Source organism: Scyliorhinus torazame, chromosome 4 (assembly GCF_047496885.1).
Source record: "Scyliorhinus torazame isolate Kashiwa2021f chromosome 4, sScyTor2.1, whole genome shotgun sequence".
Taxonomy (NCBI): Eukaryota; Metazoa; Chordata; class Chondrichthyes; order Carcharhiniformes; family Scyliorhinidae; genus Scyliorhinus; species Scyliorhinus torazame.
Genome location: NC_092710.1, coordinates 356,668,579 through 356,740,667, shown reverse-complemented (window position 1 = coordinate 356,740,667; position 72,089 = coordinate 356,668,579). Strand labels below are relative to the sequence as shown.

The following is a 72,089-nucleotide window of genomic DNA, read 5'->3' as shown; positions in this document are numbered from 1 at the left end:
CAGGTACAGCACAGGGTTAGATACAGAGTAAAGCTCCCTCTGCACTGTCCCCATCAAACACTCCCAGGACAGGGACAGCACGGGGTTAGATACAGAGTAAAGCTCCCGCTACACTGGCCCCATCAAACACTCCCAGGACAGGTACAGCACGGTGTTAGATACAGAGTAAAGCTCCCTCTACGCTGTCCCCATCAAACACTCCCAGGACAGGTACAGTACGGGGTTAGATACAGAGTAAAGCTCCCTCTACACTGTCCCATCAGACACTCCCAGGACAGGGACAGCACAGGGTTAGATACAGAGTAAAGCTCCCTCTACACTGTCCCCATCAAACACTCACTGGACAGGTACAGCACAGGGTTAGATACAGAGTAAAGCTCGCTCTACAGTGTCCCCCATCAAACACTCCCAGGTCACTTACAGCACGGGGAGAGATACAGAGTAATGCTCTGTATCTTGATATCAAGTCAACTCTGATTGGCCGAGGCGTTGCCATGGAGAATGCATGGGGAACAATAGTCTCCACAAAACTTCCGCATCATTCAAAAACAACCTCATTCCTCCTGTTTTTGTCTGAATCTGTGTCACTTGTAGAAAGTGTAAATGACTCACCTTGACTGATTATCTTAAATTGGTTGAATTAGATAAGATAATTGGATTATCTTAAAGTGCTAACTTAGTTAGTGTTAGTGTTAAATGAGTTAGTGTTAGTGACAAATTAGTTTGTGTTAGTGACAAAGTAGTTAGTATTAGTGCTAATTTAGTTAGTGTTAGTGTTTAATTAGTGTTAGTGACAAATTAGTTAGTATTAGTGACAAAGTAGTTAGTATTAGTGAAAATTTAGTTAGTGTTAGTGTTAAATTATTTGTCAGCGCACTAAAAATTGCTCAACAAGTGCTGCCCAATCACACAGGAGGCTTTATTTTGTGTGTTGCGAGCACGAGCTGGTTGGGTACGGCCTGTACTTTGCCTGTTATTAACAATCAGAGAAACATGCAGTTTGATTAGATCAGCTGGTCATTGGCACTAACGCTTTCCGTACCTGGCATCGTACCGACCGGCACTGAGATTCAGACACAATGTGGATCAAAGTCTTTTCAGGCTGATGGTGGTTATAAAGTCCTGGACACTGAGGAATCCGCTTGTTGCTCTTCCAACAGCCCCCTACACCTGGCATTGTCAAACTCGGGGGCGCGACCCGCGGGTGGGTCGTGGGCGGGTGTCGGGAGGGTCGCGGAGCCGTCCATTGTGGCGCTCCCGATTGCCGCAAATCATTGATGCAGAGTAAAGCTCCCCATCAAACACTCCCAGGACAGGTACAGAACGGGGTTAGATACAGAGTAAAGCTCCATCTACACTGTCCCCATCAAACACTCCCAGGACAGGTACAGCATGGGGTTAGATACAGCGTAAAGCTCCCTCTACACTGTCCCCATCAAACACTCCCAGGACAGGTACAGCATGGGGTTAGATACAGCGTAAAGCTCCCTCTACACTGTCCCCATCAAACACTCCCAGGACAGGTACAGCACGGGGTTAGATACAGAGTGAAACTCCCTCTACACTGTCCCGATCAAACACTCCCAGGACAGGTACAGCACGGCGTTAGATACAGAGTAAAGCTCCCTCTACACTGTCCCCATCAAACACTCCCAGGACAGGTACAGCACTGGGTTAGATACAGAGTAAAACTCCCTCTACACTGTCCCGATCAAACACTCCCAGGTCAGGTACAGCACGGGGTTAGATACAGAGTAAAGCTTCCTTCCTACACTGTCGCTATCAAACACTCCCAGGACAGGTACGGCAGGGGGTTAGATACAGCGTAAAGCTCCCTCTACACTGTCCCCATCAAACACTCCCAGGACTGGTACAGCACGGGGTTAGATACAGAGTGAAACTCCCTCTACACTGTCCCGATCAAACACTCCCAGGACAGGTACAGCACGGCGTTAGATACAGAGTAAAGCTCCCTCTACACTGTCCCCATCAAACACTCCCAGGACAGGTACAGCACTGGGTTAGATACAGAGTAAAACTCCCTCTACACTGTCCCGATCAAACACTCCCAGGACAGGTACAGCACGGGGTTAGATACAGAGTAAAGCTCCCTCTACACTGTCCCCATCAAACACTTCCAGGACAGGTACAGCACGGGGTTAGATACAGAGTAAAGCTCCCTCTACACTGTCCCCATCAAACACTCCCAGGACAGGTACAGCACGGGGTTAGATACAGAGTAAAGCTCCCTTCCTACACTGTCGCTATCAAACACTCCCAGGACAAGTACGGCAGGGGGTTAGACACAGAGTAAAGCTCCCTCTACACTGTCCCCATCAAACACTCCCAGGACAGGTACAGCACGGGGTTAGATACAGAGTAAAGCTCCCTCTACACTGTCCCCATCAAACACTCCCAGGACAGGTACAGCACGGGGTTAGATACAGAGTAAAGCTCCCTCTACACTGTCCCCATCAAAAACTCCCAGGACAGGTGCTATAGAAAGGATAGAACAGGAGGTAAGAGAGGAGTGGGAGTGGCGTTTTTGATTAGGGAGAACATCACAGCAGTACTTAGAGGGGATATATCCGAGGGTTCGCCCACTGAGTCTATATGGGTGGAACTGAAAAATAAGAATGGAGAGATCACCTTGGTAGGATTGTACTACAGGCCCCCAAATAGTCAGCGAGAAATTGAGGAGCAAATATGTAAGGAGATTACAGATAGCTGCAAAAATAATAATGTGGTCGTAGTAGGGGACTTTAACTTTCCCAACATTGACTGGGACAGCCATAGCATTAGGGGCTTGGATGGAGGGAAATTTGTTGAGTGTATTCAGGAGGAATTTCTCATTCAGTATGTGGATGGACCGACCAGAGAGGGGGCAAAACTTGACCTCGTCTTGGGAAATAAGGAAGGGCAAGTGACAGAAGTGCTAGTGAGGGATCACTTTGGGACAAGTGACCATAACTCCATTAGTTTTTAGATAGCTATGGAGAATGATAGGTCTGGCCCAAGAGTTAAAATTCGTAATTGGGGCAAGGCCAATTTTGATGGTATCAGACAGGAACTTGCAGAGGTAGATTGGGGGAGACTGTTGGCAGGCAAAGGGACGGCTGGTAAATGGGAGGCTTTTAAAAATGTGTTAACCAGGGTGCAGGGTAAGCACATTCCCTTTAGAGTGAAGGGCAAGGCTGGTAGAAGTAGGGAACCCTGGATGACTCGAGATATTGAGACTCTGGTCAAAAAGAAGAAGGAGGCATATGACGTACATAAGTAACTGGGATCAAGTGGATCCCTTGAAGAGTATAGAGATTGTCGAAATAGAGTTAAGAGGGAAATCAGGAGGGCAAAAAGGGGACATGAAATTGCTTTGGCAAATAATGCAAGGGAGAATCCAAAGAGATTCTACAGATACATAAAGGGGAAAAGAGTAACTAGGGACAGAGTAGGGCCTCTTAAGGATCAACAAGGACACCTATGTGCAGAGCCACAAGAGTTGGGTGAGATCCTGAATGAATATTTCTCATCGGTATTCACGGTGGAGAAAGGCATGGATGTTAGGAAACTAAGGGAAATAAATAGTGATGTCTTGAGAAGTGTGCATATTACAGAGGAGGAGGTGCTGGAAGTCTTAAAGCGCATCAAGGTAGATAAATCCCCGGGACCTGATGAAATGTATCCCAGGATGTTGTGGGAGGCTAGGGAGGAAATTGCGGGTCCACTAACAGAGATATTTGAATCATCGGCAGCCACAGGTGAGGTGCCTGAAGATTGGAGAGTGGCGAATGTTGTGCCCTTGTTTAAGAAGGGCAGCAGGGAAAAGCCTGGGAACTACAGACCGGTGAGCCTAACGTCTGTTGTAGGTAAGTTGCTAGAAGGTATTCTGAGAGACAGGATCTACAAGCATTTAGAGAGGCAAGGACTGATTCGGGGCATTCTGCGTGGCTTTTTGCGTGGAAAATCATGTCTCACAAATTTGATTGAGTTTTTTGAGGGGGTGACCAAGAAGGTAGATGAGGGCAGTGCAGTAGACGTTGTCTACATGGACTTTAGCAAAGCCTTTGACAAGGTACCGCATGGTAGGTTGTTGCAGAAGGTTAAAGCTCACGGGATCCAGGGTGAGGTTGCCAATTGGATTCAAAATTGGCTGGACGACAGAAGGCAGAGGGTGGTTGTAGAGGGTTGTTTTTCAAACTGGAGGCCTGTGACCAGTGGTGTGCCTCAGGGATCGGTGCTGGGTCCACTGTTATTTGTGATTTATATTAATGACTTGGATGAGAATTTAGGAGGCATGGTTAGTAAGTTTGCAGATGACACCAAGATTGGTGGCACAGTGGATAGTCAAGAAGGTTATCTAGGATTGCAACGGGATCTTGATCAATTAGGCCAGTGGGCCGACGAATGGCAGATGGAGTTTAATTTAGATAAATGTGAGGTGATGCATTTTGGCAGATCGAATCAGGCCAGGACCTACTCAGTTAATGGTATGGCGTTGGGGAGAGTTATAGAACAAAGAGATCTAGGAGTACAGGTTCATAGCTCCTTGAAGGTGGAGTCGCAGGTGGACAGGGTGGTGAAGAAGGCATTCGGCATGCTTGGTTTCATTGGTCAGAACATTGAATACAGGAGTTGGGACGTCTTGTTGAAGTTGTACAAGACATTGGTACGGCCACACTTGGAATACTGTGTGCAGTTCTGGTCACCCTATTATAGAAAGGATATTATTAAACTGGAAAGAGGGCAGAAAAGATTTACTAGGATGTTGCCGGGACTTGATGGTTTGAGTTATAAGGAGAGGCTGGATAGACTGGGACTTTTTTCCCTGGAGCGTAGGAGGCTGAGGGGTGATCTTATAGAGGCCTATAAAATAATGAGGGGCATAGATAAGGTAGATAGTCAACATATTTTCCCAAAGGTAGGGGAGTCTAAAACGAGAGGGCATAGGTTTAAGGTTTAAGGTGAGAGATTCAGAAAGGCCCAGAGGGGCAATTTCTTCACTCAGAGGGTAGTGAGTGTCTGGAATGGGCTGCCAGAGGTAGTAGTAGAGGCGGGTACAATTGTGTCTTTTAAAAAGCATTTAGATAGTTACATGGGTAAGATGGGTATAGAGGGTTATGGGCCAAGTGCGGGCAACTGGGACTAGCTTAATGGTAAAAACTGGGCGGCATGGACTGGTTGGGCCGAAGGGCCTGTTTCCATGCTGTAAACTTCTATGATTCTAGGTACGGCACGGGGTTAGATACAGAGTAAAGCTCCCTCTACACTGTCCCCATCAAACACTCCCAGGACAGGTACAGCACGGGGTTAGATACAGAGTAAAGCCCCCTCTACACTGTCCCCATCAAACACTCCCAGGACAGGTACAGCACGGGGTTAGGTACAGAGTAAAGCTCCCTCTACACTGTCCCCATCAAACACTCCCAGGACAGGTACAGCATGGGGTTAGATACAGAGTAAAGCTCCCACTACACTGTCCCCATCAAACACTCCCAGGACAGGTACAGCACGGGGTTAGATACAGAGTAAAGCTCCCTCTACACTGTCCCCATCAAACACTCCCAGGACAAGTACAGCACGGGGTTAGATACAGAGTAAAGCTCCATCTACACTGTCCCCATCAAACACTCCCAGGACAGGTACAGCACGGGGTTAGATACAGAGTAAAGCTCCATCTACACTGTCCCCATCAAACACTCCCAGGACAGGGACAGCACGGGGTTAGATACAGAGTAAAGCTCCCTCTACACTGTCCCCATCAAACACTCCCAGGACAGGTACAGCACGGGGTTAGATACAGAGTAAAGCTCCCTCTACACTGTTCCCATCAAACACTCCCAGGACAGGTACAGCACGGGGTTAGATACAGAGTAAAGCTCCCTCTACACTGTACCCATCAAACACTCCCAGGACAGGGACAACGCAGGGTTAGATACAGAGTAAAGCTCCAGACCACAGCAATGTGGTTGTATCAGGTTGTCAACAGGTGGACAGGGTGGTGAAGGAGGCATTCAGCAGGCTGGGTTTCATTGGTCAGAGTATTGAATACAGGAGTTGGGATGTATTGTTGAAGTTGTAGCAGACATTGCTGAGACCACACATGGAATCCTGTGTTCAGTTCTGGTCACCCTATTATAGGAAGGATGTTGTTAAACTAGAAAGAGTGCAGTAGGAAGTCTTACAACACCAGGTTAGATTCTGTAGCAGCTCGGACACTGAACGGCCTAACGGAATGGCACGGAATAGCACACTTCAGCTCAGGCCCATCAGAAAACACAGGGCACGGAATGAGCTTTGACTTTTCGGGGTGGAGATATTTGCAGTCTTTCCAGCCTGCCACAAGGGGGAGCTGCAATGTCAACACAGTTGTGGGGGGAGATTTCCCTTCGGAAAGAATATGGGGAGAGGTTGGACAACATCTCCTGGTTCTGGGTCTGTTGATTTGGGGGGAGGGGGAGCAGATGTTTTCGTGCCATTGAGTCACGGGTCAGCCCAGGTTTCTGCCTGTGTCCCTGAACAGCGAGTTGTTCATTTCTGTGTGAGCTCTCTGGTGCTCTGGGGTAAAAGACAGGTGATATCCTGCAGGGAATTCTCTGTCCAATATTCAGTCAGGGGCCTGGGAGCAGAGCATCATCCTGTCCTCTCGTCACAAATGGGATGTGGTGGGTCTGGGACAGAAGGGAAATTACAGGAGGATGATAAGGATGTGCTACTAAAAAGATTAATGATGGAATGTGCCAATTTGCTTTGTTAGCCCAGTCTGGGGTCATTCAGGCAGAGGTCGCTGCAAATGAACAGCACTGACACCAAATGCTTAGCTCCCAAACCCCCTTTTGGGTGTAATGTCAAGGCTCCAGTACGAGTGAGGATGCATTATACAGTGCAAGCTCACAGCTTGCTTCGTGCCCTGAAGGTACATTAAGCAGCAACATTAAAGGGGCTGGTGCAGGAGGATCGCCGACATCTGAAAGTTGCCCTCCAAGCCAGCCACCACGCTGACGTGGATATATATCTGACAGGGTCAGAATGCTGGAACTCCCTCCCTAACAGCACTGAGGGTGTACCTACACCACACGCACTGCAGCGCTTCAACACGGCAGCTCACCACCACCTTCTCAAGGGCAATTAGGGATGGGCAATAAACACTGGCCCAGACAGCAAAGCCCACACCCAAGAGGTGAACTAAAAAACACGGTTCCATTTAGTCCGAATTCTGAGAATTTGGAGAGGTCGTGATTGTCGAAAATTATAAGAAAACCAATTAAAGATTTTTATTTTGCCCCTGCCGTGTGTTTAGAATACTGGTATAATTATAATACAACGAGGGCAGCACGGTGGCACAGTGGTTCTCTGTCGGTTATTCTTTTGTCTACTATGTACGTCCTGTGTACGTTCCCCCGGCCGCAGAAATATACTTTTCACTGGACTTCGGTACGTGTGAGAATAAAAACCAATCAATCAATAGCTGCTGGACGGGGACTGTGGCAGGCGGCGAGGGAAGCAACAAGAGGGACAAACATACTTGACCCCATCCTCACCAAGCTGCCTGCTGCAGAGGGATCTGTCCATGACAGGATCGGTAGAAGTGACCGCCGCACAGTCCTTGTGGAGACAAAGTCCCGTCTTCACATTGAGGATCCCCTCCATCGTGCTGTGTGGAACTACAACTGCGCGAACAGATCGAGCCACTCCAGCCTGGCCCTCCATGAGGTGCTGGGGGCCATCAGCAGCAGCACTGTACTCAGCCTCAATCTGATTCATAGATTCATAGAATTTACAGTGCCGAAGGAGGCCATTCGGCCCATCGAGTCTGCACCGGCCCTTGGAAAGAGCACCCCACTTAAGCCCACACCCCCACCCTATCCCCGTAACCCAGTAACCCCACCTAATCTTTTTTGGACACTAAGGGCAATTTATCATGGCCAATCCACCTAACCTGCACATCTTTGGACTGTGGGAGGAAACCGGAGCACCCGGAGGAAACCCACGGAGACATGGGGAGAACGTGCAGACTCCGCACAGACAGTGACCCAAGCCGGGATCGAACCTGGGACCCTGGCGCTGTGAAGCAACAGTGCTAACCACTGAGCTACTGTGCCGCCCATTTCCCAACAAGAAGTCAAGTTTTGCCCCCTCCCCATTCGGCCCAACCACGTACTGAATGAGAAATTCCTCCTGAATACACTCGACAAATGTCTCTCCATCCAAACCCCTGGTGCTATGGCTGTCCCAGTTAATGTTGGGAAAGTTAACGTCCCCGACTATTACCACCCTATTGTTCCAGCAGCTATCTGTAATCTCCTGAGCAGTTTCTATTCAAACCCGTTTCCCCGGTGACGTTACTCGCGAGATGAACAAAGGACAAGAGTGGATTTGTTGTTCAACCCAATGTTATTCCAGAATCTTATTGTCCAAACTCGATTAACAAAAACAACTGGAGTCAAATGTTTCCACAAGGCCCAAAATCAAACCTGATCATCAAACAAACATCGACTAAATGTCTTTCTGTCTCTCAGTGTCCAGAGTAAAATGAGCTGGCACAAACATCGCAGCAAATGCTCTGCCTTTATCTGTCTCTCACTAACTTAACTGCGACAATTGTTCTGCTATCTCTGTAAGGTGGGGAATAAAATATCCCTGTGATCACAGAGCTGTCTTTAAAACTGATGGGGGAAATCTCGGAATAATGTTCCCCCTGTGCTGATCGGGGCTGTGTCCATTCCCTGAAATGTGAATGTTTAAGAAGGTGATTTCTGATTCCAGTATCTGAGTATCCAATAGCAGGGCCGGCCCTCTCACTGACCCTGTATTGTTATAGAGTGAATGTCCCAGGTGTCAGCGTGAAGACCAATCCTTTTCCCGCTGATTGACACAATCGGGTGGGTGTAAAAGGAGCCGCGATTCCCGATATCTCAGATTGTATTACTGCCCAAGGGGAGATTCCAGCCTCTCCTGTGATCTCTGTGAGGGGAAGTTGTCCTGGGATGTGGAACTGAAACATATCTGAACAGGAATGTCCCACCTTTAACCTGCGTCTGTGAGGACGTCGCTGATCTCAACCTGCTGCCAGTTGTGTCAACGATTTATTCCTTGTCTGGGAAAGGGAAAAATTAAACCAGCAGTGTTCCTGTTCCTGCTGGAATCCACTGACCTCTGCTCTACAAACTCCACACCTGGTTTTTCATTTTCCTTTTTTAAATAAATTTAGAGTACCCAATTCATTTTTCCCAATTAAGGGGCAATTCAGCGTGTTCAATCCACCTACCCTGCACATCTTTGGGTTGTGGGGGTGAGACCCACGCAGACACGGGGAGAATGTGCAAACTCCACACGGACAGTGACCCAGAGCCGGGATCGAACCCGGGACCTCGGCGCCGTGAGGCAGCAGTGCTAACCACTGTGCCACCGTGCTGCCCCTCACGTGGGTTTTAATGAGGACAGGATTGGGATCAGCTGTGCCGGTATCCCAGACGACGAGGGAACACAAGTTCAAGGTGAGGGGCGGAAGGTTCAGTGGAGGGAAGATTTTTTATCAAAAAAACATTTTATTGAGGCATTTGTGATTTTTTAACAACAATTTTGAATGTAAACAAACCTCAGTAAATACCCCCCCCCCCCCGCCCCCCCCCCCCCCACCGACAACCACACCCAGCCAACATGGCTTAATCCAGAGTTCCCCAGTCCCCCCTCCTCCTCTTGCCGATCCGACCTCAACTATCTGCCCTCCGCCCCCTCCCTACCCCCCCCCCCCCACTAGCGTATCTGTGACAGGTTAGTTTTCCCCGAAGAAGTTGATAAACGGCTGCCACCTCCGAACGAACCCTAACGTTGATCCTCTCGGGGTGAACTTCATTTTCTCAAGCCTGAGAAAATCGGCCACGTCGCTGAGCCAAACCCCCGATTTCGGGGGCTCCGAGTCCCTCCTCGCCAATAAGATCCGTCTCCGGGCTACCAGGGAGGCAAAGGCCAAAACCTCAGCCCCTCTTGCCCCCTGGACTCCCGGGTCTTCCGACACTCCAAAAATCGCCACCTCTGGACTCGGTGCCACCTCGTTTTTAACACCGTGGGCATGACCTCCGCAAACCCCTGCCAGAATCCCCTCAGCTTCGGACATGCCCAAAACATGTGGACATGATTCGCGGCCCTCACGCACACCTCACACACCTGTCCTCTACCCAAACAAACCTGCCCCTCCGGGTCACCGTCATGTGTACCCTGTGGACCACCTTAAATTGTACCAGGCTGAGCCTGGCACGTGATGAAGACGTGTTCACTCTACTCAGGGCATCCTCCCACAGACTCCTTGCCCAACTCATCTTCCCATTTACGCTTTACCTCCCCTATCTGGGTTCCTCTCACTCCCTGAGCTCTTTATGAATTTCTGAGACCTTCCCCTCCCCCACCCCCGATTTCGACACTACCTTGTCCTGTATCCCCTGTGGCGGGAGGAGCGGAAAGGTCGAAACCTGCCTTTGTACAAAGTCCCTCACCTGCAGATAGCGAATCCCATTCCCACGCGGCAATTCAAACTCCTCCTCCAAATCCTCCACACAGGGAAAGCTCCCATCAATAAACAGATCCCCCAGCCTCCCAATCCCTGCTCTCGGCCACCTCCGAAACCCCCCATCCATCCTCCCCGGGACAAACCGGTGATTACCACCGATTGGAGCCCACACCGACACTCCCTCCACTCCCATATGCTGCCGCCATTGTCCCCAAACTCTCAGAGCTGCCACCACCACCGGGCTTGTAGGGTACCGAGCTGGCGAGATCGGCAGAGGTGCCGTTACCAATGCCCCCAAGCTTGTGCCCCTACATGATGCCGCCTCCACCCACTCCCACCCCGACCCCTCCCCACGACCCACTTCCTGATCATGGCTATATTTGCTGCCCAATAACAGTTCTTAAAATTGGGTGGGGCCTCTTAAAAAAGGCTGTAGAATAAAAATAGGGAGACACTGGAATATGAAGTCTCAGGAGAAACGTCATCTTTACGGTCTGTACCCCCCCCCCCCCCCCCCCGCCAGTGACAAAGGGAGCATGTCCCACCTCCGAAAGTCCTCCTTCATCTGCTCAACTAACCGGGTCAGATTTAATTTGTGTAACTGCTCCCATCCCCGTGCCACCTGAATACCCAGGTAGCGAAAACCTACTACCATCACTTTCAACGGCAGAATAATAATCTTTATTAGTGTCACAAGTAGGCTCACATTAACACTGCAATGAAGTTACTGTGAAAAGCCCCTAGTTGCCACATTCCGGCGCCTGTTCGGGTCACAGAGGGAGAATTCAGAATTCTCAGCGGGTACGGGAATTGAACCCTCGCTGCTGGCCTTGTTCTGCATCACAAACCAGCTGTCTAGCCCACTGAGCTGAACCAGCCCCTAACCTGGGCACCCCCCCAATCTTCTCTCCTGCCCCCTCGCCTGGATCGCAAAGACCTCACTCTGACCCATATTCAATTTATACCCCGAAAACCCGCCAAATTCCCCTGGAACCCGCACAAGCTAATTTTAAACATTTATTTTAAATTATCAAACACAATAAGTTGTTGAATATATGACTGCACCAATTTTGCGCTGTATCGGGGCTCTCTACCAGGCGGCATGTTGTCACCAGCCTACTTTTGTTTAAACAAGAAACATGGTCATGGACATATTTTATTTACCCATCAGTCCTTTACACCTAATCCTGCAGTCTCAGAATTAAAACATCTGTGTTGTGAGACAGGTTAGTTTCACCCTACTGATGATCACAAAGTATTTGTGTCAGGGAAGTTTTAACCCTGAACTAATGAAACACCGGCTTGGTCACATGTCATATGTATTGCAGCGGTCATATGTATTTCAACTGTCCGAACTTCCAATGAACACCATAAAACTAATATTTTCTTATTCTTACATACGTGATTCTGTACCCTGATTAAAATCTCTTGTGTATGAAAATTACCCTGGAAATGTCATTGTTAACTACACTCAAACTATAATCTTTTAAATCACTATGTCAGACGACGCACCAAAATAAGTTAGGTAACAATCATTCTGGAGCCTATTCTAAAATTCCAGATTATAAACCCAAGGTTACTTTCTTAGAAGATAAACCTTAGCAGAGAGATATTAACATTCACAGACCAAACACACACATTCTCACAGGTCGCAAATATCAGCGTAAAGAGACAGCAATTTCACAATCGCTTCATTAAAATACTGAACAAAATCTACCATTCTCATTCGGCATGAAACTTTATCTATGTTATTCCATTTCAGTCGATTGCCACTGATTAACTTTCTAGGCATTAGCTATTCTTAGAGACGTATATTTCTTTGCACAGGTGACCTGCTTGCTGAAATGGTTACGTTTTTGTGCAGAATCGAAAGAGGCGGAGAACTTGGCATGATGCCATTTTTATCTGGTACGTGACCTCAAACTTTATTTATTCTTTCCTTCAATGTTACTCAAATTTCTTTCTTGTTCTTCAAACTGAATTCAATGTTCAATATTTGCTATTTAACCAGTGTTTGAAAGAGATGTGACTGGATGGATATTTTTTTCTGCTTCAACTGAATTGAATTACTGCCGAGTCTATCTGGACGGCTCGAAACGATCTGAAGTTATTCTGGACAAGAATCCATTGTTACGTTTCGAACCATAATCTTGTATTGACTTTACTCCCCATTTTCCGTTTTGGGAGGGGGATTTGTCATCCTCAGATATTTCTGAACAAAAGCTGATTGAGCGTTTCAGCCCCTTTCTGATCTTTTGGGCTTTCCTTTATTTGATTTTTTTCCCTCCCTGTCCTTTGGATATGTCTAAACTTTTAGTTGATTTAAAATGTCCATTTCCAGGGAGCCTAATTCTTTCCCCTCTCCTTGAGACATTCCAGGACAGTCTTTAGCCGTAATTGGAGCAGTTTTCTGTGATGTCGTTGCCAGTTTGCACAGTCTGTACTGCCGCTATCTTTACTCGCTTTATTGCTGTGCTTAAAGGAGTCAGAGCTCAATTCCTTGAAACTAGCCTGTTTTCCAAACGGTGTGAAGGCTTCATTTCAGTCATTTGTTCTTCTAACTGGTGAACTAAGATGACTCCTGTTTTATTTGTCTGATCTCACTTCTGTGTATCTCACCATTGTCTCTGTTCCACAGGGGCTGCGTGGGATCCCACCCATCTTTCATCAGTGTTTATTTTGTACCAGAGTATTTTGCTCTTACCCGAACGCCAGACTCATGGCTCCCCGGGGGGACCCCAGAAAAGCGGCCTTGTGCCTCGCTTTTCCACGATGTGTTAACCGTGTCGTCTCTGTCACCCTGATATAAAATGGCTGAACAAGCCTCATTCCCTGTAAACTGTCTCATGAGAGCCAAGCGTGGGTCTGTATAGAGAGTGTCCCAACAGCCGCTGATAACAGCTTCACAGAACAAGACTTGCAATGTATCCTTGACAAGCTCAAGGTCTACAGCTGGAGACAGGACACATCATGATGTTAGTTTTCAATGACTTCTGTATGAAGTTAGGGGCGGGTAAGACAACACCCACTTTAACCATATATGTGATAATTGGGGATGCTTGGAAAATTGATGTACCGCATGTAATAAGTGTGACGTGAATATAGTTGATTGATTGTATGTAATTGAGAAAACAACTAATTCCGCCCCTTCAATCTGTATATTAACCCGTGTGAGCCTTAGCTCAAGTGAGAAAGGGTGCTGTCAATAGGCTGCGGAGTCCCCAGGCCTTGTCTCCCAGAATTCTGACATAAACTGCTTTTTTTTACTTATACTCAGGCCTTCGTGTGAATATTTTCACCTCTAACATTTGCCGTAGTCTGGCGGGATGTTGCTGAGCCGGACGCCGCTCGAGCCGGTGGACAAGGCGAGTAGTCAAACCGTTGACCGCCAGAAATTAGAGTCACACGGCGAGGCGGACGGACGGTGAGGTCACATCCAACGAATCTGCTATCAAGGCCAAGTGAGTAACTGACTCAGTTTAAAATGTCTTTTTATGGTTTTGTTTTGTTGGTCCGCTATACCATTTTCTTCAGTACTAATTGGCTGCTCGAGGCCCCATGCCGAGCCTGAATTAAGGGGGCAATTGAGCTCTCACGTGACGGCCAGAGTTAGTTGGGAATCCGAGGCGCACAGACTGTTGAGTGAATAACGGGTGGTGAAATTTATTGTGACACAGTGCCAAGCCAGGCCCGCCACCCTACGGGAGTGGACGACCGGTAAAGCCTCTGAGCACAGTCGCCTAGTCACACCGGATACGCGGAAATAGCTAACAACCATTTTGTGTCTTTTCTGGTATTAACAGCATTGTGTAAACACTCTCTATTTCGACAAATTGCCTCTTCTAAACAGGCATCGAAGCCAATGAGTACCTTTTGTTTCATCAGAACTATTCAAAAGTAATATAGGAGCACAAATGTAGTGACAGGGCCACCTATAATTTATATCATAGTCCAGTATCACAAAATGCCCTCCAACACATCTTTTTAATTTTAGAAGGGCTCCTATTGGACAGGGGGGCAGGAACAGATAGTTCAATCCCCGCCGACTGTCTGTCCAATCAGAGTCCCTGGTCTATTTGAGTCACTCCAGGGCACATTCGAAACTCTTGGCCATTCTTTGGTGCAGCATTCTCTTCACCTTTCCCAGCTGCAATAACTTCCAGATATTTTCCCTGCCCCCTTTCCGGATGCCCGGGATCATTCCCTCCAGTCTCTGCTGTGAGGAATCACACTCACACCCGCCACCCACCTCCTCATTCCTGTCAGCTTCTGGCTTGTGACAATCTGTGTAACTAATCCCGGGAATAAAGAGTCAGAGAGAATTACAGCTCCATTTTGAATATCAGGGTAGAAAATTCAGCAATTTACTTTGTCCAGGTGCAGGTGAAGTCACTTTGAGCTTGTGACAATGTTTTTCTTCGTCTCCCATGAGTTCAACATCAGAAGTTGCAAAGCACCATGTAAATGTTACTGTGAAGAGAGGCCAGGCGATGGTGTGTGGCTCTGTCAATGCAAAGTCATCACATCAGCTGAGTGCCTCACTCAATAACAAGGTCATTGGAAATGTCCGGGAGATCTGGGGCACCCACTGACCACTGAAGTAAAACTGCCCCAAAGGCAGATCTGAAACCTCATTTCAATTGTCCATCGGGACATTTACAGGGCCCACATTTCAGAGCAATAGGTGGAGCTGATTTTTATATTTGAAATTGTTCCATTGCTCCTCAATCCTGCAGGAAAATGAAGCTGTAAAAACTTTAACCAGGAACGTATTTGGTTGAGTCATTGCAGATTGTGGTCACATGGTATTTATTATTGCTTCTTGGGGTGTGGGAGTTGTCGACAAGGTTGGTTTTTATGACCCTTTCCTTGGTCCCCTTGGTGGGGGCAAACAGCAGCAGCCAGAGCAGTGGCACCACGGCTGGCTCTGATGTTCAGAAGGGAGGGTCAAAGCGCAGAAGAGCAATAGTAATAGGGGACTCCATAGTCAGGGGCACAGATAGGCGCTTCTGTGGGCGTGAAAGAGACTCCAGGATGGTATGTTGCCTCCCTGGTGCCAGGGTCCAGGGTGTCTCCGAACGGGTAGAGGGCATCCTGAAGGGGGAGGGCAAACAGGCAGAGGTCGTTGTACATATTGGTACTAACGACATAGGCAGGAAGGGGCATGGGGTCCTGCAGCAGGGGTTCAGGGAGCTAGGCAGAAAGTTAAAAGACAGGACATCTAGGGTTGTAATCTCAGGATTACTCCCTGTGCCACGTGCCAGTGAGGCTAGAAATAGGAAGATAGAGCAGCTAAACACGTGGCTAAACAGCTGGTGTAGGAGGGAGGGTTTCCGTTATCTGGACCACTGGGAGCTCTTCCGGGACAGGTGTGAACTATATAAGAATGACGGGTTGCATCTAAACCGGAGAGGCATAAGTATCCTGGCCGCGAGGTTTGCTAGTGTCACACGGGAGGGTTTAAACTAGTATGGCAGGGGGGTGGGCACGGGAGCAATAGGTCAGAAGGTGAGAGCATTGAGGGAGAACTAGGGAATAGGGACAGTGTGGCTCTGAGGCAGAGAAGACAGGGAGAAGTTGCTGAACACAGCGGGTCTGGTGGCCTGAAGTGCATATCTTTTAATGCAAGAAGTATTATGGGTAAGGCAGATGAACTTAGAGCTTGGATTAGTACTTGGAACTATGATGTTGTTGCCATTACAGAGACCTGGTTGAGGGAAGGGCAGGATTGGCAGCTAAACGTTCCAGGATTTAGATGTTTCAGGTGGGATAGAGGGGGATGTAAAAGGGGTGGCGGAGTTGCGCTATTGGTTAGGGAGAATATCACAGCTGTACTGCGGGAGGACACCTCAGAGGGCAGTGAGGCTATATGGGTAGAGATCAGGAATAAGAAGGGTGCAGTCACAATGTTGGGGGTTTACTACAGGCCTCCCAACAGCCAGCGGGAGATAGAGGAGCAGATAGGTAGACAGATTTTGGAAAAGAGTAAAATCAACAGGGTTGTGGTGATGGGAGACTTCAACTTCCCCAATATTGACTGGGACTCACTTAGTGCCAGGGGCTTAGACGGGGCGGAGTTTGTAAGGAGCATCCAGGAGGGCTTCTTAAAACAATATGTGGACAGTCCAACTAGGGAAGGGGCGGTACTGGACCTAGTATTGGGGAATGAGCCCGGCCAGGTGGTAGATGTTTCAGTAGGGGAGCATTTCGGGAACAGTGACCACAATTCAGTAAGTTTTAAAGTGCTGGTGGACAAGGATAAGAGTGGTCCTAGGATGAATGTGCTAAATTGGGGGAAGGCTAATTATAACAATATTAGGCGGGAACTGAAGAACCTAGATTGGGGGCGGATGTTTGAGGGCAAATCAACATCTGACATGTGGGAGGCTTTCAATTTCAGTTGAAAGGAATTCAGGACCGGCATGTTCCTGTGAGGAAGAAGGATAAATACGGCAATTTTCGGGAACCTTGGATAACGAGAGACATTGTAGGCCTCGTCAAAAAGAAAAAGGAGGCATTTGTCAGGGCTAAAAGGCTGGGAACAGACGAAGCCTGTGTGGAATATAAGGAAAGTAGGAAGGAACTTAAGCAAGGAGTCAGGAGGGCTAGAAGGGGTCACGAAAAGTCATTGGCAAATAGGGTTAAGGAAAATCCCAAGGCTTTTTACACGTACATAAAAAGCAAGAGGGTAGCCAGGGGAAGGGTTGGCCCACTGAAGGATAGGCAAGGGAATCTATGTGTGGAGCCAGAGGAAATGGGCGATGTACGAAATGAATACTTTGCATCAGTATTCACCAAAGAGAAGAAATTGGTAGATGTTGAGTCTGGAGAAGGTTGTGTAGATAGCCTGGGTCACATTGAGATCCAAAAAGACGAGGTGTTGGGTGTCTTAAAAAATACTAAGGGAGATAAATCTCCAGGGCCTGATGGAATCTACCCCAGAATACTGAAGGAGGCTGGAGAGGAAATTGCTGAGGCCTTGACAGAAATCTTTGGATCCTCACTGTCTTCAGGTGATGTCCCGGAGGACTGGAGAATAGCCAATGTTGTTCCTTTGTTTAAGAAGGGTAGCAAGGATAATCCCGGGAACTACAGGCCGGTGAGCCTTACTTCAGTGGTATGGAAATTACTGGAGAGAATTCTTCGAGACAGGATCTACTCCCATTTGGAAGCAAATGGACGTATTAGTGAGAGGCAGCATGGTTTTGTGAAGGGGAGGTCGTGTCTCACTAACTTGATAGAGTTTTTCGAGGAGGTCACTAAGATGATTGATGCAGGTAGGGCAGTGGATGTTGTCTATATGGACTTCAGTAAGGCCTTTGACAAGGTCCCTCATGGTAGACTAGTACAAAAAGTGAAGTCACACAGGATCAGGGGTGAGCTGGCAAGGTGGATACAGAACTGGCTAGGTCATAGAAGGCAGAGAGTAGCAATGGAAGGATGCTTTTCTAATTGGAGGGCTGTGACCAGTGGTGTTCCGCAGGGATCAGTGCTGGGACCTTTGCTCTTTGTAGTATATATAAATGAGGAAAATGTAACTGGTCTGATTAGTAAGTTTGCAGACGACACAAAGGTTGGTGGAATTGCGGATAGCGATGAGGACTGTCAGAGGATGCAGCAGGATTTAGATTGTTTGGAGACTTGGGCGGAGAGATGGCAGATGGAGTTTAATCCGGACAAATGTGAGGTAATGCATTTTGGAAGGTCTAATGCAGGTAGGGAATATACAGTGAATGGTAGAACCCTCAAGAGTATTGAAAGTCAAAGAGATCTAGGAGTACATGTCCACAGGTCACTGAAAGGGGCAACACAGTTGGAGAAGGTAGTCAAGAAGGCATACGGCATGCTTGCCTTCATTGGCCAGGGCATTGAGTATAAGAATTGGCAAGTCATGTTGCAGCTGTATAGAACCTTAGTTAGGCCACACTTGGAGTATAGTGTTCAATTCTGGTCGCCACACTACCAGAAGGATGTGGAGGCTTTAGAGAGGGTGCAGAAGAGATTTACCAGAATGTTGCCTGGTATGGAGGGCATTAGCTATGAGGAGCGGTTGAATAAACTCGGTTTGTTCTCACTGGAACGAAGGAGGTTGAGGGGCGACCTGGTAGAGGTATACAAAATTATGAGGGGCATAGACAGAGTGGATAGTCAGAGGCTTTTCCCCGGGGCAGAGGAGTCAATTACTAGGGGGCATAGGTTTAAGGTGAGAGGGGCAAGGTTTAGAGTAGATGTACGAGGCAAGTTTTTTACGCAGAGGGTAGTGGGTGCCTGGAACTCGCTACCGGAGGAGGTGGTGGAAGCAGGGACGATAGTGACATTTAAGGGGCATCTTGACAAATACATGAATAGGATGGGAATAGAGGGATACGGACCCCGGAAGTGTAGAAGATTGTAGTTTAGTCGGGCAGCATGGTCGGCACGGGCTTGGAGGGCCGAAGGGCCTGTTCCTGTGCTGTACATTTCTCTGTTCTTTTGTTCTTTGTTCGAAGATGGCGATGAGCCCTGTTTGTAAACGCTGCGTTCCATGTGGTGCAGATACACCAACATCGTTAAGTTGTCAGTTCCAGGATTTCAAGCCAGCGGCAGTGGGAAAATGGAGATTGAGTTTTTGGAGAGGAACGTGGATTGTTCCCACTTCCCAGACCTGCGAGGTTAATCTGCCTGTTGTAGCCTCATTGACAGCGAGGTGTGATTGGATAACTCAGTGAAGATTCCAGCAGCAGTTTAAATTTGTCTTGGACAGGAGCACCAATGTGTGAGCGTACACCAGCCACCTATTGGGCCAGCTGAGATCCAATCAGACAGCACAGGCTGGAGGGTAAAGCAGGGCCTGAAACCCATCCTGGGCAGCAGCTCCATTTTCATTCCCATTGACTCTGGTGGAATGGATTGGAGTGTAAATCAGGCCCTGATCTACTATCACCCAATCTGTCGTACTGCCCAAAACAACCCCCTCCCCATGGCTCTATCCTGGTCTCCATGACACTGGCCCACATCACAGGACAACTCACTAACTGGGACCGGGCTGGATTTCAGAGACACATTGAGACAGTTTGAATATTGAAGAGATGCAACTGAATTCCCCATAAGAGGAAGCATCTGCTCCCTGTCTACTTTATCCACACCTTTTATCATCTTGTCTCCATCTTATACACTGGGAGCTGCCTGTTACACTGAGAATAGGGAGTGGGATTTGTTGTGTGTGTTTGAAAAGTCAGATAGAGAACAAGCCCCTCCTGACCCTTCACCAAAGTTCTATCTGTATCGCTGGGAAATTTATCAGCCTTACAGGTGTCAGGCATTTGGATATTTTGTGTTTTCCTGTCATGCTGGAAGGCCTTTCTTTGCTTCTTTATAACGTGTTTTACACAGAGGGTAGTGGGTGCCTGGAACTCGCTGCCGGAGGAGGCGGTGGAAGCAGGGACGATGGTGACGTTTAAGGGGCATCTTGACAAATACATGAAAAGGATGGGAATGTCGGGATACGGACCCCGGAAGTGCGGAGGATTTCAGTTTAGACGGGCAGCATGGTCGGTGCAGGCTTGGAGGGCCGAAGGGCCTGTTCCTGTGCTGTACATTTCTTTGTTCTTTGATTGGATTAGTTGAGATGGTGGACACACACAGGAGAGAGAAAACACTGAGAAACGTCGCCAGGAATTTAGACAGACTTTGGGGAAGTACTTTAAAAAGTTGATACACTTCTGCCCGAAAATCTACAAGAAATTGGGACCAATTGTCTACTGGCGGGAGGACCTCTGCGATTAGGATTCATCCAAATTCACCCATGGGTGCGCCTGCTGTCCCACCTGGCGGGAATCGGCATCCTGCTTCTGGCTGTGTCCCTAACTGTGCTCCCACTGAAATTCTCCCGATGGAAGAAAGGATTAATGGGACCCCTGGACCCAGAAAAAGCAATCTACCACCACGAGAGGATCCACGATGTCCACACTACCCCGTTTCCGTCTGGTTTTATATAGAACGGTCACAGTGTGCGGCTGCAGGCGTTTTGCTGCCCTCGACACAGAGCGCAGAGTATTGAAGTTGTTCAACGTGGAATCACGGAGAGGTCCGTGTGGGATGAAATGAGAAAATGCGGAACTGCAGTGGCCAGGAGCGGTACTGCAGTGGCCAGGAGCGGTACTGCAGTGGCCAGGAGTGGTACTGCAATGGCCAGGAGTGGTACTGCAGTGGCCAGGAACGGTACTGCAGTGGCCAGGAGCGGCGCTGCAGTGGCCAGGAGCGGTACTGCAGTGGCCAGGAGTGGTACTGCAATGGCCAGGAGCGGTACTGCAGTGGCCAGGAGCGGTACTGCAGTGGCCAGGAGCGGTACTGCAGTGGCCAGGAGCGGTACTGCAATGGCCAGGAGCGGTACTGCAGTGGCCAGGAACGGTACTGCAGTGGCCAGGAACGGTACTGCAGTGGCCAGGAGTGGTACTGCAGTGGCCAGGAGCGGTACTGCAATGGCCAGGAGCGGTACTGCAGTGGCCAGGAGCGGTACTGCAGTGGCCAGGAGCGGTACTGCAGTGGCCAGGAGCGGTACTGCAGTGGCCAGGAGTGGTACTGCAGTGGCCAGGAGTGGTACTGCAGTGGCCAGGGGCGGTACTGCAGTGGCCAGGAGCGGTACTGCAGTGGCCAGGAGCGGTACTGCAGTGGCCAGGAGTGGTACTGCAGTGGCCAGGAGCGGTACTGCAGTGGCCAGGAGCGGTACCGCAGTGGCCAGGAGCGGTACTGCAGTGGCCAGGAGCGGTACTGCAGTGGCCAGGGGCGGTACAGCAGTGGCCAGGAGCGGTACTGCAGTGGCCAGGAGCGGTACTGCAGTGGCCAGGAGCGGTACTGCAGTGGCCAGGAGCGGTACTGCAGTGGCCAGGAGCGGTACTGCAGTGGCCAGGAGCGGTACTGCAGTGGCCAGGAGCGGTACTGCAGTGGCCAGGGACCCGGGTTAACACTGCTGCCTCACAGAGCCAGGGACCCGGGTTAACACTGCTGCCCCACAGAACCAGGGACCCGGGTTAACACTGCTGTCTCACAGTGCCAGGGACCCGGGTTAACACTGCTGCCTCACAGTGCCAGGGACCCGGGTTAACACTGCTGTCTCACAGTGCCAGGGACCCGGGTTAACACTGCTGTCTCACAGTGCCAGGGACCCGGGTTAACACTGCTGCCTCACAGTGCCAGGGCCCCGGGTTAACACTGCTGTCTCACAGTGCCAGGGACCCGGGTTAACACTGCTGTCTCACAGTGCCAGGGACCCGGGTTAACCCTGCTGCCTCACAGAACCAGGGAACTGGGTTAACACTGCTGTCTCACAGTGCCAGGGACCCGGGTTAACCTGCTGCCTCACAGAGCCAGGGACCCGGGTTAACACTGCTGTCTCACAGTGCCAGGGACCCGGGTTAACACTGCTGTCTCACAGTGCCAGGGGCCCGGGTGAACACTGCTGTCTCACAGTGCCAGGGACCTGGGTTAACACTGCTGTCTCACAGTGCCAGAGACCTAGGTTAACACTGCTGTCTCACAGTGCCAGGGACCCGGGTTAACACTGCTGCCTCACAGTGCCAGGGGCCCGGGTTAACACTGCTGTCTCACAGTGCCAGGGACCTGGGTTAACACTGCTGTCTCACAGTGCCAGGGACCCGGGTTAACACTGCTGTCTCCCAGAGCTAGGGACCCGGGTTAACACTGCTGTCTCACAGTGCCAGGGACCCGGGTTAACACTGCTGTCTCACAGTGCCAGGGACCCAGGTTAACACTGCTGTCTCACAGTGCCAGGGACCCGGGTTAACACTGCTGTCTCACAGTGCCAGGGACCCGGGTTAACACTGCTGTCCCACAGTGCCAGGGACCCGGGTTAACACTGCTGTCTCACATTGCCAGGGAGCTGGGTTAACACTGCTGTCTCACAGCGCCAGGGACTCGGGTTAACACTGCTGTCTCACTGTGCCAGGGAGCCGGGTTAACACTGCTGTCTCACAGTGCCAGGGACCCGGGTTAACACTGCTGTCTCACAGTGCCAGGGACCCGGGTTAACACTGCTGTCTCACAGTGCCAGGGAACCGGGTTAACACTGCTGTCTCACCGTGCCAGGGACCCGGTTTAACACTGCTGCCTCACAGTGCCAGGGACCCGGTTTAACACTGCTGTCACACAGTGCCAGGGAGCTGGGTTAACACTGCTGTCTCACAGTGCCAGGGACCCGGGTTAACACTGCTGTCTCACAGTGCCAGTGAACCGGGTTAACACTGCTGTCTCACAGCGCCAGGGACCCGGGTTAACACTGCTGTCTCACAGTGCCAGGGATTCGGGTTAACACTGCTGTCTCACAGTGCCAGGGACCCGGTTAACACTGCTGTCTCACAGTGCCAGGGACCCGGGATAACACTGCTGCCTCACAGTGCCAGGGACCCGGGTTAACACTGCTGTCACACAGTGCCAGGGAGCTGGGTTAACACTGCTGTCTCACAGTGCCAGGGTCTCGGGTTAACACTGCTGTCTCACAGTGCCAGGGAACCGGGTTAACACTGCTGTCTCACAGAGCCAGGGACCCGGGTTAACACTGCTGTCCCACAGTGCCAGGGACTCGGGTTAACACTGCTGTCTCACAGTGCCAGGGACCCGGGTTAACACTGCTGTCTCACAGTGCCAGTGAACCGGGTTAACACTGCTGTCTCACAGCGCCAGGGACCCGGGTTAATACTGCTGTCTCACAGTGCCAGGGTCCCGGGTTAACACTGCTGTCTCACAGTGCCAGCGAACCGGGTTAACACTGCTGTCTCACAGTGCCAGGGACCCGGGTTAACACTGCTGCCTCACAGTGCCAGGGACCCGGGTTAGCACTGCTGTCACACAGTGCCAGGGAGCTGGGTTAACACTGCTGTCTCACAGTGCCAGGGAACCGGGTTAACACTGCTGTCTCATAGTGCCAGGGAACCGGGTTAACACTGCTGCCTCACAGCGCCAGGGACCCGGGTTAACACTGCTGTCTCACAGTGCCAGTGACCCGGGTTAACACTGCTGTCTCACAGTGCCAGGGACCCGGGATAACACTGCTGCCTCACAGTGACAGGGACCCGGGTTAACACTGCTGTCACACAGTGCCAGGGAGCTGGGTTAACACTGCTGTCTCACAGTGCCAGGGACCCGTGTTAAAACTGCTGTCTCACAGTGCCAGGGAACCGGGTTAACACTGCTGTCTCACAGTGCCAGGGACCCGGGTTAACACTGCTGTCTCACAGTGCCAGGGATCCGAGTAAACACTGCTGTCTCACAGTGCCAGGGACCCGGGTTAACACTGCTGTCTCACAGTGCCAGGGACCCGGGATAACACTGCTGCCTCACAGTGCCAGGGATTCGTGTTAACACTGCTGTCACACAGTGCCAGGGACTCAGGTTAACACTGCTGCCACACACTGCCAGGGACCCGGGTTAACACTGCTGTCTCACAGTGCCAGGGACCCGGGTTAACACTGCTGTCTCACAGTGCCAGGGACTCGGGTTAACACTGCTGTCTCACAATGCCTGGGATCCGGGTTAACACTGCTGTCTCACAGTGCCAGGGGACCCGGGTTAACACTGCTGCCTCACTGTGCCAGGGGACCCGGGTTAACACTGCTGTCTCACAATGCCAGAGACCTGGGTTTACACTGCTGTCTCACAGTGCCAGGGACCCGGGTTAACACTGCTGTCTCACAGTGCCAGGGACCCGGGTTAACACTGCTGTCTCACAGTGCTAGGGACCCGGGTTAACACTGCTGTCTCACAGAGCCAGGGAACCGGGTTAACACTGCTGTCTCACAGTGCCAGGGACCCGGGTTAACACTGCTGTCTCACAGTGCCAGGGGACCCGGGTTAACACTGCTGTCTCCCAGAGCTAGGGACCCGGGTTAACACTGCTGTCTCACAGTGCCAGGGACCCGGGTTAACACTGCTGTCTCACAGTGCCAGGGACCCGGGTTAACACTGCTGTCTCACAGTGCCAGGGACCCGGGTTAACACTGCTGTCTCACAGTGCCAGGGACCCGGGTTAACACTGCTGTCCCACAGTGCCAGGGACCCGGGTTAACACTGCTGTCTCACATTGCCAGGGAGCTGGGTTAACACTGCTGTCTCACAGTGCCAGGGACTCGGGTTAACACTGCTGTCTCACAGTGCCAGGGACCCGGGTTAACACTGCTGTCTCACAGTGCCAGGGGCCCGGGTGAACACTGCTGTCTCACAGTGCCAGGGACCTGGGTTAACACTGCTGTCTCACAGTGCCAGAGACCTGGGTTAACACTGCTGTCTCACAGTGCCAGGGACCCGGGTTAACACTGCTGCCTCACAGTGCCAGGGGCCCGGGTTAACACTGCTGTCTCACAGTGCCAGGGACCTGGGTTAACACTGCTGTCTCACAGTGCCAGGGACCCGGGTTAACACTGCTGTCTCCCAGAGCTAGGGACCCGGGTTAACACTGCTGTCTCACAGTGCCAGTGACCCGGGTTAACACTGCTGTCTCACAGTGCCAGGGACCCGGGTTAACACTGCTGTCTCACAGTGCCAGGGACCCGGGTTAACACTGCTGTCTCACAGTGCCAGGGACCCGGGTTAACACTGCTGTCCCACAGTGCCAGGGACCCGGGTTAACACTGCTGTCTCACATTGCCAGGGAGCTGGGTTAACACTGCTGTCTCACAGCGCCAGGGACTCGGGTTAACACTGCTGTCTCACTGTGCCAGGGAGCCGGGTTAACACTGCTGTCTCACAGTGCCAGGGACCCGGGTTAACACTGCTGTCTCACAGTGCCAGGGACCCGGGTTAACACTGCTGTCTCACAGTGCCAGGGAACCGGGTTAACACTGCTGTCTCACAGTGCCAGGGACCCGGTTTAACACTGCTGCCTCACAGTGCCAGGGACCCGGGTTAACACTGCTGTCACACAGTGCCAGGGAGCTGGGTTAACACTGCTGTCTCACAGTGCCAGGGACCCGGGTTAACACTGCTGTCTCACAGTGCCAGTGAACCGGGTTAGCACTGCTGTCTCACAGCGCCAGGGACCCGGGTTAACACTGCTGTCTCACAGTGCCAGGGATTCGGGTTAACACTGCTGTCTCACAGTGCCAGGGACCCGGTTAACACTGCTGTCTCACAGTGCCAGGGACCCGGGATAACACTGCTGCCTCACAGTGCCAGGGACCCGGGTTAACACTGCTGTCACACAGTGCCAGGGAGCTGGGTTAACACTGCTGTCTCACAGTGCCAGGGTCTCGGGTTAACACTGCTGTCTCACAGTGCCAGGGAACCGGGTTAACACTGCTGTCTCACAGAGCCAGGGACCCGGGTTAACACTGCTGTCCCACAGTGCCAGGGACTCGGGTTAACACTGCTGTCTCACAGTGCCAGGGACCCGGGTTAACACTGCTGTCTCACAGTGCCAGTGAACCGGGTTAACACTGCTGTCTCACAGCGCCAGGGACCCGGGTTAACACTGCTGTCTCACAGTGCCAGGGTCCCGGGTTAACACTGCTGTCTCACAGTGCCAGGGAACCGGGTTAACACTGCTGTCTCACAGTGCCAGGGACCCGGGTTAACACTGCTGCCTCACAGTGCCAGGGACCCGGGTTAGCACTGCTGTCACATAGTGCCAGGGAGCTGGGTTAACACTGCTGTCTCACAGTGCCAGGGAACCGGGTTAACACTGCTGTCTCATAGTGCCAGGGAACCGGGTTAACACTGCTGCCTCACAGCGCCAGTGACCCGGGTTAACACTGCTGTCTCACAGTGCCAGGGACCCGGGTTAACACTGCTGTCTCACAGTGCCAGGGACCCGGGATAACACTGCTGCCTCACAGTGCCAGGGACCCGGGTTAACACTGCTGTCACACAGTGCCAGGGAGCTGGGTTAACACTGCTGTCTCACAGTGCCAGGGACCCGTGTTAAAACTGCTGTCTCACAGTGCCAGGGAACCGGGTTAACACTGCTGTCTCACAGTGCCAGGGACCCGGGTTAACACTGCTGTCTCACAGTGCCAGGGATCCGAGTAAACACTGCTGTCTCACAGTGCCAGGGACCCGGGTTAACACTGCTGTCTCACAGTGCCAGGGACCCGGGATAACACTGCTGCCTCACAGTGCCAGGGATTCGTGTTAACACTGCTGTCACACAGTGCCAGGGACTCAGGTTAACACTGCTGCCACACACTGCCAGGGACCCGGGTTAACACTGCTGTCTCACAGTGCCAGGGACCCGGGTTAACACTGCTGTCTCACAGTGCCAGGGACTCGGGTTAACACTGCTGTCTCACAGTGTCAGGGACCCGGGTTAACACTGCTGCCACACAGTGCCAAGGACCCGGGTTAACACTGCTGTCTCACAATGCCTGGGATCCGGGTTAACACTGCTGTCTCACAGTGCCAGGGGACCCGGGTTAACACTGCTGCCTCACTGTGCCAGGGGACCCGGGTTAACACTGCTGTCTCACAATGCCAGAGACCTGGGTTTACACTGCTGTCTCACAGTGCCAGGGACCCGGGTTAACACTGCTGTCTCACAGTGCCAGGGATCCGGGTTAACACTGCTGTCTCACAGTGCTAGGGACCCGGGTTAACACTGCTGTCTCACAGAGCCAGGGAACCGGGTTAACACTGCTGTCTCACAGTGCCAGGGACCCGGGTTAACACTGCTGTCTCACAGTGCCAGGGGACCCGGGTTAACACTGCTGCCTCACAGAGCCAGGGACCCGGGTTAACACTGCTGTCTCACAGAGCCAGGGACCCAGGTTAACACTGCTGTCTCACAGTGCCAGGGACCCGGGTTAACACTGCTGTCTCACAGTGCCAGGGGACCCGTGTTAACACTGCTGTCTCACAGTGCCAGGGACAGGGGTTAACACTGCTGTCTCACAGTGCCAGGGGACCCGTGTTAACACTGCTGTCTCACAGTGTCAGGGACCCGGGTTAACACTACTGTCTCACAGTGCCAGGGGACCCATGTTAACACTGCTGTCTCACAGTGCCAGGGACCCGGGATAACACTGCTGCCTCACAGTGCCAGGGAGCCGGGTTAACACTGCTGTCTCACAGTGCCAGGGACCCGGGTTAACACTGCTGCCTCACAGTGCCAGGGAGCCGGGTTAACACTGCTGCCTCACAGTGCCAGGGACCCGGGTTAACACTGCTGCCTCACAGTGCCATGGAGCCGGGTTAACACTGCTGCCTCACAGTGGCAGGGAGCCGGGTTAACACTGCTGTCTCACAGTGCGACGGAGCCGGGTTAACACTGCTGTTTCACAGAGCCAGGGACCCGGGTTAACACTGCTGTCTCACAGAGCCAGGAACCCGGGTTAACACTGCTGTCTCACAGTCCCAGAAACCCGGGTTAACACTGCTGCCTCACAGTGCCAGTGGACCGGGTTAACACTGCTGTCTCACAGAGCCAGGTACCCGGTTCATTTCCAGCCTCGGGTGACTGTGTGGAGTCTGCACCTTCTCCCCGTGTCTCCGTGGGTTTCCTCCGGGTGCTCCGGTTTCCTCCCACTGTCCAGATGTGCAGGCTTGGTGGATTGGTCATGTTAATTGCCCCTTAGTGTCCAAAGGTTAGCTGTGGTTATGGGGATATGGTGGGGAGTGGGCCTAGGTAGGGTCGGTGCAGATTCAATGGGCCGAATAGCCTCTTTCTGCACTATAGGGATTCTCTGTGTGGTCATTGCTCCGATTAAAGGCAGCCCATTGCCAGGTATTTCTTGTGGAGTAAATTAAACAATGTCTTCTCACCTTTATGTGTCTTGTTTTACAAAAGGCTGGGAACGGATTCTCTCGGCTAAATACAGAGGATGCTGCATCGCAACAGGTGCTGGCATCAAATCATTAGAGGAGGAGGGGGCGCAGTGGCCTTGTCGCTGGACAAGTAATCCAGGGGAATGCTCTGGGATCCCCGGATCGAATCCCACTCTGGCAGGTGGTGAAATTTTAATTCAATAAAGAAAATCTGGAATTTAAAGTCTATTGATTGATAAAATCCCCCCTGGTTCACTAATGTCCTTTCGGGAAGGAAATCTGCCGCCCTTACCCGGTCTGGCCTACACGTGACTCCAGACCCACAGCAATGCAGTTTCCTCTGAGAACATAGAACATTACAGCGCAGTACAGGCCCTTCGGCCCTCGATGTAGCACCGACCTGTGAAACCACTCTAAAGCCCATCTACACTATTGCATTATCGTCCATATTTTTATCCAATGACAATTTGAATGCCCTTAGTGTTGGCTAGTCCACTACACACCGGACGCCTTCTTAATAACCCTCTCAAACTGGGTGGCAACTTTCAGGGATCTATGTCCATGGACACCGAGATCTCTCTGCTCATCCACACTGCCAAGAATCTTACCATTAGCCCAGTACTCTGTCTTCCTGTTATTCCTCCCAAAATGAATCACCTCCCACTTTTCTGCATTAAACTCCATTTGCCACCTCTCAGCCCAGGGCTGCAGCTTATCTATGTCCCTCTGTAACTTGTAACATCCTTCCGCACTGTAGACTGGCTTGTCTTAGCAAACCACTCAGTTCCAGGGCAATTAGGGTCGGGCAACAAATGCCGGCCCCGCCCAGCAACACCCACATCCCAAGAATGAATAAAAAAAGATTGGAGCTGGAGTAGATCAATCAGCCCCTCCAACCTGCTCCATCGTTTCATTAGATCATGTCTGATCAAACTGTGGCCTTAACTCCACTTTGCTGCCTGTCCCCATAACCCTCGACTTCCTTTCCCACCAGAAACCTGTCTAACTCAGGCAGGGGGGTCAATGCTGAGTGTGTGAACTGGAATCAATAGTGAAATATCTGCCCCGTGCGGTTCACATTTCCTGTCTAACTCAGGCAGGGGGGTCAATGCTGAGTGTGTGAACTGGAATCAATAGTGAAATATCTGCCCCGGGCGGTTCACATTTCCTGTCTAACTCAGGCAGGGGGGTCAATGCTGAGTGTGTGAACTGGAATCAATAGTGAAATATCTGCCCCGGGCGGTTCACATTTCCTGTCTAACTCAGGCAGGGGGGTCAATGCTGAGTGTGTGAACTGGAATCAATAGTGAAATATCTGCCCCTGGCGGTTCACATTTCCTGTCTAACTCAGGCAGGGGGGTCAATGCTGAGTGTGTGAACTGGAATCAATAGTGAAATATCTGCCCCGGGCGGTTCACATTTCCTGTCTAACTCAGGCAGGGGGGTCAATGCTGAGTGTGTGAACTGGAATCAATAGTGAAATATCTGCCCCGGGAGGTTCACATTTCCTGTCTAACTCAGGCAGGGGGGTCAATGCTGAGTGTGTGAACTGGAATCAATAGTGAAATATCTGCCCCGGGCGGTTCACATTTCCTGTCTAACTCAGGCAGGGGGGTCAATGCTGAGTGTGTGAACTGGAATCAATAGTGAAATATCTGCCCCGGGCGGTTCACATTTCCTGTCTAACTCAGGCAGGGGGATCAGTGCTGAGTGTGTGAACTGGAATCAATAGTGAAATATCTGCCCCGGGCGGTTCACATTTCCTGTCTAACTCAGGCAGGGGGGTCAATGCTGAGTGTGTGAACTGGAATCAATAGTGAAATATCTGCCCCGGGCGGTTCACATTTCCTGTCTAACTCAGGCAGGGGGGTCAATGCTGAGTGTGTGAACTGGAATCACTAGTGAAATATCTGCCCCGGGCGGTTCACATTTCCTGTCTAACTCAGGCGGGGGGGTCAATGCTGAGTGTGTGAACTGGAATCGATAGTGAAATATCTGCCCCGGGCGGTTCACATTTCCTGTCTAACTCAGGCAGGGGGATCAATGCTGAGTGTGTGAACTGGAATCAATAGTGAAATATCTGCCCCGGGCGGTTCACATTTCCTGTCTAACTCAGGCAGGGGGATCAATGCTGAGTGTGTGAACTGGAATCAATAGTGAAATATCTGCCCCGGGCGGTTCACATTTCCTGTCTAACTCAGGCAGGGGGTCAATGCTGAGTGTGTGAACTGGAATCAATAGTGAAATATCTGCCCCGGGCGGTTCACATTTCCTGTCTAACTCAGGCAGGGGGATCAGTGCTGAGTGTGTGAACTGGAATCAATAGTGAAATATCTGCCCCGGGCGGTTCACATTTCCTGTCTAACTCAGGCAGGGGGGTCAATGCTGAGTGTGTGAACTGGAATCAATAGTGAAATATCTGCCCCGAGCGGTTCACATTTCCTGTCTAACTCAGGCAGGGGGGTCAATGCTGAGTGTGTGAACTGGAATCAATAGTGAAATATCTGCCCCACGCGGTTCACATTTCCTGTCTAACTCAGGCAGGGGAGTCAATGCTGAGTGTGTGAACTGGAATCAATAGTGAAATATCTGTCCCGGGCGGTTCACATTTCCTGTCTAACTCAGGCAGGGGGGGTCAATGCTGAGTGTGTGAATTGGAATCAATAGTGAAATATCTGCCCCGGGCGGTTCACATTTCCTGTCTAACTCAGGCAGGGGGGTCAATGCTGAGTGTGTGAACTGGAATCAATAGTGAAATATCTGCCCCGGGCGGTTCACATTTCCTGTCTAACTCAGGCAGGGGGATCGATGCTGAGGGTGTGAACTGGAATCAATAGTGAAATATCTACCCCGGGCGGTTCACATTTCCTGTCTAACTCAGGCAGGGGGGTCGATGCTGAGTGTGTGAACTGGAATCAATAGTGAAATATCTGCCCCGGGCGGTTCACATTTCCTGTCTAACTCAGGCAGGGGGATCAATGCTGAGTGTGTGAACTGGAATCAATAGTGAAATATCTGCCCCGGGCGGTTCACATTTCCTGTCTAACTCAGGCAGGGGGGTCAATGCTGAGTGTGTGAACTGGAATCAATAGTGAAATATCTGTCCCGGGCGGTTCACATTTCCTGTCTAACTCAGGCAGGGGGGTCAATGCTGAGTGTGTGAACTGGAATCAATAGTGAAATATCTGCCCCGGGCGGTTCACATTTCCTGTCTAACTCAGGCAGTGGGGTCAATGCTGAGTGTGTGAACTGGAATCAATAGTGAAATATCTGCCCCGGGCGGTTCACATTTCCTGTCTATCTCAGGCAGGGGGGATCAATGCTGAGTGTGTGAACTGGAATCAATAGTGAAATATCTGCCCCGGGCGGTTCACATTTCCTGTCTAACTCAGGCAGGGGGATCAATGCTGAGTGTGTGAACTGGAATCAATAGTGAAATATCTGCCCCGGGCGGTTCACATTTCCTGTCTAACTCAGGCAGGGGGGTCAATGCTGAGTGTGTGAACTGGAATCACTAGTGAAATATCTGTCCCGGGCGGTTCACATTTCCTGTCTAACTCAGGCAGGGGGATCAATGCTGAGTGTGTGAACTGGAATCAATAGTGAAATATCTGCCCCGGGCGGTTCACATTTCCTGTCTAACTCAGGCAGGGGGGTCAATGCTGAGTGTGTGAACTGGAATCAATAGTGAAATATCTGCCCCGGGCAGTTCACATTTCCTGTCTAACTCAGGCAGGGGGGTCAATGCTGAGTGTGTGAACTGGAATCAATAGTGAAATATCTGCCCCGGGCGCTTCACATTTCCTGTCTAACTCAGGCAGGGGGATCAATGCTGAGTGTGTGAACTGGAATCAATAGTGAAATATCTGCCCCGGGCGGTTCACATTTCCTGTCTAACTCAGGCAGGGGGGTCAATGCTGAGTGTGTGAACTGGAATCAATAGTGAAATATCTGTCCCGGGCGGTTCACATTTCCTGTCTAACTCAGGCAGGGGGGTCAATGCTGAGTGTGTGAACTGGAATCAATAGTGAAATATCTGCCCCGGGCGGTTCACATTTCCTGTCTAACTCAGGCAGTGGGGTCAATGCTGAGTGTGTGAACTGGAATCAATAGTGAAATATCTGCCCCGGGCGGTTCACATTTCCTGTCTATCTCAGGCAGGGGGGATCAATGCTGAGTGTGTGAACTGGAATCAATAGTGAAATATCTGCCCCGGGCGGTTCACATTTCCTGTCTAACTCAGGCAGGGGGATCAATGCTGAGTGTGTGAACTGGAATCAATAGTGAAATATCTGCCCCGGGCGGTTCACATTTCCTGTCTAACTCAGGCAGGTGGGTCAATGCTGAATGTGTGAACTGGAATCAATAGTGAAATATCTGCCCCGGGCGGTTCACATTTCCTGTCTAACTCAGGCAGGGGGGTCAATGCTGAGTGTGTGAACTGGAATCACTAGTGAAATATCTGCCCCGGGCGGTTCACATTTCCTGTCTAACTCAGGCAGGGGGGTCAACGCTGAGTGTGTGAACTGGAATCAATAGTGAAATATCTGTCCCGGGCGGTTCACATTTCCTGTCTAACTCAGGCAGGGGGATCAATGCTGAGTGTGTGAACTGGAATCAATAGTGAAATATCTGCCCCGGGCGGTTCACATTTCCTGTCTATCTCAGGCAGGGGGGATCAATGCTGAGTGTGTGAACTGGAATCAATAGTGAAATATCTGCCCCGGGCGGTTCACATTTCCTGTCTATCTCAGGCAGGGGGGATCAATGCTGAGTGTGTGAACTGGAATCAATCGTGAAATATCTGCCCCGGGCGGTTCACATTTCCTGTCTAACTCAGGCAGCGGGGTCGATGCTGAGTGTGTGAACTGGAATCAATAGTGAAATATCTGCCCCGGGCGGTTCACATTTCCTGTCTAACTCAGGCAAGGGGGTCAATGCTGAGTGTGTGAACTGGAATCACTAGTGAAATATCTGTCCCGGGCGGTTCACATTTCCTGTCTAACTCAGGCAGGGGGATCAATGCTGAGTGTGTGAACTGGAATCAATAGTGAAATATCTGCCCCGGGCGGTTCACATTTCCTGTCTAACTCAGGCAGGGGGGTCAATGCTGAGTGTGTGAACTGGAATCAATAGTGAAATATCTGCCCCGGGCAGTTCACATTTCCTGTCTAACTCAGGCAGGGGGGTCAATGCTGAGTGTGTGAACTGGAATCAATAGTGAAATATCTGCCCCGGGCGGTTCACATTTCCTGTCTAACTCAGGCAGGGGGATGAATGCTGAGTGTGTGAACTGGAATCACTAGTGAAATATCTGCCCCGGGCGGTTCACATTTCCAGTCTAACTCAGGCAGGGGGGTCAATGCTGAGTGTGTGAACTGGAATCAATAGTGAAATATCTGCCCCGGGCGGTTCACATTTCCTGTCTAACTCAGGCAGGGGGGTCAATGCTGAGTGTGTGAACTGGAATCAATAGTGAAATATCTGCCCCGGGCGGTTCACATTTCCTGTCTAACTCAGGCAGGGGGGTCAATGCTGAGTGTGTGAACTGGAATCAATAGTGAAATATCTGTCCCGGGCGGTTCACATTTCCTGTCTAACTCAGGCAGGGGGGTCAATGCTGAGTGTGTGAACTGGAATCAATAGTGAAATATCTGCCCCGGGCGGTTCCCATTTCCTGTCTAACTCAGGCAGTGGGGTCAATGCTGAGTGTGTGAACTGGAATCAATAGTGAAATATCTGCCCCGGGCGGTTCACATTTCCTGTCTATCTCAGGCAGGGGGGATCAATGCTGAGTGTGTGAACTGGAATCAATAGTGAAATATCTGCCCCGGGCGGTTCACATTTCCTGTCTAACTCAGGCAGGGGGATCAATGCTGAGTGTGTGAACTGGAATCAATAGTGAAATATCTGCCCCGGGCGGTTCACATTTCCTGTCTAACTCAGGCAGGTGGGTCAATGCTGAATGTGTGAACTGGAATCAATAGTGAAATATCTGCCCCGGGCGGTTCACATTTCCTGTCTAACTCAGGCAGGGGGGTCAATGCTGAGTGTGTGAACTGGAATCACTAGTGAAATATCTGCCCCGGGCGGTTCACATTTCCTGTCTAACTCAGGCAGGGGGGTCAATGCTGAGTGTGTGAACTGGAATCAATAGTGAAATATCTGTCCCGGGCGGTTCACATTTCCTGTCTAACTCAGGCAGGGGGATCAATGCTGAGTGTGTGAACTGGAATCAATAGTGAAATATCTGCCCCGGGCGGTTCACATTTCCTGTCTAACTCAGGCAGGGGGGTCAATGCTGAGTGTGTGAACTGGAATCAATAGTGAAATATCTGCCCCGGGCGGTTCACATTTCCCAGCAACCGGCATCACAGAGATAATAATATTAATCTATATTATTGTCACGAGTAGGCTTACATTAACACTGCAATGAGGTTACTGTGTAAATCCCCTAGTCACCACATTCCGGCGCCTGTTCGGGTACACAGAGGGAGAATTCAGAATGTCCAATTCACCAACAGCACGTCTTTCGGGACTTGTGGGAGGAAACCGGAGCACCCGGAGGAAACCCACGCAGACACGGGGAGAACGTGCAGACTCCACACAGACAGTGACCCAAGCCGGGAATCGAACCATGGACACTGGAGCACTGAAGCAACAGTGCTAACCACTGTGATACCGTGCCGCAAGTAATTTCTAAATGGTTTCTAAATTCCAGGCTGTGGTCAAAACACCAAAAAATATTTCCATAGTTAATCAGCTGGGGCGTTTCTTCAACGTCTGATGTTCCCGTAGCTAAACTTTATTCAAAATCATCCACTAAAAACTGTATAAAAATCCCTGAGCTCTCTGCTCAAACTGCAGATCGAGCTGAAGGTGCTGAGGGGCATTCAGTGAATTCACCAGTGACCTGTACCGACACCAAGATGCTGAGAATCGTCTTAACCGTGTGTGTCCTCTTCTGGAACCAACTCGCTGCACAGGATGCGGTAGACGAGATGATCGAACTCTGTGAACAAGAGGAATGCCTTAAACCCGAAGTCATCATTAAGGACAAGGTGAGTATAGTTCAGAGTTTACTGCATTCTGTAATATTTGTACAAGTGGAATTTATTTAATGCCTGTGTTTTTGGCTCGAGTCCCCTTTATTCTCTTTACTGTCAAACATCTGTCTGACTCAGGCAGGGAGGGTTGTCAATGCTGAGTGTGTGAACTGGAATAAACAGTGAAATATCTGCCCCGGGCGGTTCACATTTCCTGTCTAACTCAGGCAGGGGGGCCAATGCTGAGTGTGTGAACTGGAATCAATAGTGAAATATCTGCCCCGGGCGGTTCACATTTCCTGTCTAACTCAGGCAGGGGGGTCAATGCTGAGTGTGTGAACTGGAATCAATAGTGAAATATCTGCCCCGGGCGGTTCACACATCCCGGGACCCGGCACTCACACAGTTAATGGTTTCTAAATTAAAGGCTGGGATCAGGAAAGTATTCTGAGGAGCAGAATCTATCTGTACTTTAGACACGGATTAATCAGGGATAGTCAGCGTGGAAGGTCTTTCTTGACAAATACAGTTGAATTATTTGAGGCGGTGAGCAGGAGTGTTGATGAGGGGAATGCATTTGGAGTGGTCGATATGGGCTTTAGCCAGGCTTTTGATAGGGTCCCTCGTGGCAGACTGATCCAGTCAGGGCCCATGGCACCCAAGGCAAAGAGACACATTGGACCCACAATTGGCTGAGAGGCAGGAAGCTGAGGGTGGTCTCTGAAGGCAGAGGGCAGGTTAATATTTTCGCTGGAGCAGAGAAGACTGAGGGGCGATCTGATCGAGGTGGACAAGATTATGAGGGGCATGGACAGGATAATAATAATAATCATTATTAGTGTCACAAGTAGGTTTTTACATTAACACTGCAATGAGGTTACTGTGTAAATCCCCTCGTCGCCACATTCCGGCGCCTGTTCTGGTCACAGAGGGAGAATTCAGAATGTCCAATTCACCAACAGCACGTCTTTCGGGACTTGTGGGAGGAAACCGGAGCACCCGGAGGAAACCCACGCAGACACGGGGAGAACGTGCAGACTCCGCACAGACAGTGATCCAAGCCGGGAATCGAACCTGGGACCCTGGCGCGGTGTAGCAACAGTGCTAACCACTGTGCTACCGTGACGCCCCACGCTCGACCCCTCCCCAACACTCCCCGCACCCCCCCACCCCCGTCCCCTCCCCGACACCCTCCCAACCCCGAACCCGAAACTCTCCCCAACACTCCCCCCACACCCCCTACCCCTCCCTGACACTCCCCACCCCCCACCTCCGACCCCTCCCCGGCACTCACCACCCCCACCTCCGACCCCTCCCCGACACTCCACTCCCCCACCCCGACCCCTCCCCGACACTCCACCCCCACCCCGACCACTCCCCAACACTCCCCACACCCCCTACCCCTCACCCCCGACCCCTCAACAACGCCCCCCCCAACCCCCCACCCCCCCACCCAACCCCTTCCCGACACTCCACCCCAGACCCGACCCCTCCCCAACACTCCCCACTCCCCCCACCCCGACCCCTCCCCGACACTCCCCACTCCCCCCACCCCAACCCCTCCCCGACACTCTCCCCACCTCCGACCCCTCCCCAACACTCCCCACTCCCCCCACCCCGACCCCTCCCCGACACTCTCCCGAACTCCGACCCCTCCCCGACACTCCCCACTCCCACCACCCCGACCCCTCCCTGACACTCCCCCCACCCGACCCCTTCCCGACACTCCACCCCAGACCCGACCCCTCCACAACACTCCCCCCACACCCCCTACCCCTCCCTGACACTCCCCACCCCCCACCCCGACCCCTCCCTGACACTCCCCCACAACCCCCACCCCGACTCCTCCCTGACACTCCGCACCCCGACCCCTCTCAGACGTTCCCCACCCCGATCCATCCCCGACACTCCCCACCCCCACCCCGAACCCTCCCCGACACTCCCCCCTCCCCCGACCCCTCCCCGACACACCCCATCCCCGACCCCTCCCCGACACTCCCCACCTCGACCCCACCCCGAAACTCCCCACCCCCTCCCCGTCCCCGACACTCTCCACCCCGACCCCTCCCCGACACTCCCCACCCCCGACCCCTCCCCGACACTCCCCACCCCCACCCCGAACCCTCCCCGACACTCCCCCCTCCCCCGACCCCTCCCCGACATACCCCACCCCCGACCCCTCCCCGACACTCCCCACCTCGACCCCACCCCGAAACTCCCCACCCCCTCCCCGTCCCCGACACTCCCCACCCCGACCCCTCCCCGACACTCCCCACCCCCGACCCCTCCCCGACACTCCCCCCTCCCGACCCCTCCCCGACACTCCCCCCACCCCGACCCCTCCCCGACACTCCCCACCCCCGACCCCTCCCCAACACTCCCCACTCCCACCACCCCGACCCCTCCCCGACACTCCACCCCAGACCCGGCCCCTCCACAACACTCCCCCCACACCCCCTACCCCTCCCTGACACTCCCCACCCCCCACCCCGACCCCTCCCTGACACTCCCCCACAACCCCCACCCCGACTCCTCCCTGACACTCCCCACCCCGACCCCTCCCCGACACTCCCCACCCCGACCCCTCCCTGACACTCCCCCCTCCCGACCCCTCCCCGACACTCCCCACCCGCCTACCCTCGACCCCTCCCCGACACTCCCCACCCCGACCCCTCCCCGACACTCCCCACCCGCCTACCCTCGACCCCTCCCCGACACTCCCCACCCCCGATCCCCCCCCCGACACTCCCCATGCCCCCACCCCCGACCCCTCCCCGACACTCACCACCCCCGACCCCTCCCCGACACTCCCCACCCGCCTACCCTCGACCCCTCCACAACGCTCCCCACCCCCCATCCCCGACACTCCCCACTCCGCCCCACCCCAACCACTGACCCCCCCGACACCATATCCGACCCCACCCTCCCTACCCTGGGGGGCCTCCTCCCCGGCAAAGGCCCCTCCCACAGCCGCGGCAGTGCCGTCGCGACATCTCTGACGTCCCCCCCACGCCGACCCCTACCTCCTCCTTGGAATCCCGGCCGTGGTCTCCACCATCGTGGCCCTCCCGTGACGTTGCCCCCTTGGCCCCTGGAGCACCCGGAGGAATCCCACACAGACACGGGGAGAAGGTGCAGACTCCACACAGACAGTGACCCAGCGGGGAATCGAACCTGGGACCCTGGAGCTGTGAAGCCATCTGAGCCCATCCGAAGCTCAAACCCACTCCCCTCACACCAGACCCCCACCCTACACCCCAGAAAGCAGCCCCCACACACCGGATTGTGTGTGTGCCCCCCCCCCAACCCACAACAACAGGGGTGGTACAACTGCCCAGGGACCCCTGTGATAGGGAGACCCCACAGAGACCCTGTGATAGGGAGACCCCCCCACAGAGACCCCTGTGATAAGGAGACCCACCCCACAGAGACCCCTGTGATAGGGAGACCCACCCCACAGAGACCCCTGTGATAGGGAGACCCCCCCTCCCCACAGAGACCCCAGTGATAGGGAGACCCCCCACTGAGACCCCTGCGATAGGGAGACCCCCCCATAGAGACCCCAGTGATAGGGAGACCCCCCACTGAGACCCCGTGATAGGGAGAACCCCCCACAGAGACCCCTGTGATAGGGAGACCCCCCCCCACAGAGACCCCGTGATAGGGAGACCCCCACAGAGACCCCTGTGATAGGGAGACTCCCCCCACAGAGACCCCGTGATAGGGAGACCCCCCCACAGAGATCCCTGTGATAGGGAGACCCCCACAGAGACCCCTGTGATAGGGAGACCCCCCCCCCACAGAGACCCCTGTGATAGGGAGACCCCCTCCCCACAGAGACGTCTGTGATAGTGAGACCCCCACAGAGACCCCGTGATAGGGAGACCCCCGAACAGAGACCCCTGTGATAGGGAGAACCGCACAAAGACCCCCATGATAGGGAGACTTCCCCACAGAGACCCCTGTGATAGGGAGACCCCCCCACTGAGACCCCTGTGATAGTGAGACCCCCACAGAGACCCCGTGATAGGGAGACCCCCGAACAGAGACCCCTGTGATAGGGAGAACCGCACAGAGACCCCCATGATAGGGAGACTTCCCCACAGAGACCCCTGTGATAGGGAGACCCCCCCACTGAGACCCCTGTGATAGGGAGACCCGCACAAAGACCCCTGTGATAGGGAGACCCCCCCCACAGAGACGCCCGTGATAGGGAGACCCCCCACAGAGACCCCTGTGATAAGGAGACCCCCCCCACTGAGACACCTGTGATAGGGAGACCCCCCCCACAGAGACCCCCGTGATAGGGAGGCCCCCCCACAGAGACCCCTGTGATAGGGAGACCCCCCCACAGAGACCCCATGATAAGGAGACCCCCACAGAGACCCCTGTGATAGGAAGACCCCCCCCACAGAGACCCCCGTGATAGGGAGAACCCCCCACAGAGACCCCTGTGATAGGGAGACCCCCCCCCACAGAGACCCCGTGATAGGGAGACCCCCACAGAGACCCCTGTGATAGGGAGACTCCCCCCACAGAGACCCCGTGATAGGGAGATCCCCACAGAGACCCCTGTGATAGGGAGACCCCCCCCCACAGAGACCCCGTGATAGGGAGACCCCCACAGAGACCCCTGTGATAGGGAGACACACCCCCCACAGAGACCCCGAGATAGGGAGACCCCCACAGAGACCCCTGTGATAGGGAGACCCCCCACAGAGACCCCTGTGATAGGGAGACCCCCCCCCCCACAGAGACCTCTGTGATAGTGAGACCCCCACAGAGACCCCGTGATAGGGAGACTCCCCCACAGAGACCCCTGTGATAGGGAGACCCCCCCCCCACAGAGACCTCTGTGATAGTGAGACCCCCACAGAGACCCCTGTGATAGGGAGACTCCCCCACAGAGACCCCTGTGATAGGGAGACTCCCCACACAGAGACCCCTGTGATAGGGAGACCCACCCCACAGAGACCCCTGTGATAGGGAGACCCCCCTCTCCCCACAGAGACCTCAGTGATAGGGAGACCCCCACTGAGACCCCTGCGATAGGGAGACACCCCCATAGAGACCCCAGTGATAGGGAGACCCCCCACTGAGACCCCGTGACAGGGAGACCCCCCCACAGAGATCCCTGTGATAGGGAGACCCCCCCCCCACAGAGACCCCTGTGATAGGGAGACCCCCCCCCGAACAGAGACCCCTGTGATAGGGAGAACCGCACAAAGACCCCCATGATAGGGAGACTTCCCCACAGAGACCCCTGTGATAAGGAGACCCCCCCCCACAGAGACCCTGTGATACGGAGACCCCCCCACACAGAGACCCCTGTGATAGGGAGACCCCCCCACTGAGACCCCTGTAATAGGGAGACCCCCCCCCCCCCCACAGAGGCCCCTGTGATCGGGAGATCCCCCCACAGAGACCCCTGTGATAGGGTGACCGCCCCCCCCCCAGAGACCCCTGTGATATGGAGACCCCCCCACAGTGACCCCTGTAATAGGGAGACCCCCCCCCCACAGAGGCCCCTGTGATAGGGAGATCCCCCCACTGAGACCCCTGTAATAGGGAGACCCCCCCCCCACAGAGGCCCCTGTGATAGGGAGATCCCCCCACTGAGACCCCTGTAATAGGGAGACCCCCACACAGAGACCCCTGTGATAGGGGGACCCCCCCCCCCCCCCACAGAGATCCCTGTGATACAGAGACCCCCTCCCCCACAGAGACCCCTATGATAGGGAGACCCCCCTCCCACAGTGTCCCCTGTGATAGGGAGACTTCCCCCCACCCACAGAGACCCCTGTGATAGGGAGCCACTTCCCCCCCAAAGAGACCCCTGTGATAGGGAGACCCCTCCACAGAGACCCCTGCGATAGGGAGACCCCCACAGAGACCCCTGTGATAGGGAGATCCCCCCTCACAGAGACCCCTGTGATAGGGAGACCACCCCCACAGAGACCCCTGTGATATGGAGACCCCCACAGAGACCCCTGTGATAGGGAGATCCCCCCCCCCCACAGAGACCCCTGTGATAGGGAGACCGCCCCCACAGAGACCCCTGTGATAGGGAGACCCCCCCACAGAGACCCCTGTGATATGGAGACCCCCCCACAGAGACCCCTGTGATAGGGAGACCTCCACACAGAGACCCCTGTGAAAGGGAGACCCCCCCACAGAGACCCCTGTGATAGGGAGACCCCCCCACAGAGACCCCTGTGATAGGGAGACCCCCCCACAGAGAACCCTCTGATACAGAGACCCCCCCACACAGAGGCTCCTGTGATAGGGAGACTTCCCCCCGCCCACAGAGACCCCTGTGATAGGGAGACCCCTCCACAGAGACCCCTGTGATATGGAGACCCCCACAGAGACCCCTGTGATAAGGGGACCCCCCCCCCCACAGAGACCCCTGTGATAGGGAGACCCCTCCACAGAGACCCCTGTGATATGGAGACCCCCACAGAGACCCCTGTGATAAGGGGACCCCCCCCCCACAGAGACCCCTGTGATAGGGAGACCCCTCCACAGAGACCCCTGTGATAGTGAGACCCCCACAGAGACCCCTGTGATAGGGAGATCCCCCCCACAGAGACCCCTGTGATAGGGAAAGCCCCCCCCACAGAGACCCCTGTGATAGGGAGACCCCCCCACAGAGACCCCTGTGATAGGGAGACCCACCCCACAGAGACCCCTGTGATAGGGAGACCCCCCCACAGAGACCCCTGTGATAGATAGAACCCCCCACAGAGACCCCTGTGATAGGGAGACCCCCACAGAGACCCCTGTGATAGGGAGACCCCCCTCCCACAGTGTCCCCTGTGATAGGGAGACCCCCCTCCCACAGTGTCCCCTGTGATAGAGAGACCGCCCACAGAGACCCCTGTGATAGGGAGCCCCCCCCCCCACAGAGACCCGTGTGATAGGAAGACCCCCCCATAGCGACCCCTGTGATAGAGAGACCCTCACAGAGACCCCTGTGACATGGAGACCCCCCCACAGAGACCCCTGTGATAGATAGAACCCCCCACAGAGACCCCTGTGATAGGGAGACCCCCACAGAGACCCCTGTGATAGGGAGATCCCCCCCCCCACAGAGACCCCTGTGATAGGGAAAGCCCCCCCCCACAGAGACCCCTGCGATAGGGAGACCCCCCCACAGAGACCCCTGTGATAGATAGAACCCCCCACAGAGACCCCTGTGATAGGGAGACCCCCACAGAGACCCCTGTGATAGGGAGACCCCCACAGAGACCCTGTGATAGGGAGATCCCCCCCCCCACAGAGACCCCTGTGATAGGGAAAGCCCCCCCCCACAGAGACCCCTGTGATAGGGAGACCCCCCCACAGAGACCCCTGTGATAGATAGAACCCCCCACAGAGACCCCTGTGATAGGGAGACCCCCCCCCACAGAGACCCGTGTGATAGGAAGACCCCCCCATAGCGACCCCTGTGATAGAGAGACCCTCACAGAGACCCCTGTGACATGGAGACCCCCCCACAGAGACCCCTGTGATAGATAGAACCCCCCACAGAGACCCCTGTGATAGGGAGACCCCCACAGAGACCCCTGTGATAGGGAGATCCCCCCCCCACAGAGACCCCTGTGATAGGGAAAGCCCCCCCCCACAGAGACCCCTGCGATAGGGAGACCCCCCCACAGAGACCCCTGTGATAGATAGAACCCCCCACAGAGACCCCTGTGATAGGGAGACCCCCACAGAGACCCCTGTGATAGGGAGACACCCACAGAGACCCCTGTGATAGGGAGATCCCCCCCCCACAGAGACCCCTGTGATAGGGAAAGCCCCCCCCCCACAGAGACCCCTGTGATAGGGAGACCCCCCCCCACAGAGACCCGTGTGATAGGAAGACCCCCCCATAGCGACCCCTGTGATAGAGAGACCCTCACAGAGACCCCTGTGACATGGAGACCCCCCCACAGAGACCCCTGTGACAGTGAGCCCCCCCCCCACAGAGACCCCTGTGACAGTGAGCCCCCCCCCCACAGAGACCCCTGTGACAGTGAGACCCCCCCCCACAGAGACCCCTGTGACAGTGAGCCCCCCCCCACAGAGACCCCTGTGACAGTGAGCCCCCCCCCCCACAGAGACCCCTGTGACAGTGAGCCCCCCCCCCACAGAGATCCCTGTGACAGTGAGACCCCCCCACTGAGACCCCTGTGATAGGGAGACCCCCCCCCACAGAGACCCCTGTGACAGTGAGCCCCCCCCCACAGAGAGACCCCTGTGACAGTGAGCCCCCCCCCCACAGAGACCCCTGTGACAGTGAGACCCCCCCCCACAGAGACCCCTGTGACAGTGAGCCCCCCCCCCACAGAGACCCCTGTGACAGTGAGCCCCCCCCCCCCACAGAGACCCCTGTGACAGTGAGCCCCCCCCCCACAGAGATCCCTGTGACAGTGAGACCCCCCCACTGAGACCCCTGTGATAGGGAGACCCCCCCCCCCACAGAGACCCCTGTGACAGTGAGCCCCCCCCCCACAGAGACCCCTGTGACAGTGAAACCCCCCCACAGAGACCCCTGTGACAGTGAGACCCCCCCCACAGAGACCCCTGTGACAGTGAGCCCCCCCCCCACAGAGACCCCTGTGATAGGGAAACCCCCCCCCACAGATCCCTGTGACAGTGAGACCCCCCCCCCACAGAGACCCCTGTGACAGTGAGACCCCCCCCCACAGAGACCCCTGTGACAGTGAGCCCCCCCCCCACGGAGACCCCTGTGACAGTGAGACCCCCCCCCCAGAGACCCCTGTGACAGTGAAACCCCCCCCCCAGAGACCCCTGTGACAGTGAGCCCCCCCCCCCCAGAGACCCCTGTGACAGTGAGCCCCCCCCCACAGAGACCCCTGTGACAGTGAGCCCCCCCCCCAGAGACCCCTGTGACAGTGAGCCCCCCCCCACAGAGACCCCTGTGACAGTGAGCCCCCCCCCCGGGTCCCCTGCAATGGGCAGCTCAGGGGGCCGCACGACGTGTGCACCGGGGCCAATGGGCACGGGACTGATCGTCTCCATGTTCACCAACTAGACGGGGGGGGGAATCTGTCCTGGGGCACGGACACCGCCTCCCACCCCCAGGCCCCCACATCCCCCGCCTGCCGCTCGGTGATACATACCTGCGGCGCTCCGAGCTGGGGGCCCTGGGTTGGCAGTAACAGCGGGTCGGAGCCATGGGATGGAGGGTGATGACAGCCGCTCTGCCATGAGCTCCGTGCTCCACATCGTTTGACAATGTCTGCCTCATGCCCACGGTCGCACCTTCCACCTGGGTGAACCCTGCATGCCAGCTGGCCAGTCCATCACACGGTCGGTGGGGTGGGAGGTGGGGGGTGGGGGGGGAGTGTACCGTGGGGAGCCCTCGCCACCCACAACATCCGCCCATTCCCCCCCCCACCGCACCTCCTCTGTGGCCCGCCCAGACCAGCCCACCCCTCACACCCTGACAGAGCACCGAGGCCGGTTGGAACGGTGTGAACTGGTGTTTAATGTGAAAACCCGAGACCCTAACTCGAAACTGTGCCCTGCACCCGTGCCAACTTAACTGGTGTCTAACGTTCTGGCCTTCCAGCCCTAACACTGCGTCTAGATAGTTCCCCAGACGGTACAGCAGGAGTGGAGGAGGCCCTGCTGTGATTCCCGCCCTGCCACCTGGGTCCCGGTTGGCGGGTGCCTTCTGCGGCGATCGGGCCTGGATGGGCCCGGCTCCTGCCCGTGTGTCCCAGGTGGTGTGGTGCCGGCCTGTTCTGCCTGCTGCCCACTGGAGGCTCCAGGGACAGGAGGGGTGGAGTCTGGGGCTGCGGTGTTCTGATACCTCCCCTGTGGGTGTCTCCGGCACGGGCCCAGCACCTCCTCCTCCCTCGGGGTGCCCGGTGGCCCCCAGGCATCTCCATGGGACTAGGGTGCGGGTAATCCCTGAGACTCCCCCGCCACCTGGCACTGCCAGTCCTGGAGGCCCACTCTGGCCTCGACCAGGGTACGCACGCTCGCACCGGATCCAAAACAGGACGTCCATTCCTTGGAGATGATGCAGTGAAGATTCACTGGGTTGATTCCTGGGTCACAGAGTTGTCCAATACTGAAAGGAATCATATTGTCGGGAACTCTCTGGAATTTAGGAGAATGAGAGCGATCTCATTGAAACAGACAAGATAACAAGGTAAATTTAGGATTCCAGGTTCCTCGGGGTGTAGTATAATGGAGTATATTCGGACAGGTCCTGTGAAGGGTTAACCCTGTGATGTCACTAGCAGGAAGTGACATCTACTCGTGATCTGAGAGTCTCGCAGAAAGCAGCACGAAAAGAAGCTCGTGTCGGGGGGGTCCCGGGAATTGTATAGCCAGCTATACGAGTCGGAACCCCCGGATGGGGAGGAGGGCATGAATCAATTCCTGGGGAGTGTAGTTTTTACCTCACCACTATTCTTAGAATTTCCCTCGATACCAGAAAAGGGTCAATATATTCTTTTTTATTAGACAATTTTTTAGATTTTAGATTTTAGATTTTAGAGTACCCAATTCATTTTTTCCAATTAAGGGGCAATTTAGCGTGGCCAATCCACGTAGCTTGCACAGTTTTGGGTTGTGGGGGTGAAACCCACACAGACACGGGGAGAACGTGCAAACTCCACACGGACAGTGACCCAGAGCCGGGATCGAACCCGGGACCTCAGCGCCGTGAGGCAGCAGTGCTAACCACTGTGCCACCGTGCTGCCCGGGTCAATATATTCTAACTGGTGAGCAGGGATTTGAACTCCCTGACTCCTATGCAGACTTAAGCGGGTGCTATTCGGGTCAAACTAATGTTTCAAGTTATCCCCCGGCATAACCTGTATCTTCAGAGAAGAATTTTATTTACTTACCACCTAGGAGCTTACCTACAGGTCCAGCTTGCTAAGTAAAGTACAGTAAACTTTCAAAATGGTAATAATAACCACTCTTTCAGGTTAACAACTTGAGCTTAACTTTACATTCTAGTTAAAAAAGATTAAATTACTTTTTTTAGAAAGGCAAAAAAGGTCTTGTCTTGTGGGGACCAGTTTCAGACTTTAAGTCTTTCTTGACAATCAGTTAATTTTGGATCTTCTGCTAGTTTCTCTGGGTTGCTCGGTCCCCCGATGGTGCTTTCCCGTCACCGAGTAAGGTTCTCTCTCTCTCTGAGTTCTCTCTGAGTTCTGGTAGTTCCTGCTCTGGTCTCTGGGTTTATATTCTCTTTCTCACAGTTATTATGTTTTTATGGCTTTCTCATAAAGTAACCTTTATTTCGCTTGGATTATAAAATGTATCTTTGATCTAAACCCTGCGATCTCGCCGGCTCGGTACTCCTCAAGCCCTGTGGTGGTGGCAGCCCTGAGGGTGTGGGGGCAATGGAGGCAGCATATGAGACTGGAGGGGGCATCAGTGTGGTCACCGATCTGTGACAATCCCCGGTTTGTCCCGGGGGGGCTGGATGGGGGCTTTAAGGTATATCAGCAGGCAGGGATTGAGAGGTTTGGGGATCTATTCATCCAGGAGGGATTCCCGACCTTGGAGACATTAGAGCAGGAGTTTGATTTGCCGGGTGGGAACGGGTTTCGGTATCTTCAAGTGCGGGACTTTGTACGGAGGCAGGTCCCAAGCTTTCCTCGCCTCCCCCTGAGGGGACTACAGGATAAAGTGCTGTCAAAAACAGGGATTGGAGTGGGAAGATTTCGGAGATATACAGGGAATTGTTAGGGTGGGAAGGGGCCCCTGTCAGAGAGGTGAAGAGGAAGTGGGAAGAGGAGCTAGGAGGGGAGCTGGGAACTGAACTGTGGGAAAAGCTTTGAAAAGGGTGAATGCATCCTCGTCCTGAGCTAGACTCAGCTTGGTTCAGTTCAAGGTCGTCCACAGGGCCCACATAACGGTAGCCCGGATGAGTAGGTTCTTCGAGGAGGTGGAGGACAGATGTGGGCGGTGTGGGGGTAGCCTGGCCAACCATGTCCATATGTTTTGGGCATGTCCGAAACTGAGGGAATTCTGCCAGGGATTTGCGGATGTTATGTCGAAGTCCGGGAAGGTAGGGTAACTCTGAGTCCAGAATTAACAATATTTGGGGTGTCGGAGGATCCGGGGGCAAAGGGGGGGGGGGAGGGAGGCTGATATTCTGGCCTCCTCCTCCCTGGTGTCCCGGAGACGGATCTTGCTGAGATGGAGGGACTCGGAGCCTCCGAAGTCAGGAGTGTGGGTCAGCGATATGGTAGAGTTTCTCAGTCTGGAGAAAATCAAGTTCGCTCTGAGAGGATCAATACAGGGATTGGCCCGGAGTGGGCAGCCGTTCATCGATTTCTTTGACAAACATTGAACGTCAGCAGTAAGGGGGAAAGGGAAAAGGGGGGGAGGGGAGGAAAACAGAAGGCAGGGGAATGTTAAATAAGGACAGGGAGCTTAGTCTCCGGGTAATTGGGGACAGGGCGGGAGAAGAGGGGGACGTGGTTTATTGTTTGTTCTTTTAGGGGGTATTTTGTGCGTCAACCCGCGCGATTGTTTTAGAAATGTCAATATGTTAAATTGTGAAAATTACAAATGCTTCAATAAAATATTTTCTAAAAAAAAGGCTTGAGGAGTTATTGGGCCTATTCCAGCTCCTATTTCTTATGGTCCAATGACATTGTTTTATTTTCATCCTGGATTAGTGCCTGGATACGAGGACCAATTCCTAACCCATTGAAACCTTTCTGTTTCAATAATGTGGTAAAACAGCCAAAGGGAAACACAATTACTGGACATGATTCAGTGTCGATGGCCTTCCAGAACATTCTCCACATTTGTTTCATTGAAAGCCCAAGGGGAAGGTGTGAGGCCCAATGGGCAGGATAACTCTAAAGTTGAAAGAGTGCATGAGGGGGTCAGGAAAATCAATCTGGAAGTGGTGATGCCAAGACTCCCATCAAAAATTCCAAACTCTTTTACCAGGTCAGTCCATGCAGGACATGAATACTGCTCCCACACCTGGGAACGAGGACAGTCCCCTCAACACTGATGTGTTTTGGTGCGAGTTCAGTTGTGTCACATGGTAATGGATTTTATTTTCTTGTTTTAGAATTATGATGAGTTCGAATTCGGATTTTGCCGATGGGTTCAAACTGAAGTTGATGCCGTGGATATTGAAAGTGCGCTGGCGATCGGTCAGGAGAAACTATTCAGTTATGCACGTTGTGGGAATGTTGCAGGTATGTCAGATGTTCCTTCAAAGTAACAACAGATTATAAAACAGCCACTCACTCTTTAACCTGTCACGTTTGAAACTTTCTGTACAGACTGACACACTGAGCAAAGAATTGTCAATCCCAGAGCGTTCCTCGCTCACATGTGACGAGTGGGTTGAGGCGCTATTTGGGCTACTTACACACATAGAAACAAACCGAGAAAATAGAAGCAGGAGGAGGCCATTCGGCCCCTCGAGCCTGCTCCGCCATTCATTATCATCATGGCTGACCATCAAGTTCCCGCCTTCCCCCCATATCCCATGATCCCCTGAGCCCTACTTCTTTGATACCTTCAGGCTTTATGTTTCCAGAATCCGGGAAGGTTTCCCACCTGTGCTGGGAGTGAGATTCCAGCTGTGGTTGCTGAATTTCCCGAGTGTAATAAAGGCTCCTTGTCAGGCATGAACCCGCTCTTGGAGTCGACATGAACCCTTGTGGAAGCTGAGAAACTGCATCTCTCTCAGCTCAGTGGATGCTGCGGGAATGCTGGCTCCTGTCTGAGACTCAGTGACAGGAAATTCTACCTTGTTAAAGAGAAATCCTGTGTAACTAGCTGCGTCCAGTTATTTAATGGTTAATGGTGGTTGAGGGTGAATGTTTAATGGTTAATGGTGGTTGAGGGTGAATGTTTAATGGTTTATGGTGGTTGAGGGTGAATGTTTAATGGTTAATGGTGGTTGAGGGTGAATAATTAATGGTTAATGGTGGTTGTGGGTGAATGTTTAATGGTTAATGGTGGTTGAGGGTGAATGTTTAATGGTTAATGATGGTTGAGGGTGAATGTTTAATGGTTAACGGTGGTTGTGGGTGAATGTTTAATGGTTAATGGCTAATGGTGGTTGATGGTGAATGTTTAATGGTTAATGGTGGTTGAGGGTGAATGTTTAATGGTTTATGGTGATTGAGGGTGAATGTTTAATGGTTAATGGTGGTTGAGGGTGAATGTTTAATGGTTAATGGTGGTTGACGATGTCCAGTTGATGTTATATATGTAAACTTTCAAAACGAGTTTGACAATTTACCATTTTTACAATAAACTGTTCGCAAAATTTCAACTCATGTGATGGAAGGGGACGGCAGCACGGATCCAGAATTGATCCATTGATTGGTTGATTGATATTTATTGTCACATGTTACTCAGTACAGTGAAAAGTAGTTTTCTGCGGCCAGGGGAACAAATGATACATCAACAAATAGTGATTGGTTACAGTGCAGAACAAGGCCAAACAAGAGCAGCATAGGGCGTCGTGAACAGTGTTCTTACAGGGAACAGATCAGTCCGAGGGGGAGTCGTTGAGGAGTCTGGTAGCTGTGGGGAAGAAGCTGTTTCTATGTCTGGATGTGCCGGTCTTCAGAGTTCTGTACCTTCTGCCTGATGGAAGGGTCTGGAAGGAGGCAATGCCTGGGTGGGAGGGGTCTCTGATAATGCTGTCTGCCTTCCTGAGGCAGCGGGAGGTGTAGACAGAATCAATGTGGGGGGTGGCAAGCTGGTGTGATGCGTTGGGCGGAGTTCACCACACTCTGCAGTTTCTTGCGATCTTGGGCCGAGCAGTTTCCATACCAGGCTGTGATGCAGCTGGATAGGATGCTCTCTATCGCACATCTGGAGACGTTTGTGAGAGTTGATGCAGATATGCTGAATTTCTTTAGCTTCCGTAGGAAGTAGACACGTTTTTGGGCTTTCTTGACTGTTGCATCAACGTGAGTGGACCAGGACAGAGTATTGGTGACGGTGACCCCCAGGAACTTAAAGCTATCGACCATCTCCCCTTCTGAGCCATTGATGCAGATGGGAGTGTGTGCCGTGCTGAGCTTCCTGAAGTCGCTGATCAGTTCCTTGGTCTTCCCAACATTTAGAGAGGGTGTTTTCGGTACACTATGCAACCAAGTGATCTCCCTCCTGTAGTCTGATTCGTCGTTGTTTGAGATACGGCCCACCACAGTCGTATCATCCGCAAACTTCCAGATTGAGTTGGAGTTAAATCTTGCCGCACAGCCGTGTGTGTGCAGGGAGTACAGTAGAGGACTGAGCACACATCCTTGCGGGGCCCCGGTGTTGGGGACTATTGTGGAGGAGGTGCTGTTACCTATCCTGACAGATTGGGGTCTGTTGGTGAGGAAGTCGAGGCTCCAGCTGCACAGGGAGGGGTCAAGTCCAAGGTTGCGGAGTTTGGTTATTAGTCTTGTTGGGAGAATGGTGTTGAAGGCGGAGCTGTAGTCGATGAATAGCAGTCTTACACAGGTGTCCTTGTTGTCGAGGTGTTCGAGTGTTGATTGCAGAGCCAGGGAAACAGCATCTGCTGTGGACCGGTTGCGGTGATCGGCGAACTGCAGTGGATCGAGACCGTCTGGGAGGCTGGCAGGGATCCGTCTCATGACTAGCCGCTCGAAGCATTTCATGATAACAGACGTCAGGGCCACCGGTCGGTAGTCGTTGAGGCAGGCTACCTTGTTCTTCTTTGGTGCTGGTATTGTGGTGGTCTTCGTGAAGGAGGTGGGGACCTCAGAGCGGGGGAGTGAGGTGGTGAAGATATCTGCGAATACACTCGCCAGCTGGTCTGCGCAGGCTCTGAGTGCTCGCCCAGGGACTCCGTCGGGGCTCGTCGCTTTCCGCGGATTCACTTTCAAGAAGGCAGCTCTTACCCCTGAGGCTGTAATAGTGGGTACGGGTGTGTCCAGGGCTGTTGGGGCGGGAGGCACTGATACATTGGCTGACTGCTCAAAGCGGGCATTGAACCTGTTCAGTTCCTCGAGTAGAGATGCTCCAGCCCCAGATATTCCGCCCGGCCTTGCTTTATAGCCTGTCATCTTGTGTAGGCCCGGCCATAGTCGCCGTGGGTTGGTGTCGTTGGCCTGGGACTCTGGTTTCATGTGGTATTGTCTTTTTGCATCCCCAATGGCTTTCCGTACGTCGTACCTGGATTTCTTATCGAGGTCAGGGGGGTCAGACTTGAACGCCTCCGTCCGGGACCTCAGCAGCGAGTGGACCTTTTGGTTGAGCCGGGTTTCCGCTTGGGGAATACCCGTATTGTCTTCTTTGCTACACCGTCCTCGACATACTTCCTGGTGAAGTCTGTGACGGTGGTTGCGTATTCGTCCAGGTTCGCTGCCGGGGCCTTGAATATGGACCAGTCCACAGACTACAAGCAGTCGTGGAGAATGGCCTCAGATTCCTCGGACCAGCACTGCGCGGTTTTCCTGACTGGCTCAGCGCGCTGGAGTTGCTGTTTGTCAGCCGGAAGTAGGAATACCGACCTGTGGTCGGATTTGCCAAAGTGTGGTTGGGGAATGGAGCGGTCGGCCCCTTTGATGCCCGTGTAGCAGTGTCCAGGGTGTTTGCACCTCTGGTGGAGCAGGAGATATGTTGATGGAGTTTGGGTGGAACCTTCCTGAGGTGGGCCTGGTTGAAGTCTCCAGCCACGATTGTCAGGGCTTCGGGGTGATTTGTTTCTTGGTTGTTGATGGTGGAGTTAGTTCGTCACGTGCTGCTCTACATCCTGGCTACTTGTTCATTTGCATATTCCCTTAAAGTGATATCACAACATTTTCCACATCTCACCAAAGTGACCCTGCCCCCTCGCCTGTAACTTGTTACTCCCCGTAAGCTGATCACCCAGTTAAATGTCGTGTCTCTCTGTCTACAGGTACCGTTATTCCTCTCTCTGCACCTTGGGGAGTTTTTGGATACTTGGAAAATGGCAAAATACAACAAAGATTCAGTGTATTTGTCCTGATAGTTCCCGAAGTCATCAATCCACCGGAACCAACAGATCCAGCAGTTACATTACAACCTGGACCTCCTGTTTGGTACTATGTTAGGTGAGTTTAGTGACTGATATATTGGGATTGATGTTCCTTTCTGTCAGCTCTTGTATCAACATCAGCCTGGGGCGGGATTCTCCCGTTTTGAGACTAAGTGCTGTGGTGTGGGCAGGAATGTGGAGTGTTCCTGCTGCGGATTCTTGCCGGAAAACACTCTGAATCTTGCCACCCATCAGTAATTATTCACCTGGGTGTTTTCCGCTGTTTTCAGCTGTGGGTCAGGCCTGGATGGTGTGTAGTCCGCCCTCCTGCCCGGGTGTCATATTGAAAAGATGTCCAACAACACTGAGCCATGTTGCCAAAAGAAGGTGGACCTCCTGAAAATGCAGATCGATTTCCAGCAACATTGGTCACCCAGAAACAGGCCAGCAGGAGGACCCCCTCCAGAACACAGAATACGGAAGATCCAAGGGTCCAATCTCCCCCAACCCACTGTTGTGGTGCTCCAGGGTCCAGGGTTGTGGGCGCTCTCCACCCTCAACTCTGTGGGCAGTGCCATGCATCCTGACTTTGGCACACTACATTGTGGAGAATGTTTCTCACACTGGCGTTTTTCCCGCCGGAATGGCAGAGAATCTATCCTGGGGGGGGGCACCCCGAGGTCCCTCTGCTACTGCACTCTCTTTAGAACTGAGCCATTAAGTCTGGATAGACTCTCTCCACCCTCTCTGTAAAATGCATCACCTCACATTTCTCTGTGTTAAACTCTATCTGCCACTTGTCTGCCCATTTGGCCAGCTTCTCGATGATCTTACTCCAGCTGTGGACTAACTGACTGGTGCAGGCGGCTCAAAGGGCTGAATGGTCAACTCCTGTCCCTGTTGTCCCGGCAACCGGCTTTCCAAACAGGATTTGTCAGAAGTATAAAAATTAAATCCTCTGTTCTTAATCCTGTTGCAGGGCTTTTGACAAGAAAGTTAATGAACAACAAACTGAAGAACTTGTGATTCAATTACTGAAGGATTTGGAACAAGACAACCAGCCCTTCAATAGCACATTTTTTGGCATCGGTTATTTTGACACACAAGGGTTAATGGAAATGGGTTTTATGAAGACAGGAGAATGAAGGTGTTCTGGAAGGTTCTGTACATTTCAAGACATCAAACAGTGAGATGTGCTTAACTCTATTCTAAAACTGTTTAACTTTCCATTGGGTTTAATCTGGAATACTGAGCATAGTTTTAATCTCCTTCCCTCAAGAAGGGCCTTTTGAGGGAACGCAATGTCTGTTGTGAAAATTAAATAAAAATAGCGACTCTTCAAGTCCGCTCCACCATTCAGGAAGATCATGGCTGATCTTCGACCTGAACTCCACCTTCCCACACTGTCCCTCGAGTGTGTAATCTGTCTGATAAACAGGGAATGCACTCCCACTAAACTCGGTTCATCCACCCTTAACTAAGGAGCCCAAACATCACCACATCATATTCTACCTGCCATGTTCTTAACCACTCACTTAACCAACCAAATGTGGAGCAAACACGTGATCGTCCACCCACACGTGAACCGTACATGTGACTCCAGCCCTGATATATTTGACTGTCTCTGAGTCCCGCCTTCTCTATTTCCCGTTAATATTATTTATAATTAGGTCTCCCTTCAACATCTGAAATTCATTGCTGAACACGTCTCCACACGGCACAGATACAGGGCAAAACTCAATTGTACCGGGTGGTGGGCCCTCTACTGGGGAACGGAGATTAATCACTGCACTAATTTGCTTTTTCTGTAATCTTGCTTTGAATGAATTGTGAGACTGAGACTGAGATGGTCCTAGTGTCAGATATAGTTCCAGAATTTTCTATCTTCACACAGCCATGGAATATATTAATATTTATCCATCAGACTGCCCAGAATGTTTCAAGTTGATGTGAAAAGAGTTGGGATTTGTTACAGAGCACAGAGTATTGAAGCTGTTAAATGTGAAATCATGGAGTGATCAGATGTGGGACTGTTCCTGGGCTCTCTCACTCGGAGTTAGTTCCAGGTGGAATTATTTAATTACAAGGGAATGTTTAAACTGTAAAGAGACAGTGTGTTCACCATTTGTAAAATAATGAGATTTTCATCACATCATCGGGAAGATTTTGCTTCAATGTTTGAATAGTTCTGTGTCCTGTGCTCTGAAATATAATGGGAATGGACCAGAGAACAGACTGTGTGGAATAGACACTGGACACTGTAGGAAGAACACGTCACTCACTGGAGAAACCTGCTAATGGAGACCACACCCTGTGTGGGCAGTAAAATATTCCCTTTTCCTGCCAGTCCTGAGAATCAAACACTGGACATTGTGGTGGGGATGATTAAAAAGGTTGTTTCTCAATCCGGTTTGGTCTGACTCAGATCAGTCCAAGTTCAGGAAACAGATGGGCCCAGGTCAGGAAAGTGAAAGTGGGAGTTTTGTGACCCAGGTGTGAAGCAGCTTAAAACTGGTCCTTAAACCGGAGAAAGAATTCCAATCTAAAATTAGAATCCAGAGACTGAAGGTGGAATAAAGTTTCCATTCAGATCTCCTCAAACCCACACTGGGAGCTGACTTTGGGAATATCGACAGACTGAATCTGTGACTGAGAAAATGATCGATTCAGATCTGACTCCCGTTAACAGGTGACCCATTCACAGGTTTGTCTGGTGCAGTAAATAATCCATCGTCTTCTAGTCTTTGTTTGTCTTTTGTTTTTCAAACTGCTGGGAATGGATTCTCACTGTGAAATAAAAAGGGTGATGCATTTACACATTTGGTCTCGTGTTAGATTCTTCCTCACAAATAAATCTGGGTCAATGATCACATCGCTAGTTTCATATCAGATAAACTCTGCACATTTCAGTGAAATTATTCTGTTAAGATGTTGAGGTGTAAAGTTAAAGAATGAGAAAGAATGAAGAGGCGGAGAGTAATTTATTGGGAGATGTGACACTTGGAGAGCGAGCTCCATATTGGTCAGGTGACAGCTCACACCGCGTGCAGTCCGACACTTCAATCTGTCACACTCCACTCTGAGCAGTCTTTCTAACTCTGTCAATGGGATATCACTGGAGAGATAGAGGCCAACACACAACAATTCATGGATCAATCATCGACCTGGTGTTGGGAATTTCTTCCCTGTTTGGAAAATCTCCCCAATCTGGGTGGGGCGGGGAGGAATTTAATTTGGGATCTGGTTCATAGAATCCCGACATAGAAACAGACAGAGATACAGGAGGAGGCCATTCGGCCCTTCGAGCCTGCTCCGCTAATCATTGTGATCATGGCTGATCATCAAGTTCAATACCCTGATCCCGCCTTCCCCCTTATCCCTCGATCCCTTTAGCCCCAAGAGCAAATATAATTCCTTCTTCAAATTCCACAGATTCACCGCTCTCTGGGTGAAGTAATTTCTCCTCACCTCAGCCCTGAAAGGTTTACCCCTTATCCTCAAACTATGACCCCTCGTTCTGGACTCCCCCACCATCGGGAACGTTCTTTCTGAATCTGTCTAATCCTGGTAGAATTGTGTAAGTTTCTATGAGACCCCCTCATTCTCTAAACTCCAATGAATATAATCCTAACCGACTCAGTCTCTCCTCATATGACAGTCCCGCCATCCCAGGAATCAGCCTGGTTAACCTTCGCTGCACTCCCTCCATAGCAAGAACATCCTTCCTCAGATCAGGGCGCCAAAACTGGGCACAATACTCCAGGTGTGGCCTCACCAATGCCCGATACAATTGCAGTAAAACATCTCTGTTCCTAGACTCCAATCCTCTCGCTATGAAGGCCAACATACCATTTGCCTTCTTTACTGCCGGCTGTACCTGCGCGCTTACTTTCAGCGACTGAACACAGAACATATAACATTACAGCGCAGTACAGGCCCTTCGGCCCTCGATGTTGCGCCGACCTGTGAAACCACTCTAAAGCCCATCGACACTATTCCCTTATCGTCCATATGTCTATCCAATGACCATTTGAATGCCCTTAGTGTTGGCGAGTCCACTACTGTTGCAGGCAGGGCTTTCCACACCCTTACTACTCTCTGAGTAAAGAACCTACCTCTGACATCTGTCTTATATCTATCGCCCCTCAATTTAAACTATGTCCCCTCGTGCTAGACATCACCATCCGAAGAAAAAGGCTCTCACTGTCCACCCTATCCAATCCTCTGATCATCTTGTGTGCCTCAATTAAGTCACCTCTTAACCTTCTTCGCTCTAACGAAAACAGCCTCAAGTCCCTCAGCCTTTCCTCATAAGATCTTCCCTCCATACCAGGCAACATTCTGGTAAATCTCCTCTGCACCCTTTCCAATGCTTCCACATCCTTCCTATAATGCGGCGACCAGAATTGCACGCAATACTCCAAATGCGGCCGCACCAGAGTTTTGTACAGCTGCAACGTGACCTCATGGCTCCGAAACTCAATCCCTCTCCGAATAAAAGCTAACACACCGTACGCCTTCTTAACAACCCTCTCAACCTGGGTGGCAACTTTCAGGGATCTATGTACATGGACACCGAGATCTCTCTGCTCATCCACACTGCCAAGAATCTTACCATTAGCCCAGTACTCTGTCTTACTGTTATTTCTCCCAAAATGAATCACCTCACACTTTTCTGCATTAAACTCCATTTGCCACCTCTCAGCCCAGCGCTGCAGCTTACCTATGTCCCTCTGTAACTTGTAACATCCTTCCGCACTGTCCACTGGCTTGTCTTAGCAAACCACTCAGTTCCAGGGCAATTAGGGTCGGGCAACAGATGCCGGCCCCGCCCAGCAACACCCACATCCCAAGAATGAATAAAAAAAGATTGGAGCTGGAGTAGATCAATCAGCCCCTCCAACCTGCTCCATCGTTCCATTAGATCATGTCTGATCAAACTGTGGCCTGAACTCCACTTTGCTGCCTGTCCCCATAACCCTCGACTTCCTTTCCCACCAGAAACCTGTCTAACTCAGGCAGGGGGGTCAATGCTGAGTGTGTGAACTGGAATCAATAGTGAAATATCTGCCCCGGGCGGTTCACATTTCCTGTCTCACTCAGGCAGGGGGGTCAATGCTGAGTGTGTGAACTGGAATCAATAGTGAAATATCTGCCCCGGGCGGTTCACATTTCCTGTCTAACTCAGGCAGGGGTGTCAATGCTGAGTGTGTGAACTGGAATCAATAGTGAAATATCTGCCCCGGGCGGTTCACATTTCCTGTCTAACTCAGGCAGGGGGGTCAATGCTGAGTGTGTGAACTGGAATCAATAGTGAAATATCTGCCCCTGGCGGTTCACATTTCCTGTCTAACTCAGGCAGGGGGGTCAATGCTGAGTGTGTGAACTGGAATCAGTAGTGAAATATCTGTCCCGGGCGGTTCACATTTCCTGTCTAACTCAGGCAGGGGGGTCAATGCTGAGTGTGTGAACTGGAATCAATAGTGAAATATCTGCCCCGGGCGGTTCACATTTCCTGTCTAACTCAGGCAGGGGGGTCAATGCTGAGTGTGTGAACTGGAATCAATAGTGAAATATCTGTCCCGGGCGGTTCACATTTCCTGTCTAACTCAGGCAGGGGGGTCAATGCTGAGTGTGTGAACTGGAATCAATAGTGAAATATCTGCCCCGGGCGGTTCACATTTCCTGTCTAACTCAGGCAGGGGGGTCAATGCTGAGTGTGTGAACTGGAATCAATAGTGAAATATCTGCCCCGGGCGGTTCACATTTCCTGTCTAACTCAGGCAGGGGGGTCAATGCTGAGTGTGTGAACTGGAATCAATAGTGAAATATCTGCCCCGGGCGGTTCACATTTCCTGTCTAACTCAGGCAGGGGGGTCAGTGCTGAGTGTGTGAACTGGAATCAATAGTGAAATATCTGTCCCGGGCGGTTCACATTTCCTGTCTAACTCAGGCAGGGGGGTCAATGCTGAGTGTGTGAACTGGAATCAATAGTGAAATATCTGCCCCGGGCGGTTCACATTTCCTGTCTAACTCAGGCAGGGGGGTCAATGCTGAGTGTGTGAACTGGAATCAATAGTGAAATATCTACCCCGGGCGGTTCACATTTCCTGTCTAACTCAGGCAGGGGGGTCAATGCTGAGTGTGTGAACTGGAATCAATAGTGAAATATCTGCCCCGGGCGGTTCACATTTCCTGTCTAACTCAGGCAGGGGGGTCAATGCTGAGTGTGTGAACTGGAATCAATAGTGAAATATCTACCCCGGGCGGTTCACATTTCCTGTCTAACTCAGGCAGGGGGGTCAATGCTGAGTGTGTGAACTGGAATCAATAGTGAAATATCTGCCCCGGGCGGTTCACATTTCCTGTCTAACTCAGGCAGGGGGGTCAATGCTGAGTGTGTGAACTGGAATCAATAGTGAAATATCTGCCCCGGGCGGTTCACATTTCCTGTCTAACTCAGGCAGGGGGGGTCAATGCTGAGTGTGTGAACTGGAATCAATAGTGAAATATCTGCCCCGGGCGGTTCACATTTCCTGTCTAACTCAGGCAGGGGGGTCAATGCTGAGTGTGTGAACTGGAATCAATAGTGAAATATCTGCCCCGGGCGGTTCACATTTCCTGTCTAACTCAGGCAGGGGGGGTCAATGCTGAGTGTGTGAACTGGAATCAATAGTGAAATATCTGCCCCGGGCGGTTCACATTTCCTGTCTAACTCAGGCAGGGGGGTCGTGCTGTGTGTGTGAACTGGAATCAATAGTGAAATATCTGCCCCGGGCGGTTCACATTTCCTGTCTAACTCAGGCAGGGGGAGCAATGCTGAGTGTGTGAACTGGAATCAATAGTGAAATATCTGCCCCGGGCGGTTCACATTTCCTGTCTAACTCAGGCAGGACGATCAATGCTGAGTGTGTGAACTGGAATCAATAGTGAAATATCTGCCCCGGGCGGTTCACATTTCCTGTCTAACTCAGGCAGGGGGGTCAATGCTGAGTGTGTGAACTGGAATCAATAGTGAAATATCTGCCCCGGGCGGTTCACATTTCCTGTCTAACTCAGGCAGGGGGGGTCAATGCTGAGTGTGTGAACTGGAATCAATAGTGAAATATCTGCCCCGGGCGGTTCACATTTCCTGTCTAACTCAGGCAGGGGGATCAATGCTGAGTGTGTGAACTGGAATCAATAGTGAAATATCTGCCCCGGGCGGTTCATATTTCCTGTCTAACTCAGGCAGGGGGATCAATGCTGAGTGTGTGAACTGGAATCAATAGTGAAATATCTGCCCCGGGCGGTTCACATTTCCTGTCTAACTCAGGCAGGGGGATCAATGCTGAGTGTGTGAACTGGAATCAATAGTGAAATATCTGCCCCGGGCGGTTCATATTTCCTGTCTAACTCAGGCAGGGGGATCAATGCTGAGTGTGTGAACTGGAATCAATAGTGAAATATCTGCCCCGGGCGGTTCACATTTCCTGTCTAACTCAGGCAGGGGGATCAATGCTGAGTGTGTGAACTGGAATCAATAGTGAAATATCTGCCCCAGGAGGTTCACATTTCCCGGCAACCGGCATCACAGAGATAATAATAATAATCTATATTGTCACAAGCAGGTTTACATTAACACTGCAATGAGGTTACTGTGAAAATCCCCTAGTCGCCACATTCCGGCACCTGTTCGGGTACACAGAGGGAGAATTCAGAATGTCCCATTCACCAACAGCACGTCTTTCGGGACTTGTGGGAGGAAACCGGAGCACCCGGAGGAAACCCACGCAGACACGCGGAGAACGTGCAGACTCCGCACAGACAGTGACCCAAGCCGGGAATCGAACCTGGGACCCTGGAGCAGTGAAGCAACAGTGCTAACCACTGTGATACCGTGCTGCCCGTGATTTCTAAATGGTTTCTATATTCCAGGCTGTGATCAAAACACCAAAAAACATTTCCATAGTTAATCAGCTGGTGCGTTTCTTCAAAGTCTGATGTTCCCGTAGCTAAACTTTATTCAAAATTATCCCCTAAAAACTGTATAAAAATCCCTGAGCTCTCTGCTCAAACTGCAGATCGAGCTGAAGGTGCTGAGGGGCATTCAGTGAATTCACCAGTGACCTGTACCGACACCAAGATGCTGAGAATCGTCTTAACCGTGTGTGTCCTCTTCTGGAACCAACTCGCTGCACAGGATGCGGTAGACGAGGTGATCGAACTCTGTGAAAAAGATGGCTGCCTTAAACCTGAAGTCGTCATTGAGGACAAGGTGAGTACAGTTCAGAGTGGACCAATCAAAATTATTTAATGCCTGTGTTTTTGGCTCGAGTCCCCTTTACTCTCTTTACTGTCAAACATCTGTCTGACTCAGGCAGGGAGGGTTGTCAATGCTGAGTGTGTGAACTGGAATAAACAGTGAAATATCTGCCCCGGGCGGTTCACACATCCCGGGACCCGGCACTCACACAGTTAATGGTTTCTAAATTCAAGGCTGGGATCAGGAAATTATTCTGAGGAGCAGAATCTATCTGTACTTTAGACACGGATTAATCAGGGATAGTCAGCGTGGAAGGTCTTTCTTGACAAATACAGTTGAATTATTTGAGGCGGTGAGCAGGAGTGTTGATGAGGGGAATGCATTTGGAGTGGTCGATATGGGCTTTAGCCAGGCTTTTGATAGGGTCCCTCGTGGCAGACTGATCCAGTCAGGGCCCATGGCACCCAAGGCAAAGAGACACATTGGACCCACAATTGGCTGAGAGGCAGGAAGCTGAGGGTGGTCTCTGAAGGCAGAGGGCAGGTTAATAGGGGGGTGGAAAAGGCAAATGGGACACTGGCTTTTCTCAATCGGGACAGAGATTACAAAAGCAGGGAGGTGATGTTGGAGTTGTACAGAACATTGGTGAGGACACAGCTGGAGTACTGTGTGTAATTCTGGGCACCACATTATAAGAAGGAGGGGGTGCTGGAGGGGGTGCAGAGGAGATTCACCAGGATGGTGCCTGGGACGGAACATTTCAGTTATGAAGAGAGGTTGGGGCTTGGGTTGTTTTCGCTGGAGCAGAGAAGACTGAGGGGCGATCTGATCGAGGTGGACAAGATTATGAGGGGCATGGACAGGATAATAATAATAATCATTATTAGTGTCACAAGTAGGTTTTTACATTAACACTGCAATGAAGTTACTGTGTAAATCCCCTCGTCGCCACATTCCGGCGCCTGTTCGGGTACACAGAGGGAGAATTCAGAATGTCCAATTCACCAACAGCACGTCTTTCGGGACTTGTGGGAGGAAACCGGAGCACCCGGAGGAAACCCACGCAGACACGGGGAGAACGTGCAGACTCCGCACAGACAGTGACCCAAGTCGGGAATCGAACCAGGGACACTGGAGCAGTGAAGCAACAGTGCTAACCACTGTGCTACCGTGACGTCCCACGCTCGACCCCTCCACAAACCTCCCCGCACCCCCCCACCCCGTCCCCTCCCCGACACCCCCCCAACCCCGACCCCCAAACTCTCCCCGACACTCCCCCACAACCCTCACCCCGACCCCTCGCCAACACTCCCAACACCCCCTACCCCTCACCCCCGACCCCTCACCAACGCACCCCCCCCACCCCCCACCCGACCCCTTCCCGACACTCCACCCCAGACCCGACTCCTCCACAACACTCCCCCCACACCCCCTACCCCTCCCTGACACTCCCCACCCCGACCCCTCCCCGACACTCCCCACCCCCGACCCCTCCCCAACACTCCCCCCCACCCCCTATCCCGACCCCTCCCCGACATTCCCCCCACCCCCCCACCCGACCCCTCCCCGACACTCCACCCCAGACCCTACCCCTCCCAACACTCCCCCCACACCCCCTACACCGATCCCTCCCCGACACTCCACCCCCACCCCGACCCCTCGGCAACACTCCCCACCCCCCACCTCCGACCCCTCCCCAACACTCCCCACTCCCACCCCCGACCCCTCCCCGACACTCCACCTCCCACCCCGACCCCTCCCCAACACTCCCCACACCCCCTACCCCACACCACCGACCCCTCCACAACGCCCCCTCCAACCCTCCCACCCCCCCACCCAATCGCTCCCCGACGCTCCACCCCAGACCCGACACCTCCCCGACACTCCCCACCCCCCCTACCCCGAACCCTCCCTGACCCTCCCCACCCTCACCCCCGACCCCTCCCTGACACTCCCCACCCCCACCCCGACCCCTCCCCGACACTCCCCACCCCCCCATCCCGACCCCTCCCCGACACTCCCCACTCCCCCCACCCCGACCCCTCCCCGACACTCCCCACTCCCCCCACCCCGACCCCTCCCCGACACTCCCCACTCCCCCCATCCCGACCCCTCCCCGACACTCCCCACCCCCCCATCCCGACCCCTCCCCGACACTCCCCACTCCCCCCACCCCGACCCCTCCCCGACACTCCCCACTCCCCCCACCCCGACCCCTTCCCGACACTCCCCACTCCCCCATCCCGACCCCTCCTCGACACTCCCCACCCCACCCCGACCCCTCCTCAACACACCCCACCCCCCTACCCCGACCCCTCCCTGACACACCCCACCCTCACCCCCGACCCCTCCTCGACACTCCCCACCCCCACCCCCGACCCCTCCCTGACACTCCCCACCCCCACCCCGAGCCCTCCTCAACACTCCCCCCTCCCCGACACTCCCACCTCCCCCGACCCCTCCCCGACACTCCCCACCCCGACCCCTCCCGGACACTTCCCACCTCGACCCCTCCCCGACACTCCCCCCTCCCGACCCCTCCCCGACACTCCCCACCCCCGACCCCTCCCCGACACTCCCCACCCTCCTACCCTCGACCCCTCCACAACGCTCCCCACGCCCCATCCCCGACACTCCCCCTCCCGACCCCTCCCCGACACTCCCCACCCCCGACCCCTCCCCGACACTCCCCTCCCACCTAGCCTCGACCCCTCCACAACGCTCCCCACGCCCCATCCCCGACACTCCCCCCTCTCGACCCCTCCTCGACACTCCCCACCCCCACCCCCGACCCCTCCCCGACACTCCCCACCCTCCTACCCTCGACCCCTCCACAACGCTCCCCACGCCCCATCCCCGACACTCCCCACTCCGCCCCACCCCAACCCCTGACCCCCCCGACACCATATCCGACCCCACCCTCCCTACCCTGGGCGGCCTCCTCCCCCGGCAAAGGCCCCTCCCACAGCCGCGGCAGTGCCGTCGCGACATCTCTGACGTCCCCCCCACGCCGACCCCTACCTCCTCCTTGGAATCCCGGCCGTGGTCTCCACCATCGTGGCCCTCCCGTGACGTTGCCCCCTTGGCCCCTGGAGCACCCGGAGGAATCCCACACAGACACGGGGAGAAGGTGCAGACTCCACACAGACAGTGACCCAGCGGGGAATCGAACCTGGGACCCTGGATCTGTGAAGCCATCTGAGCCCATCCGAAGCTCAAACCCACTCCCCTCACACCAGACCCCCACCCTACACCCCAGAAAGCAGCCCCCACACACCGGATTGTGTGTGTGCCCCCCCCTCAACCCACAACAACAGGGGTGGTACAACTGCCCAGGGACCCCTGTGATAGGGAGACCCCCCCCCACAGAGACCCCGTGATAGGGAGACCCCCACAGAGACCCCTGTGATAGGGAGACTCCCCCCACAGAGACCCCTGTGATAGGGAGACCCCACAGAGACCCTGTGATAGGGAGACCCCCCCCACAGAGACGCCCGTGATAGGGAGACCCCCCCACAGAGACCCCTGTGATAAGGAGACCCACCCCACAGAGACCCCTGTGATAGGGAGACCCACCCCACAGAGACCCCTGTGATAGGGACCCCCCCCTCCCCACAGAGACCCCAGTGATAGGGAGACCCCCCACTGAGACCCCTGCGATAGGGAGACCCCCCCATAGAGACCCCAGTGATAGGGAGACCCCCCACTGAGACCCCGTGATAGGGAGACCCCCCCACAGAGATCCCTGTGATAGGGAGACCCCCCCCCCACAGAGACCCCTGTGATAGGGAGACCCCCCCCCACAGAGACGTCTGTGATAGTGAGACCCCCACAGAGACCCCGTGATAGGGAGACCCCCGAACAGAGACCCCTGTGATAGGGAGAACCGCACAAAGACCCCCATGATAGGGAGACTTCCCCACAGAGACCCCTGTGATAGGGAGACCCCCCCACTGAGACCCCTGTGATAGGGAGACCCGCACAAAGACCCCTGTGATAGGGAGACCCCCCCCCACAGAGACGCCCGTGATAGGGAGACCCCCCACAGAGACCCCTGTGATAAGGAGACCCCCCCCACTGAGACACCTGTGATAGGGAGACCCCCCCCCACAGAGACCCCCGTGATAGGGAGACCCCCCCACAGAGACCCCTGTGATAGGGAGACCCCCCCACAGTGACCCCATGATAAGGAGACCCCAACAGAGACCCCTGTGATAGGATGACCCCCCCCACAGAGACCCCCGTGATAGGGAGAACCCCCCACAGAGACCCCTGTGATAGGGAGACCCCCCCCCACAGAGACCCCGTGATAGGGAGACCCCCACAGAGACCCCTGTGATAGGGAGACTCCCCCCACAGAGACCCCGTGATAGGGAGACCCCCACAGAGACCCCTGTGATAGGGAGACCCCCCCCCCACAGAGACCCCGTGATAGGGAGACCCCACAGAGACCCCTGTGATAGGGAGACACACCCCCCACAGAGACCCCGAGATAGGGAGACCCCCACAGAGACCCCTGTGATAGGGAGACCCCCCACAGAGACCCCTGTGATAGGGAGACCCCCCCCCACAGAGACCTCTGTGATAGGGAGACCCCCCCCCACAGAGACCTCTGTGATAGTGAGACCCCCACAGAGACCCCGTGATAGGGAGAACCCCCACAGAGACCCCTGTGAGAGGGAGACCCCCCACAGAGACCCCTGTGATAGGGAGACCCCCCCACACAGAGACCCCTGTGATAGGGAGACTCCCCCCCCCCCCCCACAGAGACACCAGTGATAGGGAGACCCCCCACAGAGACCCCTGTGATAGGGAGACCCCCCCTCCCCACAGAGACCCCAGTGATAGGGAGACCCCCCCACACAGAGACCCCTGCAATAGGGAGACCCCCCCATAGAGACCCCTGTGATAGGGAGACCCCCACAGAGACCCCTATGATAGGGAGACCCCCCTCCCACAGTGTCCCCTGTGATAGGGAGTCTTCCCCCCACCCACAGAGACCCCTGTGATAGGGAGCCACCCCCCCCCGCCCCACAGAGACCCCTGTGATAGGGAGACCCCTCCACAGAGACCCCTGCGATAGGGAGACCCCCACAGAGACCCCTGTGATAGGGAGATCCCCCCTCACATAGACCCCTGTGATAGGGAGACCACCCCCACAGAGACCCCTGTGATATGGAGACCCCCACAGAGACCCCTGTGATAGGAAGATCCCCCCCCCCCACAGAGACCCCTGTGATAGGGAGACCCCCCCCCCCACAGAGACCCCTGTGATAGGGAGACCCCCCCCCACAGAGACCCCTGTGATAGGGAGACCCCCCCCCCACAGAGACGTCTGTGATAGTGAGACCCCCACAGAGACCCCGTGATAGGGAGACCCCCGAACAGAGGCCCCTGTGATAGGGAGAACCGCACAAAGACCCCCATGATAGGGAGACTTCCCCACAGAGACCCCTGTGATAGGGAGACCCCCCCCACTGAGACCCCTGTGATAGGGAGACCCGCACAAAGACCCCTGTGATAGGGAGACTTCCCCACAGAGACCCCTGTGATAGGGAGATCCCCCACACAGAGACCCCTGTGATAAGGAGACCCCCCCCCCCCACAGAGACCCTGTGATACGGAGACCCCCCCACACAGAGACCCCTGTGATCGGGAGATCCCCCCACAGAGACCCCTGTGATAGGGTGACCGCCCCCCCCCCCAGAGACCCCTGTGATATGGAGACCCACCCCACAGTGACCCCTGTAATAGGGAGACCCCCCCCCCCCCACAGAGGCCCCTGTGATAGGGAGATCCCCCCACTGAGACCCCTGTAATAGGGAGACCCCCCCACAGAGACCCCTGTAATAGGGATACCCCCACACAGAGACCCCTGTGATAGGGAGACCCCCACAGAGACCCCTGTGATAGGGGGACCCCCCCCCACAGAGATCCCTGTGATACAGAGACCCCCTCCCCCACAGAGACCCCTATGATAGGGAGACCCCCACAGAGACCCCTGTGATAGGGAGACCCCCCACAGAGACCCCTGTGATAGGGAGACCCCCCCCCACAGAGACCTCTGTGATAGGGAGACCCCCCCCCACAGAGACCTCTGTGATAGTGAGACCCCCACAGAGACCCCGTGATAGGGAGAACCCCCACAGAGACCCCTGTGAGAGGGAGACCCCCCACAGAGACCCCTGTGATAGGGAGACCCCCCCACACAGAGACCCCTGTGATAGGGAGACTCCCCCCCCCCCCACAGAGACCCCAGTGATAGGGAGACCCCCCACAGAGACCCCTGTGATAGGGAGACCCCCCCCCTCCCCACAGAGACCCCAGTGATAGGGAGACCCCCCCACACAGAGACCCCTGCAATAGGGAGACCCCCCCATAGAGACCCCTGTGATAGGGAGACCCCCACAGAGACCCCTATGATAGGGAGACCCCCCTCCCACAGTGTCCCCTGTGATAGGGAGACTTCCCCCCACCCACAGAGACCCCTGTGATAGGGAGCCACCCCCCCCGCCCCACAGAGACCCCTGTGATAGGGAGACCCCTCCACAGAGACCCCTGCGATAGGGAGACCCCCACAGAGACCCCTGTGATAGGGAGATCCCCCCTCACATAGACCCCTGTGATAGGGAGACCACCCCCACAGAGACCCCTGTGATATGGAGACCCCCACAGAGACCCCTGTGATAGGAAGATCCCCCCCCCCCACAGAGACCCCTGTGATAGGGAGACCCCCCCCCCACAGAGACCCCTGTGATAGGGAGACCCCCCCCCACAGAGACCCCTGTGATAGGGAGACCCCCCCCCCACAGAGACGTCTGTGATAGTGAGACCCCCACAGAGACCCCGTGATAGGGAGACCCCCGAACAGAGGCCCCTGTGATAGGGAGAACCGCACAAAGACCCCCATGATAGGGAGACTTCCCCACAGAGACCCCTGTGATAGGGAGACCCCCCCCACTGAGACCCCTGTGATAGGGAGACCCGCACAAAGACCCCTGTGATAGGGAGACTTCCCCACAGAGACCCCTGTGATAGGGAGATCCCCCACACAGAGACCCCTGTGATAAGGAGACCCCCCCCCCCCACAGAGACCCTGTGATACGGAGACCCCCCCACACAGAGACCCCTGTGATCGGGAGATCCCCCCACAGAGACCCCTGTGATAGGGTGACCGCCCCCCCCCCCCAGAGACCCCTGTGATATGGAGACCCACCCCACAGTGACCCCTGTAATAGGGAGACCCCCCCCCCCCACAGAGGCCCCTGTGATAGGGAGATCCCCCCACTGAGACCCCTGTAATAGGGAGACCCCCCCACAGAGACCCCTGTAATAGGGATACCCCCACACAGAGACCCCTGTGATAGGGAGACCCCCACAGAGACCCCTGTGATAGGGGGACCCCCCCCCACAGAGATCCCTGTGATACAGAGACCCCCTCCCCCACAGAGACCCCTATGATTGGGAGACCCCCCTCCCACAGTGTCCCCTGTGATAGGGAGACTTCCCCCCACCCACAGAGACCCCTGTGATAGGGAGCCACCCCCCCCGCCCCACAGAGACCCCTGTGATAGGGAGACCCCTCCACAGAGACCCCTGCGATAGGGAGACCCCCACAGAGACCCCTGTGATAGGGAGATCCCCCCTCACATAGACCCCTGTGATAGGGAGACCACCCCCACAGAGACCCCTGTGATATGGAGACCCCCACAGAGACCCCTGTGATAGGAAGATCCCCCCCCCCCCCACAGAGACCCCTGTGATAGGGAGATCCCCCCCCCCACAGAGACCCCTGTGATAGGGAGACCGCCCCCACAGAGACCCCTGTGATAGGGAGACCCCCCCACAGAGACCCCTGTGATATGGAGACCCCCCCACAGAGACCCCTGTGATAGGGAGACCTCCACACAGAGACCCCTGTGAAAGGGAGACCCCCCCCACAGAGACCCCTGTGATAGGGAGACCCCCCCACAGAGAACCCTGTGATACAGAGACCCCCCCACACAGAGGCTCCTGTGATAGGGAGACTTCCCCCCGCCCACAGAGACCCGTGTGATAGGGAGCCCCCCCCATAGAGACCCCTGTGATAGGGAGACCCCTCCACAGAGTCCCCTGTGATATGGAGACCCCCACATAGACCCCTGTGATAAGGGGACCCCCCCCACAGAGACCCCTGTGATAGGGAGACCCCTCCCCCACAGAGACCCCTGTGATAGGGAGACCCACCCCACAGAGACCCCTGTGATAGTGAGACCCCCACAGAGACCCCTGTGATAGGGAGATCCCCCCCCACAGAGACCCCTGTGATAGGGAAAGCCCCCCCCACAGAGACCCCTGTGATAGGGAGACCCCCACAGAGACCCCTGTGATAGGGAGACCCACCCTAGAGACCCCTGTGATAGGGAGACCCCCCCACAGAGACCCCTGTGATAGATAGAACCCCCCACAGAGACCCCTGTGATAGGGAGACCCCCACAGAGACCCCTGTGATAGGGAGATCCCCCCCCCCACAGAGACCCCTGTGATAGGGAAAGCCCCCCCCCACAGAGACCCCTGTGATAGGGAGACCCCCCCACAGAGACCCCTGTGATAGATAGAACCCCCCACAGAGACCCCTGTGATAGGGAGACCCCCCCCCACAGAGACCCGTGTGATAGGAAGACCCCCCATAGCGACCCCTGTGATAGAGAGACCCTCACAGAGACCCCTGTGACATGGAGACCCCCCCACAGAGACCCCTGTGACAGTGAGACCCCCCCATAGCGACCCCTGTGACAGTGAGACCCCCCCACAGAGACCCCTGTGACAGTGAGACCCCCCCCACAGAGACCCCTGTGACAGTGAGCCCCCCCCCCGGGTCCCCTGTGACAGTGAGCCCCCCCCCGGGTCCCCTGTGACAGTGAGCCCCCCCCCCCCCGGGTCCCCTGCAATGGGCAGCTCAGGGGGCCGCACGACGTGTGCACCGGGGCCAATGGGCACGGGACTGATCGTCTCCATGTTCACCAACTAGACGGGGGGGGGAATCTGTCCTGGGGCACGGACACCGCATCCCACCCCCAGGCCCCCACATCCCCCGCCTGCCGCTCGGTGATACATACCTGCGGCGCTCCGAGCTGGGGGCCCTGGGTTGGCAGTAACAGCGGGTCGGAGCCATGGGATGGAGGGTGATGACAGCCCGCTCTGCCATGAGCTCCGTGCTCCACATCGTTTGACAATGTCTGCCTCATGCCCACGGTCGCACCTTCCACCTGGGTGAACCCTGCATGCCAGCTGGCCAGTCCACCACACGGTCGGTGGGGTGGGAGGTGGGGGGTGGGGGGGGAGTGTACCGTGGGGAGCCCTCGCCACCCACAACATCCGCCCATTCCCCCCCCACCGCACCTCCTCTGTGGCCCGCCCAGACCAGCCCACCCCTCACACCCTGACAGAGCACCGAGGCAGGTTGGAACGGTGTGAACTGGTGTTTAATGTGAAAACCCGAGACCCTAACTCGAAACTGTGCCCTGCACCCGTGCCAACTTAACTGGTGTCTAACGTTCTGGCCTTCCAGCCCTAACACTGCGCCTAGGTAGTTCCCCAGACGGTACAGCAGGAGTGGAGGAGGCCCTGCTGTGATTCCCGCCCTGCCACCTGGGTCCCGGTTGGCGGGTGCCTTCTGCGGCGATCGGGCCTGGATGGGCCCGGCTCCTGCCCGTGTGTCCCAGGTGGTGTGGTGCTGGCCTGTTCTGCCTGCTGCCCACTGGAGGCTCCAGGGACAGGAGGGGTGGAGTCTGGGGCTGCGGTGTTCTGATACCTCCCCTGTGGGTGTCTCCAGCACGGGCCCAGCACCTCCTCCTCCCTCGGGGTGCCCGGTGGCCCCCAGGCATCTCCATGGGACTAGGGTGCGGGTAATCCCTGAGACTCCCCCGCCACCTGGCACTGCCAGTCCTGGAGGCCCACTCTGGCCTCGACCAGGGTACGCACGCTCGCACCGGATCCAAAACAGGACGTCCATTCCTTGGAGATGATGCAGTGAAGATTCACTGGGTTGATTCCTGGGTCACAGAGTTGTCCAATACTGAAAGGAATCATATTGTCGGGAACTCTCTGGAATTTAGGAGAATGAGAGCGATCTCATTGAAACAGACAAGATAACAAGGTAAATTTAGGATTCCAGGTTCCTCGGGGTGTAGTATAATGGAGTATATTCGGACAGGTCCTGTGAAGGGTTAACCCTGTGATGTCACTAGCAGGAAGTGACATCTACTCGTGAACTGAGAGTCTCGCAGAAAGCAGCACGAAAAGAAGCTCGTGTCGGGGGGGTCCCGGGAATTGTATAGCCAGCTATACGAGTCGGAACCCCCGGATGGGGAGGAGGGCATGAATCAATTCCTGGGGAGTGTAGTTTTTACCTCACCACTATTCTTAGAATTTCCCTCGATACCAGAAAAGGGTCAATATATTCTTTTTTTTTTACAATTTGTTTTTTTTAGATTTTAGATTTTAGAGTACCCAATTCATTTTTTCCAATTAAGGGGCAATTTAGCGTGGCCAATCCACCTAGCTTGCACAGTTTTGGGTTGTGGGGGTGAAATCCACACAGACACAGGGAGAACGTGCAAACTCCACACGGACAGTGACCCAGAGCCGGGATCGAACCTGGGACCTCCGCGCCGTGAGGCAGCAGTGCTAACCACTGTGCCACCGTGCTGCCCGGGTCAATATATTCTAACTGGTGAGCAGGGATTTGAACTCCCTGACTCCTATGCAGACTTAAGCGGGTGCTATTCGGGTCAAACTAATGTTTCAAGTTATCCCCCGGCCTGTATCTTGAGAGAAGAATTTTATTTACTTACCACCTAGGAGCTCACCTACAGGTCCGGCTTGCTAAGTAAAGTACAGTAAACTTACAAAATGGTAATAATAACCACTCTTTCAGGTTAACAACTTGAGCTTAACTTTATATTCTAGTTAAAAAAGATTAAATTACTTTTTTTAGAAAGGTAAAAAAGGTCTTGTCTTGTGGGGACCAGTTTCAGACTTTAAGTCTTTCTTGACAATCAGTTAACTTTGGATCTTCTGCTAGTTTCTCTGGGTTGCTCGGTCCTCCGATGGTGCTTTCCCGTCACCGAGTAAGGTTCTCTCTCTCTCTGAGTTCTCTCTGAGTTCTGGTAGTTCCTGCTCTGGTCTCTGGGTTTATATTCTCTTTCTCACAGTTATTATGTTTTTATGGCTTTCTCATAAAGTAACCTTTATTTCACTTGGATTATAAAAAGTATCTTTCATCTAAACCCTGCGATCTCGCCGGCTCGGTACTCCTCAAGCCCTGTGGTGGTGGCAGCCCTGAGGGTGTGGGGGCAATGGAGGCAGCATATGAGACTGGAGGGGGCATCAGTGTGGTCACCGATCTGTGACAATCCCCGGTTTGTCCCGGGGGGGCTGGATGGGGGCTTTAAGATATGGCAGCAGGAAGGGATTGAGAGGTTTGGGGATCTATTCATCCAGGAGGGCTTCCCGACCTTGGAGACATTAGAGCAGGAGTTTGACTTGCCGGGTGGGAACGGGTTTCGGTATCTTCAAGT

At 53.8% G+C, this 72,089-nt stretch overlaps 1 protein-coding gene across 1 annotated transcript; it reads left to right on the top strand.

Annotated features, from left to right (window-relative positions):
* Positions 1-13,813: 13,813 nt before the first annotated feature.
* Positions 13,814-55,098, top strand: LOC140411761 (heme-binding protein 2-like). Its single transcript, XM_072500743.1, has 5 exons — positions 13,814-13,965; positions 35,120-35,313; positions 48,375-48,504; positions 52,185-52,359; positions 53,263-55,098. The coding sequence occupies exons 2-5, from the start codon at positions 35,182-35,184 to the stop codon at positions 53,426-53,428; spliced, it is 603 nt and encodes a 200-aa protein (XP_072356844.1). The 5' UTR covers positions 13,814-13,965; positions 35,120-35,181; the 3' UTR covers positions 53,429-55,098.
* The last annotated feature ends 16,991 nt before the right edge of the window (positions 55,099-72,089 follow it).

What these genes read in the sequence shown, in the direction of transcription:
- LOC140411761 (XM_072500743.1), top strand. Translation starts at nt 35,182, where the DNA reads ATGCTGAGAATCGTCTTAACCGTGTGTGTCCTCTTCTGGAACCAACTC. An exon ending in ACGTTGTGGGAATGTTGCAG is followed by an intron (nt 48,505 to 52,184) that starts GTATGTCAGATG and finishes CTCTGTCTACAG; the next exon opens with GTACCGTTATTCCTCTCTCT. An exon ending in CCTGTTTGGTACTATGTTAG is followed by an intron (nt 52,360 to 53,262) that starts GTGAGTTTAGTG and finishes ATCCTGTTGCAG; the next exon opens with GGCTTTTGACAAGAAAGTTA.